Raw genomic sequence first — 72,089 nt, forward strand, 5'->3', positions numbered from 1 at the left:
ACGCACCTTCACCTCAACATCCTCCACCCCAGAGACACAACAGAAAGCTCAGAGAGCTGGCTCCACCCACACACCCTGCACAGCCAATCAGGATCCACACCTGGGTTCAGCGGGAGAGCCCTGCCCTGTCTCACGTGGAGAGAGAGAGAGAGACTGGAGCTAGCAGTCAGGGAGGCTGTTGGCATCGTGTCCAGCTTACTGTCAGGTTAACGAGACACGCGTGTCTTTGTTGTTGTTTAGTTACTGTTGATTGACTATGATCGTATTATGTGTATGATTGGTTTTGTTAATGAATGTTAGTGTTATTTTGTGTCATTGAATGTTAGTGAGCGTGTTGATATGTGTTAATGGTGGTGATAATTTCTAAAATATCTGTCGTCCGTTGCTCAGCAGAGACATCAACAAGTACTGTGAATTCATCTGGAGGAACGCCAGCACTGCCAACAGGCCTGACTTATATAAAGTCTTGTCTAAGAATTCTGTACTGTATATCTTCTTATCTACTACTATAGCGTACCACAGTATGAGTCATAATACCTATAAATCCTAGCGGTCAAACAAGGAAATGGTTCCAATAGTTTTCCCACCATACATTTTTGAAACGCTTAAAATAAGGGCTGTGTTGCGTGTAGGCTTACCCTGGTGTGACGTTTTGATAACTGTAAATCTCTTTAGACAAGGTGACATTTAAATCCCCCCACAATTAAATGCGAATTAGCTGCTAATGTGGCTATCATACAGAACTACAATGCCCGTCTCAAGATTCACGTCACTCCAGGGCCATGATGATCTGGACGAGACTGCTGAATCGAGGCAAAGGTAAGAATCTCTTGATTAACTATCTAATGTTAGCTACATTTAGTCATGAATAAGTTGGCTACATTTCTTTAAATTGACAATTGACAAAATACCTGTTTAGCAAAGGTGTCAGCTAAAGATGATGTGCAGGAGCTTGCAGGGATTTATAGTCTTGCATGATGTCTACTTTGATGCTAATTAGCACTTTTGAATCTGACAGTAAATATATTGATAAAAGTCCCCTTGTCCGAGAGAGATTTACATGGTTATCACAACGCCAGGGTAAGCCTTCGTTTCAAGAGTTTCTAAAATTCCCCATGGGAAAAATAAATGGTGGAAAAACGATTGGAACCATTTCCCTGTTTTTCTGTATAACACTGTGACATCTGCTGATGTAAAAAGGGCTTTATAAATACATTTGTTTGATTGATGGTTTGACTGGTAGGATTTATGGGTATTATGACACCTCCACTGTGGAGCTCTATTGACCCCTGAATGATCTCAACCAATCAAAGCTTTCCATTTCGGCGTGGAAACCCCAGAGGGAAAGTGGAGAGCGCAAGGGCTGAGGGGGTAAAAATTACGTGTTTGGACTGCAGCCCTGGTCTCTACTGACCCTGAGCCAGGAGGACCACTTGAGAACCTGGTATGGACTGACCCTGCCATCTATACTCACATTCTATTATACCCTATCCTTAACCCTATTAGCTAAACTTTCCTCTAACCCTGACCTTAGCCCTTTAACCTAACTCCTAATCTTAACCCTAACCCCTTACCCCTAGCCTTGATAATGTTAGCCAGCTAGCTAACGTTAGCCACCTAGCCACAATTTGTAAGATATCATATGTTTCGCAAATTCATAACATATTGTATGTTTAGCAAATTCGTAACATATAATGCGAATTGTAATTCGTAACATATCATACTAAATGGAGTGTCTCGGAGTTACATAGAGAATAATACAAATTACTCTCTCTTAGGTGCATCCTGTTTCCACCTGTGGTAAATTCAATTGATTGGACATGAAAGGCACACACCTGTCTCTATAAGGTCCCACAGTTGACAGTGCATCTCAGAGCAAAAACCAAGCCACGAGGTCGTAGGAATTGTACGTAGAGCTCCAAGACAGGATTGTGTCGAGGTACAGATCTGGGGAAGGGTTCCAAAAAATGTCTGCAGCATTGAAGGTCCTCAGAACACAGTGGCCTCCATCATTCTTACATGGAAGCAGTTTGGAACAACCAAGACTCTTCCTAGAGCTGGCCGCCCTGCCAAACTGAGCAATCAGGGGAGAAGGGCCTTGGTCAGGGAGGTGACCAAGAACCCCATGGTCACTCTGATAGAGCTCCAGATTCCTCTGTGGAGATGGGAGAACCTTCCAGAAGAACTCTACCAATCAGGCCTTTATGGTAGAGTGGCCAGATAGAAGCCACTCCTCAGTAAAAGGCACATGACAGCCCACTTGGAGTTTGCCAAAAGGCACCTAAAGGACTCTCAGACCATGATAAACAAGATTCTCTGGTCTGATAAAACCAAGATTGAACTCTTTGGCCTGAATGCCAAGCATCACATCTGGAGGAAACCTGGCACCGTCCGTACGGTGAAGCATGGTAGTGGCAGCATCTGCTGTGGGGATTAGACTAGTCAGGATCAAGGGAAAGATGAACGGAGAAAAGTACAGAGAGATGCTTGATGAAAACCTGCTCCAGAGCTCTGACTCGGGTGAAGTTTCACCTTCCAACAGGACAACGACCCTGAGCACACAGCCAAGACAACACAGGAGTGGCTTTGGGACGAGTCTCTGAATGTCCTTGAGTGGCCCAGCCAGAGCCCGGACTTGAACCCAATCGAACAGCTCTGTAGAGATGCTCCCCATTCAACCTGACAGAGCTTGAGAGGATCTGCAGAGAAGAATGGGAGAAACTCCCCAAATACAGGTGTGCCAAGCTTGTAGCGTCATACCCAAGAAGACTGGAATTGCTGCCAAAGGTTCTTCAACAAAGTACTGAGTATAGAGTCACTTTTTTTGTGTCATTATTACCAGTTCGGATTTAAGTACAACTTTTGTATGACTTAAGCCTTTAGTGAGAGGTCTAATGCTTTAATATTTAATAATTTATACTGCTACATACATAGTGTTACTAGTGTTACTTTAACTGTAGCTAGGTCATCACTTTAGGTAGCCTCAAAGCATTTGATTTTCCCTTACATGAAGTCTATAGGAAAATAGCAGTAAGATGTTTTTGAGAGAATGTATGTATATCTGGTTTGTGTCTGTAGTAAGTTTGATGTGTGTATCCTTTGTGTGCTTGTAGGTGAGGGAGGAATGTTTGGATCGCTGTCGTCCTGTCATGACAACTCCTCTTTCTTCTGCATGGGCAGGTAGTGTATTCTGACACAGCCTGGGACTGAGGAGAGAGTGAGATGTATGTTTATATGAATATCCCACTCATCATTCCTTACAGCCAACAGTTTCTCCATTCCTCAATGTTTTCTATATCTGTTCAAAATCAAATCAAATCCAATGTATTTATATAGCCCTTCGTACATCAGCTGACATCTTAAAGTGCTGTACAGAAACCCAGCCTAAAACCCCAAACAGCAAGCAATGCAGGTGTAGAAGAACGGTGGCTAGGAAAAACTCCCTAGAAAGGCCAAAACCTAGGAAGAAACCTAGAGGAACCAGGTTATGTGGGGTCAGTCCTCTTCTGGCTGTCAGAATGTCATCCTCTCTGTCAGAATGTCATCCTCTCTGTCAGAATGTCATCCTCTCTGTCAGAATGTCATCCTCTCTGTCAGAAAGTCATCCTCTCTGTCAGAATGTCATCCTCTCTGTCAGAATGTCATCCTCTCTGTCAGAATGGCATCCTCTCTGTCAGAATGGCATCCTCTCTGTCAGAATGGCATCCTCTCTGTCAGAATGGCATCCTCTCTGTCAGAAAGGCATCCTCTCTGTCAGAAAGGCATCCTCTCTGTCAGAATGTCATCCTCTCTGTCAGAAAGTCATCCTCTCTGTCAGAATGTCATCCTCTCTGTCAGAAAGTCATCCTCTCTGTCAGAATGTCATCCTCTCTGTCAGAATGTCATCCTCTCTGTCAGAATGTCATCCTCTCTGTCAGAATGTCTCCCTCTCTGTCAGAATGTCATCCTCTCTGTCAGAATGTCTCCCCCTCTGTCAGTGACTCTGTAGTGGGTTGTTGTTGAAGGCCCAGGCAGGGGTTTCACGCACCCCAAAAATCTGAGGGGGCACAAAGTAGGGGGTAGTCCAGAGGGGGGATAAGTTGGAGAATATTGTATTTAAAAATACATTATGTATATTCTGCATATCTAAGCATACCTCTTGAGCTGCCTGTATCCTCCTGACTGGTGGAATGTGAGTTTTGAGTATATTTAGCTATTGCTTGCTTTTCTGAAGTATACAAACCTTGCCAGCCAGCATGCCAGATAAGATCATTAGACAAGCTAGCTACTCTAATTTGATTGATGGGCTGAAATGGCTTGTTGGTAGCTGCTTTTAGCAACGCTAGGAATTACACATTTATATAGCATTTCTTGGAATTAGATTGCAAAAAAAACATAATAGTTCCCCTGGATGCGAGAAGTTACAATTACATTTCAATTTACTCTGTTGATTGTCTTTAGGCAAGTTCTTATGGGAACTTGAGACAAAAACATGTAATAGAACATATAATTAAACAACATTTTGAAGACCCATACAGTTTCTCTTGCTTTTTTTGCAGGTATGGCGCATTGGCAGGACTTTTATTTTAACATGAGGTAAGAGGAGAAGAAGTGGGTCTACAAATCAAATAAAAAATAGAATCAAATGTTATTTGTCACATGCTTCGTAAATACAAGTGTAGACTAACAGTGAAATACCTACTCATGGGTCCTTTCCCAACAATGCAGAGTTAAAGATAAAAAATAGAAATAGTAACACAAATAATAAATTCATAATGATTAACAATAACAAGTAAAAATAACATGGCTATATACAGGGAGTACCAGTACTGAGTCGATGTACAGGGGTACGAGGTAATAACATGGCTATATACAGGAAGTACCAGTACTGAGTCGATGTGCAGGGGTACGAGGTAATAACATGGCTATATACAGGAAGTACCAGTACTGAGTCGATGTGCAGGGGTACGAGGTAATAACATGGCTATATACAGGGAGTACCAGTACTGAGTCGATGTGCAGGGGTACGAGGTAATAACATGGCTATATACAGGAAGTACCAGTACTGAGTCTATGTACAGGGGTACGAGGTAATAACATGGCTATATACAGGAAGTACCAGTACTGAGTCGATGTGCAGGGGTACGAGGTAATAACATGGCTATATACAGGAAGTACCAGTACTGAGTCGATGTGCAGGGGTACGAGGTAATAACATGGCTATATACAGGAAGTACCAGTACTGAGTCGATGTGCAGGGGTACGAGGTAATAACATGGCTATATACAGGAAGTACCAGTACTGAGTCGATGTGCAGGGGTACGAGGTAATAACATGGCTATATACAGGGAGTACCAGTACTGAGTCGATGTGCACAGGGGTACGAGGTAATAACATGACTATATACAGGAAATACCATTACTGGGTACGAGGTAATAACACGACTATATACAGGAAATACCATTACTGAGTTTGTGCAGAGGTATATACAGGAGGTAATAACATGACTATATACAGGAAATACCATTACTGAGTTTGTGCAGGGGGTAATAACGAGGTAATAACATGACTATATACAGGAAATACCATTACTGGGTTTGTGCAGGGGTACGAGGTAATAACATGGTTATATACAGGAAGTACCAGTACTGAGTCGATGTGCAGGGGGTACGAGGTAATAACATGGTCTATATACAGGTAATAACATACCAGTACTGAGTCGATGTGCAGGGGTACGAGGTAATAACATGGCTATATACAGGGAGTACCAGTACTGAGTCGATGTACAGGGGTACGAGGTAATAACATGGCTATATACAGGAAGTACCAGTACTGAGTCGATGTGCAGGGGTACGAGGTAATAACATGGCTATATACAGGAAGTACCAGTACTGAGTCGATGTGCAGGGGTACGAGGTAATAACATGGCTATATACAGGAAGTACCAGTACTGAGTCGATGTGCAGGGGTACGAGGTAATAACATGGCTATATACAGGAAGTACCAGTACTGAGTTTGTGCAGGGGTACGAGGTAATAACATGGTTATATACAGGAAGTACCAGTACTGAGTCGATGTGCAGGGGTACGAGGTAATAACATGACTATATACAGGAAATACCATTACTGAGTTTGTGCAGAGTTTGTGCAGAGGTACGAGGTAATAACATGACTATATACAGGAAATACCATTACTGAGTTTGTGCAGGGGTACGAGGTAATAACATGACTATATACAGGAAATACCATTACTGAGTTTGTGCAGGGGTACGAGGTAATAACATGGTTATATACAGGAAGTACCAGTACTGAGTCGATGTGCAGGGGTACGAGGTAATAACATGACTATATACAGGAAATACCATTACTGAGTTTGTGCAGGGGTACGAGGTAATAACATGGTTATATACAGGAAGTACCAGTACTGAGTCGATGTGCAGGGGTACGAGGTAATAACATGGCTATATACAGGGAGTACCAGTACTGAGTCGATGTGCAGGGGTACGAGGTAATAACATGGCTATATACAGGAAGTACTAGTACTGAGTCTGTGCAGGGGTACGAGGTAATAACATGGCTATATACAGGGAGTACCAGTACTGAGTCGATGTGCAGGGGTACGAGGTAATAACATGGCTATATACAGGGAGTACCAGTACTGAGTCGATGTACAGGGGTACGAGGTAATAACATGGCTATATACAGGAAGTACCAGTACTGAGTCGATGTGCAGGGGTACGAGGTAATAACATGGCTATATACAGGAAGTACCAGTACTGAGTCGATGTGCAGGGGTACTGAGTCGATGGGGGTACGAGGTAATAACATGGCTATATACAGGAAGTACCAGTACTGAGTCGATGTGCAGGGGTACGAGGTAATAACATGGCTATATACAGGAAGTACCAGTACTGAGTTTGTGCAGGGGTACGAGGTAATAACATGGTTATATACAGGAAGTACCAGTACTGAGTCGATGTGCAGGGGTACGAGGTAATAACATGACTATATACAGGAAATACCATTACTGAGTTTGTGCAGAGGTACGAGGTAATAACATGACTATATACAGGAAATACCATTACTGAGTTTGTGCAGGGGTACGAGGTAATAACATGACTATATACAGGAAATACCATTACTGAGTTTGTGCAGGGGTACGAGGTAATAACATGGTTATATACAGGAAGTACCAGTACTGAGTCGATGTGCAGGGGTACGAGGTAATAACATGACTATATACAGGAAATACCATTACTGAGTTTGTGCAGGGGTACGAGGTAATAACATGGTTATATACAGGAAGTACCAGTACTGAGTCGATGTGCAGGGGTACGAGGTAATAACATGGCTATATACAGGGAGTACCAGTACTGAGTCAATGTGCAGGGGTACGAGGTAATAACATGGCTATATACAGGGAGTACCAGTACTGAGTCGATGTGCAGGGGTACGAGGTAATAACATGGTTATATACAGGAAGTAGTACTATATACAGGAAGTACTAGTACTGAGTCTGTGCAGGGGTACGAGGTAATAACATGGCTATATACAGGGAGTACCAGTACTGAGTCGATGTGCAGGGGTACGAGGTAATAACATGGCTATATACAGGGAGTACCAGTACTGAGTCGATGTACAGGGGTACGAGGTAATAACATGGCTATATACAGGAAGTACCAGTACTGAGTCGATGTGCAGGGGTACGAGGTAATAACATGGCTATATACAGGGAGTACCAGTACTGAGTCGATGTGCAGGGGTACGAGGTAATAACATGGCTATATACAGGGAGTACCAGTACTGAGTCGATGTACAGGGGTACGAGGTAATAACATGGCTATATACAGGGAGTACCAGTACTGAGTCGATGTGCAGGGGTACGAGGTAATAACATGGCTATATACAGGGAGTACCAGTACTGAGTCGATGTGCAGGGGTACGAGGTAATAACATGGCTATATACAGGAAGTACCAGTACTGAGTCGATGTGCAGGGGTACGAGGTAATAACATGGTTATATACTGGGAGTATCAGTACTGAGTCGATGTGCAGGGGTACGAGGTAATAACATGGTTATATACTGGGAGTATCAGTACTGAGTCGATGTGCAGGGGTACGAGGGGTAGAACAGACCCACGTTTGGAAAGTCTGTTTAATTGATGTTCTATTAGATGTTTTTTCCTGCGTAAGGACCAACCCTATGGTTGGAAGAGAAAGTTGAAATGTAATTGTATTTCATTTCTGGCTTTCGGCGGACTATTCTGTTTTTTTGCAAGCTAATAGCAATGCTATTGTGTAAATTAGGCTACTAGCGTTGCTAAAAGCAGCCAGCTTCTTAACTAGTTATCAGGTTGGAAACATACCTGGGCTAGCTGAAGTCAACTTCTTAAAATTGCTAGGTGGCTAGTAGTATTACAGAGAAACAACAAAAACATGGAATTATTATGACATTTTCTTACAGAACAAATCTGAGGAGGCACATGCCCCTGTGCTCCTTATGGGCATGACGCCTCTGGAAACAGGTGTACTGGTCTAAACCGGTATTGGATACAGGTGTCTGCCTCTGAATGGATGGACGACCGAGGGTGGGGGCACCATTGAGTTAACTTTGAGTTTGATGAGCTTGGATGACTCTAACCTCAGTGATACGACCTTTCTACTCTGATTCTTGACATTAATGAATGAATTAATTGATTCAGGTGACAGGATACAGGGCTTTAGTGTTCTGTCCTCACAAGAGGTTGTGTCATTACTTTGACATAGACCTGTCAACCAACAACCTGACCCCTCCCTCTCCAGCTTCCTCAACAACAGGCCCAGTGACTGCTGAGAAGTAAGTATGACACAAAATGTACTTTAAATAACATTATTTAAAGTTTTAAACAGCATTTATTTTTATCAGACAACAATTATTGTTCAGTAAATCAGAAATGCAATGTTATGTATACATTTATTATGAATAAAATGTGTCTCTATAATTATTCAATTTTATCTCTGTTCTTTTTTTAGTCAGGTCAGTAAATAAATATCAATTACGGTCCCATTCTGATTTGCTTCTAATAGTACCAAAAATTACAACAGGACACGCTGTAAATAGTTTTAGTTACTTAGCTCTGTGGTCCTGGAATTCTGTCATGAACATTTTAAAATGTGATGATCAAGTTTTGTTGGTGGAGTTTAAACACTTGATCGATGTATATATCATAGAAGAGTGTAATTGTTTTTAGGCCAGTTGTTTTTAGTTAAGACATTTGTGTTTTTAATGTACAATGTTTTTGTTGTAATGTATGTGTGTTTATAGTTTTGTTTAATGCAAATAAATTCATAAAAAATCCTACAATGTGATTTTCTGGATTTTTTTTCTCATTTTGTCTGTCATAGTTGAAGTGTACCTATGATGAAAATTACAGGCCTCTCTCATCTTTTTAAGTGGGAGAACTTGCACAATTTGTGACTGACTAAATACTTTTTTGCCCCACTGTCTATGAGGAACAATAAAGGGAGAAGATTGCAATCATGAAAAAAATAAGCAGCAAATGTCAGAAATGTGCAAGTCGTGATAAAAGTTAACAGTAACATCCATCTACAGACTGTAGCCTTGGATGCAGATGATGCAGAGATATAAGGCCCATCCTATGAACACATCCTGCTCAGCTCACAAGTACTTCCTGGTAGGCAGAAGAGGGCGCTTTTGGGCGTCCAACTTTGATCTCGTCGTACAGAGTCTGCGGCTAAATGTGACAAACAACCAAGAAGAAACTGTTTCAGCATCATGAAAGGTAGACCATTTCCAAAGTAGACTACATGGCCTGCCATTCCCTCATAGACTGTTTTGTTAGATTTTTGCTCAACGATATCAGATATGACCATTCATGTCTCGCTCTCACCTTGTTCAGTCTTGGTTCAGCCAGATCATCCACTGTCCCTCTTGTCTGGAATAAAAACAGAAATAGGTACTTAAGCCCATAAACACAATGGATGAACACTGCACAAAACATCAAAATACTGCACGTGCAGAAAATACACAGCAACAGAAATTACAGTTGGCTACACATACATGGGCTTACACAAATTCAGATACATAACGGCAATGCATACTTACATCTTTATTTATTGTACTGCCCTAACATCCGCATATATTGTCTTGTCATTTTGATATACTGTGTTTGACAAGAACAAAATATCAACCAATCAGATCGATACTAAACAGGATATCCACAAACATAAACAGTATAAATGAGACGCTTATGAGGCTCCTCTCTCTTTTTCCAATTTCCTTAATATTCCAAGGCCAAAAGTCTCTAATTATCCTTATGCAACATCATAATCATCCTCAGAATACTTGCAGAGCCATCTGAAATGTTAGTTCATAAAGTTGAGGGCCCTGTGCAGTACATACCCGTGTTAGAGTGGCCCCTGCAGCAATACACTGCCACCGCTACAATGAGGGTCAACACCACTAAAATGCAGATGATACACCACACCAGCCCTGTCAATAACAACACCCATATCAATGTTATGCTATTAGACCATAGAGTATAACTACAGTCACCACCAAAATGATTTGAACTCTTGATAAAGATGAGCAAAAAAGACTATGAAATTAATCATTCAAATACTGAGCTACATTGTATGCTCAAAACGATTTGGGAAATGATATTATTTTATACTAACACATTTGCTCAGTAAACATTTTCTTCTCAAAAAGATAGGTGTCAAAATGATCGACATCCCTGTTTTAAATACTCCAGCACCCTTCCCTTGCGAAGATAACTTCTCCCCAATTTCTTGATATCCAATTGGTAGTTACAGTCTAGTCCCATCACTGCAACTCCCGTGCGGACTCGGGAGAAGCGAAGGTTGAGAGCCACGCGTCCTCCAAAAGACAACCCTGCCAAGCCGCACAGCTTCTTGACACACTTGCCCGCTTAACCCGGAAGCCAGCCGCACCAATGTGTCAGAGGAAACACTGTACAACTGGCGACTGTGTCAGCGTTTATGCACCCGGCCCACCACAGGAGTTGCTAGAGTGCGATGGGACAAGGACATCCCCTAACCCGGACAATGCTGGGCCATTTGTGCGTCGCCTCATGGGTCTCCCGGTCGGATGCGACCTAGCCCGGGATCAAACCGGATCTGTAGTGACGCCTCAAGCACTGCAGTGCCTTACACTGCTGCGCCACTTGGGAGGCCTCAGATTCATGATATCCTTCGTCTGCGCCTATGGACCGTCCTCTTCAATTCAAACCACAGGTTTTCAATGGGGTTCAGAGACTGAGATGGCCATTGCAAAATGTTGATTTTGTGGTACATGTCCTGGCAGAGGCAACCAGGTTTTAATCATGAAGTACTTTGAAAGGCTGGTTATGGCACACATCAACTCCATCATCCCAGACACCCTAGACCCACTCCAATTTGCATACCGCCCCAACAGATCCATAGATGATGCATTCTCAATTGCACTCCGTACTTCTCTCACCCACGGCAGGTCGCCTAGTGATTAGTGCGTTGGGCCAGTAACAGAAAGGTTGCTAGATCGAATCCAAGAGCTGAAAATGTAAAAATCTGTCATTCTGCCCCTGAACAAGGCAGTTAACCCACTGTTCCTAGACCGTCATTGTAAATAAGAATTTGTTCTTAACTGATTTGCCTCGTTAAATAAAGGTAAAATAAAAAAAGTTCACACCTGTTTTTTCAGTGAGGGATAAAACACCAAAAAAACAAACCAGGCTAAGACATGAAACTGTGTTCCAATGTGCAGTGCCTTGCGAAAGTATTCGGCCCCCTGAACTTTGCGACCTTTTGCCACATTAAAGGCTTCAAACATAAAGGCAACATTACATCATCGCAAAGGAGGGTGCAGGAGTATTGACAAAAGGGGTGCCAATAATGTTGGCACCTACAGTATATTTTTGAAAAAAAAAAATTAATTGTTAAACAAAATCTCTTTCTCTGAGCCTTTGTGTTTTTTTTGAGCATACACTATATGCTCAGTATTTATCATCTTTATCAAGGGAGCCAATACTTTTGGAGGTGACTGTATATTAAGCTCTAAAACATGTCTAACAGAATATTAAGAGAATATGACATTATATTTGATAAGATCAGCTTATCAGCACACTGAAAAGTGTATGAAGTGGATTATTATTATATCTAGTTACCTGGGATGGTTGTGTCATTACTACACTTTACTGTTACCGAGGCAGATTTCTCACTGACTGAGTTGGAGGCAGTGCAGGTTACACTGATGTCTCCGTCTGCTGGTGACAGAGAGAAGTGCATCTGCTTGTCGTCCCTGTATGTTTCATTCCCTCTCTCCCAGGTGTAGGAGAGGTTGGAGCCGACTGACACGTTGCACAGCAGCCACACTGAACAGGACTGGTTGGCCAATAGCGTGATCTCCTCCTGGATCACCACCGTGGATATAGGCTCTGATCAACCAGGAGAGAGAAAAAGAGAGTTGTAAAATCATTCTCCAACGTCTAACAAATGATTAAGTGTAAAATGTTGTCAATAACACTACAGTCATAGACAATTAAATCAAACTATGAGAAAAAAGCTGATAACTGTCTATCGTGGACTTTAGTGCAGCAAACTCACCCTGTACTGTTAGTCTGTATGTAGTAGTCAACTCTTCCCAATTTTTCTCATAGGTTGCAATGTAAGTTCCTCTGTCTTTTTCACTCAGATTCTTAATGCACAGAGAGTGGTTCAGTGGATTATACTCCACTTTCTCCTGGTATTTAGGAGAGACCTTTCTGTCAGAAACTATTATGGTACTATTGACCTTCCAACGTTGTCTTCTAAGCTCCTGCGGTGGTTCTGCTACAGCCAGGCACACCGAACCCCCCCTCAATCCATACAGGTCCTTCGGAGGGACTTCAGCCCAGATCCCTAAACAGAGAGGAATAGTTTGCACCTGTTCTTTCAGCGAGGGATAAAATACCAAAAACAAACCGGGCTAAGACATGAAACTGTGTTCCAATGTATTATTTCTCCTAACCATTCTTCTGTCCTCAATTCATTTCCTTTCGGTGCACCATTTATTTGTCCATTGAAGACCACTTGAAACCTTTTCAACTATCTTACTATATACGTATATACAGTGCCTTGCGAAAGTATTCGGCCCCCTTGAACTTTGCGACCTTTTGCCACATTTCAGGCTTCAAACATAAAGATATAAAACTGTATTTTTTTTGTGAAGAATCAACAACAAGTGGGACACAATCATGAAGTGGAACGACATTTATTGGATATTTCAAACTTTTTTAACATTTCAAAAACGGAAAAATTGGGCGTGCAAAATTATTCAGCCCCTTTACTTTCAGTGCAGCAAACTCTCTCCAGAAGTTCAGTGAGGATCTCTGAATGATCCAATGTTGACCTAAATGACTAATGATGATAAATACAATCCACCTGTGTGTAATCAAGTCTCCGTATAAATGCACCTGCACTGTGATAGTCTCAGAGGTCCGTTAAAAGCGCAGAGATCATCATGAAGAACAAGGAACACACCAGGCAGGTCCGAGATACTGTTGTGAAGAAGTTTAAAGCCGGATTTGGATACAAAAATATTTCCCAAGCTTTAAACATCCCAAGGAGAACTGTACAAGCGATAATATTGAAATGGAAGGAGTATCAGACCACTGCAAATCTACCAAGACCTGGCCGTCCCTCTAAACTTTCAGCTCATACAAGGAGAAGACCGATCAGAGATGCAGCCAAGAGGCCCATGATCACTCTGGATGAACTGCAGAGATCTACAGCTGAGGTGGGAGACTCTGTCCATAGGACAACAATCTGTCGTATATTGCACAAATCTGGCCATTATGGAAGAGTGGCAAGAAGAAAGCCATTTCTTAAAGATATCCATAAAAAGTGTCGTTTAAAGTTTGCCACAAGCCACCTGGGAGACACACCAAACATGTGGAAGAAGGTGCTCTGGTCAGATGAAACCAAAATTGAACTTTTTGGCAACAATGCAAAACGTTATGTTTGGCGTAAAAGCAACACCCTGAACACACCATCCCCACTGTCAAACATGTTGGTGGCAACATCATGATTTGGGCCTGCTTTTCTTCAGCAGGGACAGGGAAGATGGTTAAAATTGATGGGAAGATGGATGGAGCGAAATACAGGACCATTCTGGAAGAAAACCTGATGGAGTCTGCAAAAGACCTGAGACTGGGACGGAGATTTGTCTTCCAACAAGACAATGATCCAAAACATAAAGCAAAATCTACAATGGAATGGTTCAAAAATAAACATATCCAGGTGTTAGAATGGCCAAGTCAAAGTCCAGAACTGAATCCAATCGAGAATCTGTGGAAAGAACTGAAAACTGCTGTTCACAAATGCTCTCCATCCAACCTCACTGAGCTCGAGCTGTTTTGCAAGGAGGAATGGGAAAAAATGTCAGTCTCTCGATGTGCAAAACTGATAGAGACATACCCCAAGCGACTTACAGCTGTAATCGCAGCAAAAGGTGGCGCTACAAAGTATTAACTTAAGGGGGCTGAATAATTTTGCACGCCCAATTTTTCAGTTTTTGATTTGTTAAAGTTTGAAATATCCAATAAATGTCGTTCCACTTCATGATTGTGTCCCACTTGTCGTTGATTCTTCACAAAAAAATACAGTTTTATATCTTTATGTTTGAAGCCTGAAATGTGGCAAAAGGTCGCAAAGTTCAAGGGGGCCGAATACTTTCGCAAGGCACTGTATTACCTAAATGACCTTGACTGACTTCCCCTGCACATTGACTCGGTACCCTTGAATATAGCCTTGTTATTGTTATTTTATTTTGTTACGATTTTTCCTTTAGTTTATTTTGCCAATATTTTCTTACTTATTTGTTTAAAACTCTGCATTGTTGATTTGTAAATAAACATTTCACGTTAAGGTGTTCGACGCGTTTGACAAATACATGTTTATTTGATTTGATTTGATTTGAAAAGCTATTGGCCCAACCACACCAGCACAGACCGAATGTGTTTCATTAAAAGACACCATACATGTTTATCTGAATATAGGCAGAGGTGTTATCACACAGTAATAAAGTAAACGTTTTGAGGTATACAACCAATCACTGACAAGGCATTCCACATTCAACACACGCTATTCAAAAACCAACAAGGAAGTTAGGGAAAGCTAACTGCATTCATAACTTTATCATACACATGTTATACATACTGTAAAAAACATGAGGAGGAGAAAGTAAATAATCCATACAAAACGTACCATAGTGGAGGATAGAGAGTAGGAGTATTCCCTGTTTGGAGAAGCACGAGAGGGGACCACCAGACATCTCTGTTAGGAGTTGTGTCTGTTTCCTTTGGCTGTACGTCCTCCTCATCTATCTCTGACTGGTAGATAGCTAGACTCACCAAAACACACAGAGAAGAGAGAGAGACAACATTTGATGAGGGCTGCGGTTCTAGAAAAGACTTCCGGTATGTCAGTTGAAAAGGAAGTTACACTCTATACTCGTTCTCTGAAAAAAGAACTTCACCCAGCTGCAGAGTTATAGACGATGAGGAGTGGCCATGTTTTGGGTCTGTCACTGTGTCCATCAGTCTGATACTGGTGGTTTTTGGAGTGTTTCCTAGTTGCTGGTTGTGTGGTTAATGGTCATATTATTTTACAGGTAACAATATTTTTGGAACTTTATGAGCAGACCACTTCGGAGAAGAGAAAGAGAACGGAGGGAAAGAGAGACAGAGAGGGTGAGAGGAGGGAGAGAGAGAGAAGGGAGCGAGAAAGAAGGGAGAGAGAGAGAAGGGAGAGAGAGAGAAGGAAGAGAGAGAGGAGAGAGAGAGGGACAGAGAGAGGAGAGAGAGATGAGAGAGAGAGAAAGAAAGAAAGAGAAGGGAGATATAGTGAGAGAGTTAGAGAGAGAGAGATAAAGAGTGAGAGAGAGAGATTGAGTGAGCATAGCCTTGCTATTGAGAGAAGCCGCCATAGGCAGACGTGTCTCTCAGGAGAAGATAGTCTATGTGTACACTGCCCACAAAATGAGGTGGACACCTAGCTGCACTTCCTAACCTCCTGCCAAATGTATGACCATATCAGATTACACAAACCCCAAAAGAACAAATCCAATTTTGATAAACTCCCATATCTATTGGCTGAAAAACCACAGTGTACCATCACAGCAGCAACATTTGTGACTTGTTGCCACAAACACAATTGTAAATTCAGCCCGTATTTATCTATTTGCACATCATTACAACACTGTATATAGTCACAATATGTATATTGTCTTGGAGCGTTTTGTGTGTAATGTCTAAATGTTTTTTTAGTCTTTTGTTTATGATCTATTTCACTTGGTTTGGCAATGTAAACATATGTTTCCCATGCCTATAAAGAACTTTGAATTGAATTGAATTGAGAGAGAGACTTAGAGACAGAGGATGTGATAATACAGTGTGTGCAGTTCTTCATATTGGCCTCATATGCCTGCAGAAGGGTTTGCATGAGCTATCCTGCATACTCATGGTACATGAAAAACCCGCCCATGTGTTTTCAGGAGGAAGTGGTTCCGAGGTTACTTACAATGGCCCCCCTTCTACGTTTCAATTAACATGTTGTTGTGATGTAACTTCCTGTGACTGGTAGTCTCCATGGCGACCGGCTTCGGATTCTCAGGAGCAGTGACCTTAGAGATTTTACTACATTTCTGGAGGGGCTATGTCATGGACACTTAAAATTCCAAAATGGGGTAAAGATGTCAGCCATATTATTCAGGGAGAAATCCAAACCAGTCTAATTGGAATGAATGGCAGAATCGGCATAATCCTGATTTTACTTATGCAGGAAAATAAGAGTAAAGCATGTAATATATCAGAAATTGTGTAATAGAGTTATTGTCAACCTAAATATTTGTCAAATAATTATAAATATACTTTATATACCAATTCTCTGTATAAGTAGCCTCCAAAATATACACAGAGTATACAAAACATTAAGAACACCTGCTCTTTCCATGACATAGACTGACCAGGTTAATCAAGGTGAAAGCTATCATCCCTCATGTCACTTGTTACTTCGATCATGTCACTTCGATCAGTGTAGATGAAGGTGAAGGTTAAAGAAGGATTATTAAGCCTTGACACAATTGAGACATGGATTGAGGTGAACGGCTAAGACAATATATATATATATTTTTTTTCTCCCCAATTTCATGGTATCCAATTGGTAGTAGTTACAGTCTTGTCTCATCGCTGCAACTCCCGTACAGACTCAGGAGAGGCACGCGTCATCCGAAACACAACCCAACCAAGCCGCACTGCTTCTTGACACAACGTACATCCAACCCGGAAGCCAGCCACACCAATGTGTCAGAGGAAACACAGTACACCTGGCGACCTGGTCAGCGTGCACTTCGCCCAGCCCGCCAGTGCACAATGAGACAAGGATATCCCTGCCAGCCAAACCATCCCTAACCTGGATGACCCTGGGACAATTGTGCGCCGCCCCATGGACCTCCCGGTCGCGGACGGCTGTGATAGAGCTTGGGCTCGAACCCAGAATCTCTAGTGGCACAAGCTAGCACTGTGATGCAGTGCCTTAGACCACTGCACCACCCGGGAGGCCGCAAGACAAAATATTGAAGTGCCTTTGAATAGGGTATGGTAGTAGATGCCAAGAGTGTCAAGAACTTCAACGCTCCTGGGTTTTTCACGCTTAACAGATTCACGTGTGTATCAAGAATGTTCCACCACCCAAAGGAGATCCAGCCAACTTGAGTCAACATGGGCCAGCATCCCTGAGGAATGCTTTCGACACCTTGTGGAGTACATGCCCAGACGAATGGAGGCTGTTCTGAAGGCAAAACAGGGGGAAGGGGGTGTGCAACTCAATATTAGGAAGGTGTTCCTAATGTATGCTCAGTGTATGTGAACCAAAAATGTAAATTCATGTATTATTGGAAAGCTGTCATGCTATTATGATACAATATCTGTCACGGTCGTTATAATGAGGAGACCAAGGCGCAGAGTGGTAAACGTGCACAGTTATTTAATAAAGAATGAACACTGAACAAAACTAACAAAAACAACAAAATGAACCGTGAAGCTAATATGGCTAGTGCAGAACAGGCAACTACACATAGAATAACAACCCACAAAATACCCCAAGAATATGGCTACTTAAATATGGTCCCCAATCAGAGACAACGATTAACAGCTGCCTCTGATAGAGAACCAATCTAGGCAACCATAGACATATAAACACCTAACTTACAAAAAAACCCTAGACATACAAAACCCCCTAGACAATACAAAACTAAACAAACCACCCTCGTCACACCCTGACCTAACAGAAATCATAAAGAAAACAACGATAACTAAGGTCAGGGCGTGACAGTACCCCCAACCCCCAAAGGTGTGGACTCCCGGCCGCTAAACCTAAATGGGAGGGTCTGGGTGGGCATCTAACTTTGGTGGCGGCTCTGGTTCTGGACGCCGCCACTCTTCTTTACACTGATCCGTGGATCATTGCCGGAGGCTCTGGACTGCAGATCCTCGCCGTAGGCCCCGGGCTGGGGACGTTCGCTGGAGGCTCCGAACTGGGGACCGTCGCTGGAGGCTCCGGACTGGGGACCGTTGCTGGAGGCTCCAGACTGGGGACCGTCGATGGAGGCCCCGGACTTGGGATTGTCGATGGAGGCTCAGGGACTGTGGCCCTTCGCTGGAAGCTCCGGACTGTGGCCCGTCGCTGGAGGTTCCAGACTGTGGCCCGTCGTTGGAGGTTCCGGACTGTGGCCCGTCGTTGGAGGCTCCGAACTGGGGACCGTCGACGTAGGCTCCGGACTGTGGATCGTCGCTGGATGTTCCGGTCTGTGAACTGTCGCCAGAAGCTCTGGACTGGGTACTGTCGCCGGATGCTCTGGACTGGGTACTGTCACCGGACGCTCTGGACTGCCGAGGCGCACTGTAGGCCTGGTGCGTGGTGCCGGCACTGGTGGTAGCGGGCTGGTGACACGCACCTCAGGGCGAGTGTGGGGAGGATGAACTGGACGTACTGGACTCTGGAGGTGCACTGGAGGCCTGGTGCGTGGTGCTGGCACTGGTGGTACCGGGCTGGTGACACGCACCTCAGGGCGAGTGCGGGGAGCAGGCACAAGACGTACTGGACTGTGGAGGCGCACTGGAGGTCTGGAGCGTAGAGCTGACACAACCCGTCCTGGCTGGATGTTTATTTTCGCCCTGCAAATGCACTGCGCTGGCACAGGACACACTGGGCTGTGCATACTCACCGGAGACACAGTGCGCAGAGACGGTGCAGGATATCCTGGTCGAAGGAGGTATCCTGGAGACCAGGAGCGCTGAGCCGGCACCTTCCTTCTTGGCAGGATAACTATTCTAGCCCGGCCAATGCGAGGAGCTGGAATAGAGCGCACCGGGCTAGAATAGCGCACTGGAGACACCGTGCGCTCCACCGCATAACACCTTGCCTGACCAGTTACACACTCCCCACAGTAAGCACGAGGAGTTGGCGCAGGTCTCCAACCTGATTCATGCAATCTCCTTGTGTGCTCCGCCTAATAAATTTCTCCGGGCTGCCTCCGAGAATGTCTGTCTGTCTATCTGTCTGTCTGACCACATAGGTCTAAACACATAGACACATAACCCCCCTAACTGGAACAGTGGTCTTACAAACCATGAGGTGAAATATCAGTCAGAGTCAGACAACTTTTAATGTCATTAATCACCTTGACCTTGTTCTGGTAAATTGCAAGAACTCATAGTCATGCATACTGTACTTAGATTACCAATTCAACACAGTATGGAAACATTCAATATTGTTACCATGTTATATCACATTCTGACCTTTGTTTACTTGGAAGACACCTTTGCAATCATAGGTGTGAATGTGCACATTTACATTTTTCTGTTTATTAAAAACATTCAATGCATTTGTGTGTGTTGGGTGTAGAACTACAGTAGTTTAATGTTGAAGTATAGTGAGGTCATTACTATCTTAGATGAGGGGGGTTATAAAATGTTGCACATCACTATATTTTTATCAGAGAAAGGATGTCATGTGTCTCAAGTTCTTCATATGTATTTCTGTTAGTATTTCCTGATGTTGCAACTGAACTATAATTGATCAACCTAAAGTACTAGTTTGGAGAATTCTATTGTATTGCATTATATTGTATTGTATTCTATTACCAGGGGTATTCTTTGTGTATTAAAGTCAGTATCCAATGTAATGTCTAACATTTCATTATAGAGTGAGGCTGTCAATAATGTTGTTTAAACACTGAAATGTTTCCTTCCTAACACTTTTCCTGTAATGTTGAGGAGCCCAAGAACTCTATTAGGCTGAAAGGAGAGCTGACCAAAGTGGCTTGGTTGTATGGAATAGTTGACCATGAGGACAATATCTGTTTACTGTAACAAAGCATTCATTCCATCTGGTGGATAAAATAAAAAGTTTATTAAAAAATCATGATGCAAAGATACTGTAAAAGTACAGGTTATTAGAAGCAAACATGTATATGTGTCACGCCCTGACCTTAGTATTCTTTGTTTTCTTTATTATTTTGGTTAGGTCAGGGTGTGACGTGGGTGATGTATGTGTTTTTGTATGTTTATGGGGTTGTTAACCATCTAGGTGTTTATGTATGTCTATGGTTGCCTAGATTGGTTCTCAATTAGAGGCAGCTGTTTATCGTTGTCACTGATTGGGAACCATATTTAGGCAGCCATCTTTTTTTTGGTATTTTGTGGGTTATTTTCTATGTCTAGTTGCCTGTGTCTGCACTAGTATTATATAGCGTCACGTTTGTTGTTTTTGTATAGTTTGTTAAGTGTTCTTCATTAAGATCATGTATTCATATCACGCTGCGTCTTGGTCTCCATTCAACGAACGTGACAGAATTACCCACCATAAAAGGACCAAGCAGCGTGATAAGGAGGAACAGCGCTTTGTGGAATTGTGGACTCGGGACAAAATACTGGACGGTAAAACATCCTGGACCTGGGAGGAGGTAATGGCAGGGGACAAGACCCTGCCATGGAAGCAGGTGGAGAGAGAACAGGAGGAACGGCGACGATATATGGGTACACGGCTAGCACGGAAGCCCGAGAAGCAGCTCCAATACATTTTTGGGAGGGGCACACAAGGCTAAGTCAGGTAGGAGACCTGAGCCAATTCCTCGTGCTTACCAAGGGGAGCGTGTAACTGGTCAGGCACTGTGTTATGCAGAGATGCGCACACCGTGCACATTTCTAGTCCTTCTGTAGCTCAGTTGGTAGAGCATGGCGCTTGTAACGCCAGGGTAGTGGGTTCGATCCCCGGGACCACCCATGTAGAATGTATGCACACATGACTGTAAGTATAAAAGCGTCTGCTAAATGGCATATATTATTATTATTATTATAGCCCGGTGCGCTATATTCCAGCTTGGCCGAGAATGAGCATCCAGCCAGGAAAGAGGGTGCCGGCTCAGCGCTCCTGGTCTCCAGTATACCTCCATGGACCAGGATATCCTGTGCCGGCTCTGCGTACTGTGAGTGTGCACAGCCCTGTGTGTCCCGTGCCAGTGCCCTGCATTTGCAGGGCAAGTATAACCATCCAGTCAGGACGGGTTGTGTCTGCTCTACACTCCAGACCTCCAGTACGCCTCCACAGCCCAATACATCCAGTGCCTGCTCCCCGCACTCGCCCGGAGGTGCGTGTCCCCAGCCCCGTACCACCAGTGCCGTCACCACGAACCAGGCCGCCAGTGCGCCTCCAGGGTCCAGTACTCCCTGTTCCTCCTCTCTGCACTCGCCCTGAGGTGCATTTCTCCAGCCTGGTACCACCAGTACCGGCACCAAGCACCAGGCCCACAGTGCGCCTCGCTAGTCCAGAGCGTCCGGCGACAGTGCCCAGTCCAGAGCGTCCGGCGGTAGTCTACAGACCGGAACCTACCACAACGGGCCGCAGTCCGGATCCGCCAGAGTCTCCCTCCGGTCCGGATCCGCCAGAGTCTCCCTCCGGTCCGGATCCGCCAGAGTCTCCCTCCGGTCCGGATCCGCCAGAGTCTCCCTCCGGTCCGGATCCGCCAGAGTCTCCCTCCGGTCCGGATCCGCCAGAGTCTCCCTCCGGTCCGGATCCGCCAGAGTCTCCCTCCGGTCCGGATCCGCCAGAGTCTCCCTCCGGTCCGGATCCGCCAGAGTCTCCCTCCGGTCCGGATCCGCCAGAGTCTCCCTCCGGTCCGGATCCGCCACTCACTCCAATCCAGAGGCGCCCTCTAGTCCGTGGTCGGCGGTGAGGGTTCCCGCTCCAGAGACATTAAGTAAGTTTGACGAGTCAGAAGTGGAGCGGGGTCCACGTCCCGAGCCAGAACCGCCACCTCAGTCATGCCCACCCAGACCCTCCCATATAGGTTTAGGTGTGCGGCCGGGAGTCCGCATCTTTTGGGGGGGATACTGTCACGCCCAGACCTTAGTATTCTTTGTTTTCTTTATTATTTTGGTTAGGTCAGGGTGTGACATGGGTGATGCTTGTGTTTTTGACTGTGTAGGGTTTTTGTATGTTTATGGGGTTGTTAACCATCTAGGTGTTTATGTATGTCTATGGTTGCCTAGATTGGTTCTCAATTAGAGGCAGCTGTTTATCGTTCTCTGATTGGGAACCATATTTAGGCAGCCATCTTCTTTGGGTATTTCGTGGGTTATTTTCAATGGCTAGTTGCCTGTGTCTGCATTAGTATTATAGCTTCACGTTCGGTTTGTTGTTTTTGTATAGTTAAGTGCTCTTAGTCTTCATTAAAATCATGTATTCATATCACGCTGTGCCTTGGTCTCCTCTATTCAACGAACGTGACTGTGACATACAAAATATGTTATTCTATCATCTGAATGACAGAAATACTGAATCAATGATAATACATTTCAGTATATTTACAACCCAACAATTCAATACAAAGCAGATAGATCTTATAAACAGCTACAGTAATTCTATCATTACAACATATAATTTATTTAAGCTGTTACAGTAATACACACATGGTTAAATAGAATATATTTGTTGTATTTATCTGGTAAATTAAAATAACATACAAATCCTTCATGTACAAGGTGATATTGTCCCTCACAGAAAACACATGAGAAATGTAACGTGAAATCACATTTTCACATGTGCAGTTCCATGTCATGTTGTCATATTAACTTCAAATAAGATCACGTGATCACATGAAAACGTGTTTTTGGAATACTTCACATGTTCACTTGTAAGAATGAATGTTTTTTCTGTATTTGTGTGTTCGTGTGTGTGTGAGCATGCCTGCATGTGTGTGCTTGAGTGCATCCAGTATGTATAACCCATGTTCCCAGATTGCTCCTACTTCTCCTCTTATCTGGTGTGTCCCTCCATCTCCCTCAAGGACCTGTAACATATCACCACACAACGTTATTTATCCCTCCATCTCCCTCAAGGACCTGTAACATATCACCACACAACGTTATTTATCCCTCCATCTCCCTCAAGGACCTGTGACATATCACCACACAAAGTTATGTATCCCTCCATCTCCCTCAAGGACCTGTAACATATCACCACACAGTTATTTATCCCTCCATCTCCCTCAAGGACCTGTAACTTATCACCACACAGTTATTTATCCCTCCATCTCCCTCAAGGACCTGTAACATATCACCACACAGTTATTTATCCCTCCATCTCCCTCAAGGACCTGTAACTTATCACCACACAGTTATTTATCCCTCCATCTCCCTCAAGGACCTGTAACATATCACCACAACTTTTTAGTGCTTGCAGTCAAACAAAGTCCTACGAATAAAACATATACTGTCAATAGATACAGTATACTATGATATATGAGCATTAATTCCATAAAGGTGTAATAACCTGATAAACCATGTATTAGAAACGTGTCATTTTACTACAGCCTCTGCTGTTAAGCCTATGTTATGTTACTTTCATGTGCAAGCATCAAAGAAATTACATGTCAAACATTCCTTCCAACCAAAACATGCTGTAATGTCTCTGTCTTTTCAAAACAGCTCTTAACTAAAAGGGCATGATTATAATTGTAACATCATAGTGTGGAAATATATATTAAAATCATGTTTTGATTGCACTGGGCCTCTCAGAGACACAGTTTGTTGAATTCTTTGATGTACAGTCCACTCAATTATTTAGACATTTTATGTTCATGTAAACAGATTTGATTTAGCCAATGAGAAGCCTTGTTAAAGTTTTGGGACAATCGCGTAAACTCTGGGTTTGCTGTGGCAGAGGACTTTTGAGGCGCTCGAAGGGGTGATGCTGCTGGAAGACATGAGAACTGAGACGGACACTATAGTTGTTGAATTTCAAACTTTTACATTTGAAGAGATTCCATTTAGCAAAGAGTTGCTTAAGTTTACTTACCTGTTACATGTGTACAGATAGTCCTGTTAAGTATCTGTCGAATTTGCCCGAATTCGCCTATGGAGAATTTAGCCATGGTAGCTTAGCTTGTCAGGTCGGGAGCTGTTATGTTTCGAGAGACCTGAGGACTTCTTTGATGACGCTGGACATCTCTTCTGTTGCATGCAAGGCATTTACCGCCATGGATTATAGAAAGGCTTGGATTTATCGTTTCAGGGGGTATGCTACGGTACCGTGAGGAACACTGGGGGTTCCCATTCATCTACTGAATCATTTGGTTTCTATCGGAATTCATTGAGCTCCAATGCACCAACATTAGTTTGCAAGCTTGAACAGTTTGAGTGCACTCTCTATACCCTAGGGTTATATTTGTATTCCAATATTGTAATTGATTTGTAATATATTCACGTAAAATTGCATTCTGTATGGGTTTGTATTTTCTTTGAGTCATTCACAGTAATATACGCCTTTTTATCTATTAGTAATATCCCTAGCTTCTTGTTTTCCCTTCGATTGAGTCAGTATCATACAATTTGAAATACTGAGATGTACTTTAAACCATTATTCCCTTGCTGTTCTGTCCAAGTCTGTGGTGAGAGGGTTACATATAAGTATCATATTAGTATCTATAGCATCTTACCTGGGGTTGTGCCTGGCTTCAGTTGAGAATAGACTGAATCTGTCTCAGGTGGGGTTGTTGTTTCTGTAGGGAGTGAGGATAAAATACAGAGACATTCAATATGTGGTCAGAGGTGTGAGGTTCTGATATGGGGAATATGGAGGGAGGGATGTCCAGTCTTACCTCTCTTCTTCTTGGCTTTGGTCTTCTTTTGGAGGACAACCTCAGCATAGGTCACATTAACAGGTCCAGCTGCTGCTGACAATGGACATTTCCAGTCAACAAATTAAGGAATTATCTTATTTAATATTCTGCCTCTTCATCAAAACTCCCAAATGGTGAATTTAGTGACTAACTGCCAACTAGTAGAATGGGTCTTACTTGTGGCTTTCCCTGTCTTCACCTCAGAGTAGACTGGACTTTCTTTTGGATCAGCTGGCTTTTCTGAGGAAAATAAAACATTTATTGTAAATGTTTTAACTAATCATTGACACACTGCACATTATTCATTGAGGTCACAGATAGTCACCCTTCTTTTTATTGTCCAACATTTTGAGTTGAATCTGGGCGTACGTCACATGACTTGGTGGAGCAGCAGCATCTGAAACATACAGGTGATACACTAATATCTCTACTTAGTAACATGAAGAACAGCAGCAGTAACTCTATACCGTATTCATATTAAACACATGAACAACAGCAGTAACTCTATACTGTATTCATATTAAACACATGAAGAACAGCAGCAGTAACTCTATACTGTATTCATACTAAACACATGAACAGCAGCAGTAACTCTATACTGTATTCATACTAAACACATGAACAGCAGCAGTAACTCTATACTGTATTCATATTAAACACATGAACAACAGCAGCAGTAACTCTATACTGTATTCATATTAAACACATGAACAGCAGCAGTAACTCTATACTGTATTCATATTAAACACATGAAGAACAGCAGCAGTAACTCTATACTGTATTCATACTAAACACATGAACAGCAGCAGTAACTCTATACTGTATTCATATTAAACACATGAAGAACAGCAGCAGTAACTCTATACTGTATTCATATTAAACACATGAACAACAGCAGCAGTAACTCTATACTGTATTCATATTAAACACATGAACAGCAGCAGTAACTCTATACTGTATTCATAGTAAACACATGAACAGCAGCAGTAACTCTATACTGTATTCATAGTAAACACATGAACAGCAGCAGTAACTCTATACTGTATTCATATTAAACACATGAACAGCAGCAGTAACTCTATACTGTATTCATATTAAACACATGAACAACAGCAGTAACTCTATACTGTATTCATACTAAACACATGAACAGCAGCAGTAACTCTATACTGTATTCATATTAAACACATGAACAGCAGCAGTAACTCTATACTGTATTCATATTAAACACATGAAGAACAGCAGCAGTAACTCTATACTGTATTCATACTAAACACATGAACAGCAGCAGTAACTCTATACTGTATTCATAGTAAACACATGAACAGCAGCAGTAACTCTATACTGTATTCATAGTAAACACATGAACAGCAGCAGTAACTCTATACTGTATTCATATTAAACACATGAACAGCAGCAGTAACTCTATACTGTATTCATATTAAACACATGAAGAACAGCAGCAGTAACTCTATACTGTATTCATACTAAACACATGAACAGCAGCAGTAACTCTATACTGTATTCATATAAACACATGAACAGCAGCAGTAACTCTATACTGTATTCATAGTAAACACATGAACAGCAGCAGTAACTCTATACTGTATTCATATTAAACACATGAACAGCAGCAGTAACTCTATACTGTATTCATATTAAACACACGAAGAACAGCAGTAACTCTATACTGTATTCATACTAAACACATGAACAGCAGCAGTAACTCTATACTGTATTCATATTAAACACATGAACAGCAGCAGTAACTCTATACTGTATTCATATTAAACACATGAAGAACAGCAGCAGTAACTCTATACTGTATTCATACTAAACACATGAACAGCAGCAGTAACTCTATACTGTATTCATATTAAACACATGAACAGCAGCAGTAACTCTATACTGTATTCATACTAAACACATGAACAGCAGCAGTAACTCTATACTGTATTCATACTAAACACATGAACAGCAGCAGTAACTCTATACTGTATTCATATTAAACACATGAACAACAGCAGTAACTCTATACTGTATTCATACTAAACACATGAACAGCAGCAGTAACTCTATACTGTATTCATACTAAACACATGAACAGCAGCAGTAACTCTATACTGTATTCATACTAAACACATGAACAGCAGCAGTAACTCTATACTGTATTCATATTAAACACATGAACAGCAGCAGTAACTCTATACTGTATTCATATTAAACACATGAAGAACAGCAGCAGTAACTCTATACTGTATTCATATTAAACACATGAAGAACAGCAGCAGTAACTCTATACTGTATTCATATTAAACACATGAAGAACAGCAGTAACTCTATACCGTATTCATATTAAACACATGAAGAACAGCAGCAGTAACTCTATACCGTATTCATATTAAACACATGAAGAACAGCAGCAGTAACTCTATACTGTATTCATACTAAACACATGAAGAACAGCAGCAGTAACTCTATACTGTATTCATACTAAACACATGAACAGCAGCAGTAACTCTATACTGTATTCATATTAAACACATGAAGAACAGCAGCAGTAACTCTATACTGTATTCATATTAAACACATGAAGAACAGCAGCAGTAACTCTATACTGTATTCATATTAAACACATGAAGAACAGCAGCAGTAACTCTATACTGTATTCATACTAAACACATGAACAGCAGCAGTAACTCTATACTGTATTCATATTAAACACATGAACAACAGCAGTAACTCTATACTGTATTCATACTAAACACATGAAGAACAGCAGCAGTAACTCTATACTGTATTCATATTAAACACATGAACAGCAGCAGTAACTCTATACTGTATTCATACTAAACACATGAACAGCAGCAGTAACTCTATACTGTATTCATATTAAACACATGAACAGCAGCAGTAACTCTATACTGTATTCATACTAAACACATGAACAGCAGCAGTAACTCTATACTGTATTCATACTAAACACATGAACAGCAGCAGTAACTCTATACTGTATTCATACTAAACACATGAACAGCAGCAGTAACTCTATACTGTATTCATATTAAACACATGAACAGCAGCAGTAACTCTATACTGTATTCATACTAAACACATGAACAGCAGCAGTAACTCTATACTGTATTCATACTAAACACATGAAGAACAGCAGCAGTAACTCTATACTGTATTCATATTAAACACATGAAGAACAGCAGCAGTAACTCTATACTGTATTCATATTAAACACATGAAGAACAGCAGCAGTAACTCTATACTGTATTCATATTAAACACATGAAGAACAGCAGCAGTAACTCTATACTGTATTCATATTAAACACATGAAGAACAGCAGCAGTAACTCTATACTGTATTCATATTAAACACATGAAGAACAGCAGCAGTAACTCTATACTGTATTCATATTAAACACATGAACAGCAGCAGTAACTCTATACTGTATTCATATTAAACACATGAACAGCAGCAGTAACTCTATACTGTATTCATATTAAACACATGAAGAACAGCAGCAGTAACTCTATACTGTATTCATACTAAACACATGAACAGCAGCAGCAGTAACTCTATACTGTATTCATACTAAACACATGAACAGCAGCAGCAGTAACTCTATACTGTATTCATATTAAACACATGAAGAACAGCAGCAGTAACTCTATACTGTATTCATATTAAACACATGAACAGCAGCAGTAACTCTATACTGTATTCATATTAAACACATGAACAGCAGCAGCAGTAACTCTATACTGTATTCATACTAAACACATGAACAGCAGCAGCAGTAACTCTATACTGTATTCATACTAAACACATGAACAGCAGCAGCAGTAACTCTATACTGTATTCATATTAAACACATGAAGAACAGCAGCAGTAACTCTATACTGTATTCATATTAAACACATGAACAGCAGCAGCAGTAACTCTATACTGTATTCATATTAAACACATGAAGAACAGCAGCAGTAACTCTATACTGTATTCATACTAAACACATGAAGAACAGCAGCAGTAACTCTATACTGTATTCATATTAAACACATGAAGAACAGCAGCAGTAACTCTATACTGTATTCATATTAAACACATGAACAGCAGCAGTAACTCTATACTGTATTCATATTAAACACATGAAGAACAGCAGCAGTAACTCTATACTGTATTCATATTAAACACATGAAGAACAGCAGCAGTAACTCTATACTGTATTCATACTAAACACATGAACAGCAGCAGTAACTCTATACTGTATTCATACTAAACACATGAACAGCAGCAGTAACTCTATACTGTATTCATATTAAACACATGAACAGCAGCAGTAACTCTATACTGTATTCATATTAAACACATGAAGAACAGCAGCAGTAACTCTATACCGTATTCATATTAAACACATGAAGAACAGCAGCAGTAACTCTATACCGTATTCATATTAAACACATGAAGAACAGCAGCAGCAACTCTATACCGTATTCATATTAAACACATGAACAACAGCAGTAACTCTATACTGTATTCATACTAAACACATGAAGAACAGCAGCAGTAACTCTATACTGTATTCATATTAAACACATGAACAGCAGCAGTAACTCTATACTGTATTCATACTAAACACATGAACAGCAGCAGTAACTCTATACTGTATTCATATTAAACACATGAACAACAGCAGCAGTAACTCTATACTGTATTCATATTAAACACATGAAGAACAGCAGCAGTAACTCTATACTGTATTCATACTAAACACATGAACAGCAGCAGTAACTCTATACTGTATTCATATTAAACACATGAACAACAGCAGTAACTCTATACTGTATTCATACTAAACACATGAAGAACAGCAGCAGTAACTCTATACTGTATTCATATTAAACACATGAACAGCAGCAGTAACTCTATACTGTATTCATACTAAACACATGAACAGCAGCAGTAACTCTATACTGTATTCATATTAAACACATGAACAGCAGCAGCAACTCTATACTGTATTCATATTAAACACATGAACAGCAGCAGTAACTCTATACTGTATTCATACTAAACACATGAACAGCAGCAGTAACTCTATACTGTATTCATACTAAACACATGAACAACAGCAGTAACTCTATACTGTATTCATATTAAACACATGAACAGCAGCAGTAACTCTATACTGTATTCATACTAAACACATGAACAGCAGCAGTAACTCTATACTGTATTCATACTAAACACATGAACAGCAGCAGTAACTCTATACTGTATTCATACTAAACACATGAACAGCAGCAGTAACTCTATACTGTATTCATACTAAACACATGAACAGCAGCAGTAACTCTATACTGTATTCATACTAAACACATGAACAGCAGCAGTAACTCTATACTGTATTCATACTAAACACATGAACAGCAGCAGTAACTCTATACTGTATTCATACTAAACACATGAACAGCAGCAGTAACTCTATACTGTATTCATATTAAACACATGAACAGCAGCAGTAACTCTATACTGTATTCATACTAAACACATGAACAGCAGCAGTAACTCTATACTGTATTCATACTAAACACATGAACAGCAGCAGTAACTCTATACTGTATTCATACTAAACACATGAACAGCAGCAGTAACTCTATACTGTATTCATACTAAACACATGAACAGCAGCAGTAACTCTATACTGTATTCATACTAAACACATGAACAGCAGCAGTAACTCTATACTGTATTCATACTAAACACATGAACAACAGCAGTAACTCTATACTGTATTCATATTAAACACATGAACAGCAGCAGTAACTCTATACTGTATTCATACTAAACACATGAACAGCAGCAGTAACTCTATACTGTATTCATACTAAACACATGAACAGCAGCAGTAACTCTATACTGTATTCATACTAAACACATGAACAGCAGCAGTAACTCTATACTGTATTCATACTAAACACATGAACAGCAGCAGTAACTCTATACTGTATTCATACTAAACACATGAAGAACAGCAGCAGTAACTCTATACTGTATTCATACTAAACACATGAAGAACAGCAGCAGTAACTCTATACTGTATTCATACTAAACACATGAAGAACAGCAGCAGTAACTCTATACTGTATTCATATTAAACACATGAAGAACAGCAGCAGTAACTCTATACTGTATTCATACTAAACACATGAAGAACAGCAGCAGTAACTCTATACTGTATTCATATTAAACACATGAAGAACAGCAGCAGTAACTCTATACTGTATTCATATTAAACACATGAAGAACAGCAGCAGTAACTCTATACTGTATTCATATTAAACACATGAAGAACAGCAGCAGTAACTCTATACTGTATTCATATTAAACACATGAAGAACAGCAGCAGTAACTCTATACTGTATTCATACTAAACACATGAAGAACAGCAGCAGTAACTCTATACTGTATTCATATTAAACACATGAAGAACAGCAGCAGTAACTCTATACTGTATTCATATTAAACACATGAAGAACAGCAGCAGTAACTCTATACTGTATTCATATTAAACACATGAAGAACAGCAGCAGTAACTCTATACTGTATTCATATTAAACACATGAAGAACAGCAGCAGTAACTCTATACTGTATTCATATTAAACACATGAAGAACAGCAGCAGTAACTCTATACTGTATTCATATTAAACACATGAAGAACAGCAGCAGTAACTCTATACTGTATTCATATTAAACACATGAACAGCAGCAGTAACTCTATACTGTATTCATATTAAACACATGAACAGCAGCAGCAGTAACTCTATACTGTATTCATACTAAACACATGAACAGCAGCAGCAGTAACTCTATACTGTATTCATACTAAACACATGAACAGCAGCAGCAGTAACTCTATACTGTATTCATATTAAACACATGAAGAACAGCAGCAGTAACTCTATACTGTATTCATATTAAACACATGAACAGCAGCAGTAACTCTATACTGTATTCATATTAAACACATGAACAGCAGCAGCAGTAACTCTATACTGTATTCATATTAAACACATGAAGAACAGCAGCAGTAACTCTATACTGTATTCATATTAAACACATGAACAGCAGCAGCAGTAACTCTATACTGTATTCATACTAAACACATGAACAGCAGCAGCAGTAACTCTATACTGTATTCATATTAAACACATGAACAACAGCAGCAGTAACTCTATACTGTATTCATATTAAACACATGAACAGCAGCAGCAGTAACTCTATACTGTAGTCATATTAAACACATGAAGAACAGCAGCAGTAACTCTATACTGTAGTCATATTAAACACATGAACAGCAGCAGTAACTCTATACTGTATTCATATTAAACACATGAACAGCAGCAGTAACTCTATACTGTATTCATATTAAACACATGAAGAACAGCAGCAGTAACTCTATACTGTATTCATATTAAACACATGAACAGCAGCAGTAACTCTATACTGTATTCATATTAAACACATGAACAGCAGCAGTAACTCTATACTGTATTCATATTAAACACATGAACAGCAGCAGTAACTCTATACTGTATTCATACTAAACACATGAACAGCAGCAGTAACTCTATACTGTATTCATATTAAACACATGAACAGCAGCAGTAACTCTATACTGTATTCATACTAAACACATGAACAGCAGCAGTAACTCTATACTGTATTCATACTAAACACATGAACAGCAGCAGTAACTCTATACTGTATTCATACTAAACACATGAACAGCAGCAGTAACTCTATACTGTATTCATATTAAACACACGAAGAACAGCAGCAGTAACTCTATACTGTATTCATATTAAACACATGAAGAACAGCAGCAGTAATTCTATACTGTATTCATACTAAACACATGAACAGCAGCAGCAGTAACTCTATACTGTATTCATACTAAACACATGAACAGCAGCAGCAGTAACTCTATACTGTATTCATATTAAACACATGAAGAACAGCAGCAGTAACTCTATACTGTATTCATATTAAACACATGAACAGCAGCAGCAGTAACTCTATACCGTATTCATATTAAACACATGAACAGCAGCAGCAGTAACTCTATACTGTATTCATATTAAACACATGAACAGCAGCAGTAACTCTATACTGTATTCATATTAAACACATGAACAGCAGCAGCAGTAACTCTATACCGTATTCATATTAAACACATGAACAGCAGCAGTAACTCTATACTGTATTCATATTAAACACATGAACAGCAGCAGCAGTAACTCTATACTGTATTCATATTAAACACATGAACAGCAGCAGCAGTAACTCTATACCGTATTCATATTAAACACATGAACAGCAGCAGTAACTCTATACTGTATTCATATTAAACACATGAACAGCAGCAGAAGTAACTCTATACTGTATTCATATTAAACACATGAACAGCAGCAGTAACTCTATACTGTATTCATATTAAACACATGAACAGCAGCAGCAGTAACTCTATACCGTATTCATATTAAACACATGAACAGCAGCAGCAGTAACTCTATACTGTATTCATATTAAACACATGAACAGCAGCAGTAACTCTATACTGTATTCATATTAAACACATGAAGAACAGCAGGACTAACTCTATCCTGTATTCATACTAAACATAACACAGTATACAGTACCATTATTATAGTTGTCTGAGGGATTGATCATATCATAGACATGACCACCACCTGTTGGTCAAAGAAGAGAGAGACAGTTTAGTTTGGTTGGTTCTCCCTCAGGGACAGAGAGTACAGTAACATGTTGTTTTATAAAGGGGATGTTGATGAGTCAGTGTATGAGGTTACAGAGAGGGGTAAAGTCTGGGCTGAGAAACTGACCATGCTGCAGACATGTATACCCAGCATCAGGAGCCTGACCCTGGGTAGATCCTTGGTCCTGTTGGGGGTCCTGGTTGGTACACTGGGTCTTGGGGTGCCTAGAGGGAGAGAGATACTCATGAAGAACTAAGACGATATGTTACTGAATAATCATAGTTGAGAGACAGGTGTACTTACAAGAATATTCTGTTAAAACAGGAACCTGTAATGAGAAATGTAAACTATTATATCAGGTCATTTTTGTATTGAACTATTGTATTTAAACATTTTTCTAACTAAACATGAACTACAGAGTTAAATGATGAATAATAAAATCTCACCTTTGGCGTTTTTAAATCTCCACAGCAGGACGAGGAGAATGACCAGTAGAACACCAGCAACAACCAGACCCACAACCACTCCTACTAGGACTGGTGTAGAGGATCCAGGAGCTACGACTGGAGAGAGAACAGCACAACACCACCAGACTCTGAGAGAGGTAATATAGGAGTATAGACCGGCCTGTATCTTCTGATCATTTAGTTGAGAGGTTATATTTTCTATGGGATTGCAAATCCAAACGTTTTTTAACTTCAACACTAAAATCACTATCACACAGATGATGAAAAGGTAACTTGTGATCAGAATAGTTTTCTCACCTCTTACTGTCATCCAGCTCTCTGGTGATTCTCCCTTGTCAGGGTATTTGCATGTGTAGAATCCTTCATCGGACTTGGATACTGTAGGGATGGTCATCTCTCCTGTGGTCTCATTCTTGATGAGTATTCCATCTTTGTAGAAATCAGCCTTGATGTTTGAGCTGGTTGTCCAGTATTTGCAGCGCAGAGTCACAGAGTCTTCTTCAGTCAGGGGATGGACAGGGCTCTCCAGGATCACATCACCAGCTGTTTAACATAATATATAAATAATACTGTAAATCTGCATACTGGAGTCATCACCCTCAAAATATTATGATCTTGTATTTTATAAGAGATGCAATTCGGTTACAGAATTGAAGATCCTATTATCATGAAATGTTGTTTTTGTGTGTGAATGTTGTACAATAGACGTACCATCCACTGTGATGTTGACAGCATTACTGTACTCTCCTGATCCAGACTCACACCAGTACACTCCACTGTCCCCTGTGTCTGAGTAACTGATGGTACATGTGGACCCTGTTATTGATCCCCAGTGAGAGACACACCCTGACTCTACTCCTCTCTCTGTGTATCTCATCAGTCTCCATCCAGTAGAGTTCCCCTTCAGCTCACAGCTCAGTGAGAGAGACTTTGATCTAAAGTGTTGAGTTGTGTTGGGACTTATTCTGAGAGACACTGAAGGCTGCAGATCTGAAACAATGAGAGACAGAGTCAAACCTTTAGTAAAATAATAGATATTATGCACGAGGGAGACTTAAATATGTTTCAATGCATTTAGTTACCTCCTGACCAGAGAAACTGAGGTTCACTGTAGAGTGTGTAATAGACTGGGTCTCCTCTCCCAGCTCTACACACATATCTTCCTGTGTGAGTAGGACCAGCAGGGATCAGAGTGTAGGAGTCTTCACTAGTCACATTGTCAGATAGGGGCTGTAGAGAGTAAGACTTGTCTGATAGGGAGAGTAACCCAGCTCTGTAGGGAACAGTCCTGTACCAGGAGAACCTCCAGCCTGTAGACGTCTTGTCAACTTCACAGCTCAGAGTCACTGAGTCTCCAGGGTTCAGCCACCGAGGAGAGATACTCAGGACAGGTTGGGGTTGATCTGTTATGAAGGGAAGGCAGGATTCAAACTTTTAATCTTAAACATATTCGAGCAACCATCATGACTTGTATAAGCTTAAATAGACTTACCAGACACATTCAGTTGTACAGCATCACTGGTCTTGGAGAACTTGTCTCCCTTTACACCCTCACAGGTATATGATCCACTGTTAGACCAGTAGACAGGACTGATTCTGTACTCAGGCTTTGTGTTAAAGGAGATCACTAACTGACTATTCTTATACCATCTGTAGTTCCAGTCAGAGTCTCCTCCTCCCTGTATGTCACATCTCATAGTAACAGTCTCTCTAATGAATATCTGGGTCCAGTTGGGTTGGAGGGTCAGAACAGCAACAGGTCTCTCTGCACAGACACAACACAGACAACTAACTGAATAAACAATTGCTCAATTTTAAATGTGTGCATTTATCAATAGGACTACTCATGAATATAGCTTCAAGTTACCTACAGTTGTTGGGATATAGTCAGCAGACAAAATATTATACCATAGTTTTTATCAATGTAAAATAGCATCTTATTTATCATAAAACTGTTTTAGACTCACCAGTAACATGTATCTGGAATGGGTCACTGTACAGGGTGTAGTAGACTGGGTCTCCTCTCCCAGCTCTGCACCAGTACTGTCCTCCATCAGAGACACTGACCCTGCTGAGTGTGTAGGAGTATCCAGAGGTTGTGGTTTCTGGTGTAGAGTCTAGTCTGTGTCTGTACCAGTAAAACTTCCATCCAGGAGACTCTGCAGTACAGCTCAGTGTCACTCTGTCTCCTGTGAATACGTCCTCTTTGTCTGAAGTCAGTGATGTCGACGGCTGATAATCTGTTGGTATTTCAATAGGTTTGAGTGGAAAGATCCAGTGTCCTGATACACACTACGACAAGTTAGTGATGGGGCATCATTAGTGAACTCACCAGTGACTCTGACGGGGAGGAAAACACTGACTTGAGACCACTGAGGCCGACCTGTCCTTACCCCAGCACATCTGTACTGACCAGCCTGGTTAGACAGAGTGGTGATGGTTTTAACAGTCGTACTGGAATGGAGGTTGTTGCCTATATACCAGATGTACGTCCAGTCTGTGTAGTCTGAAATGTCACACTGCATGCTGACTGTCTCTCCAGAGTGAAGGAGACCCTGAGGAGAGATACTCACTGAGGCCGTGGGCAGAGCTGGAGAAACACATTAAGACATATGTAGTCAGAGAACCAGACTTTCCAAGTGAGGATCTTACTTCTGTAGGTAATACAGTAACTAAATATTAACACACTGACCATGTCTATTTGATTGACTCAATATAAATAGTGTTGGACACACAAGAGAGACACAACAAAGTAACTCACCAGACACAGTGAGGGTAATAAAGTTACTTGATTGTGAAGATGTGGGTCTGGATCTTCTCTCTCCCTGACACCAGTAGAGACCCTGGTCAGACTCAGCAGCTCTACTGATGGTGAGGGTGTCTCCTGTTATAGTGCGTCTTTCAGACTGGGATGCTACATAATCATTCCTGTCTTTGTACCACTTATAGCTCCAGCTACTGTCAGACTCTACTGAACACGTCAGAGTAACTGTCTCTCCAGAGTAGAGACCCTGAGGAGTGATTCTCAATGTGGCTCTGGGCTGAGCTGTGGAAACACAAACAAAATATATCCAATACACACTGAGTGTACAAAACATTCAGAACTTTCCATGACATAGACTGACCAGGTAAATCAGGTATATCCTTTCATGTCACCTGTTAAATCCACTTCAATCAGTGTAGATGAAGGGGAGGAGACAAGTTAAAGAAGGATTCTAAAGCCTCCAGACAATTGAGACATGGATTGTGTATGGGTGCCATTCAGAGGGTGAATGGACAAGACAAAAGATTGAAGTGCCTTTGAGAGGGGTATGGTAGCAGGTGCCAGGTGCACCAGTTTGCGTCAAGAACTTAAACGCTCCTGGGTTTTTCACGCTCAACAGATTCACTTGTGCATCAAGAATTGTCCACCATCCTAAGGACATCCAGCCAACTTGACACATCTGTGGGAAGCATTGGAATCAACATGGGACAGCATCCCTGTGGAACGCTTTTGACACCTTGTAGAGTCCATGTCCCGATGAATTGAGACTCTTTCGAGGGCAGAAAGTGGACGGTTGCAACTCAATATTAGTAAGGTGTTCTTAAAGTTTTGTACACTAAGTGTAAATTATTCTAAATACCCATGTAGATGGTATTTGCTGATTTCTTTTGATTTTCCAATGATGTTAAGCAAAGAGGCAATGAGTTTGAAGGTAGGCCTTGAAATACATTCACAGGTACAGCCCCAATCGAATCAAATGATGTCAATTAGCCTATCAGAAGCTTCTAAAGCCATGGCATCATTTTCTGGAATTTTCCAAGCTGTTTAATTAAAGGCACAGTCAACTTAGTGTATGTAAACTTCTGAAACCACTGGAATTATGATACAGTGAATTACAAGTGAAATAATCTGTCTTTTAACAATTGTTGGAAAAATGACTTGTGTCATTCACAAAGTAGATGTCCTAACCGACTTGCCAAAGCTATAGATAGTTAACAATAAATTTGTGGAGTGGTTGAAAGACAAGTGTTAATGACTCCAACCTAAGTGTCTGTAAACTTCTAAATTCAAATGTATAACCAGGACTGATTCTGTACTCTGACGTTTTAGTAGTAGACTAACTTCCTGTTGTTATGCCACTCATACTGCCAGTCAGAGTCTCCTCCCCCATGTATGTCACATCTCAGTGTGATAGTATCTCCTCTGAATATCTGGGTGCAGTTGGGTTGGAGGGTCAGAACAGCTACATGTCTCTGCACAGACACACAGACAACTAACTGAATAAACAGTTGCACGGAAGGTGTTCTTAATGTTTTGTTCACTCAGTGTATATTGTGCAAATAAATACTTCCAGCTCTTACCACATTCTTTACATTTTATCTCAGACATAAACATCCATGGATAAAAATGTAAATAAAGAGCTTCAGTATAACAATACATCCACTACTTGAATATTGAAATAGGGAAGGCCAACATATTAAGTGGGGCTCCAGTCCACAAAGTAATAAGTATGCTAGTATTACAGTAAATGGTTGAAATGACTGAATAGCATCTCACTATCAACTCATGTGCAGAGTTATTCACTGATATTAAAGGAGAAGTTTGCATTTTTACAACAAAATGTCAATTTTTAAATGTAAATACCATACCATGTTATAGAACAGTTCAGACACCTTTTTGTCATTTAAAACTTATCCTAAACAGCAAATCACTTCCTCATCCTCCTTAAGGGGAACCCCAAAAAACACGAACAGTCTCTAAAATCACCCAAACACGTCATTTTAGAAACGGTAAAGCTCTCAGTTTAATGATGCAGGTATTTTAATGTTGTATGCATGAAATTGTGTCGTTCTGAACTTTATCCTCAATATTATATTCCGTTTTGCGCGATTCGAGACGTTTTCCTTATCAAACTCTTCCATTCTCCATGTAGCCTACTGCTACAGGTAACTGTCAAGATAAAGGAAACACCAACATAAAGTGTCTTAATAGGGTGTTGGGGCACCACAATCCATCACAACAGCTTCAATGAGTCTTGGCACAGAATCTACAAGTGTCTGCAACTTCCTGTGTGGAAGTTGCATTCATTCATGTCATTATGACAGCAAAGTCAGATCATGAGAGCTCTCATTCCAATCAGGACATTCATGCTCCATGAGATTATGGTGAGATGCATTTCAGAATGGTGAGATGCTGTCAGAATGGTCAGATGCTTTTCAGACTGGTGAGATGCATTTCAGAATGGTGAGATGCATTTCAGAATGGTGAGATGCTGTCAGAATGGTCAGATGCTTTTCAGACTGGTGAGATGCATTTCAGAATGGTGAGATGCTGTCAGAATGGTCAGATGCTTTTCAGAATGGTGAGATGCTGTCAGAATGGTCAGATGCTTTTCAGAATGGTGTGATGCTTTTCAGAATGGTGAGATGCTGTCAGACTGGTTAGATGCTGTTAGACTGGTTAGATGCTGTTAGACTGCCCTTATGGAAAAACCACATGATTTCAGATGTGGTTATGGAACACTTCACATGTGATGATATTTCACATTAAGTTTCACATGTGGATTTTCACATGTTATTACATAACTTTTTTAATACATTTTCACATGACAAAATTGCAAAAAAAATTAAACTTAAAGGAATGGTTCACTCATTTTGAATGTTAAATTGTTTTTGTGCATTTCTAAATGATGTTCTATCGATTCCCTGAGTCCTGTCATGTTTTCATGTGTATCTGAGTTGTTGGGGTTCAAGCAGGCAGACATATGGCTGGTATGACGCATCATACTGTCTCCAATACAGATTTTAGTCTACCTACATAAACACAACCATCATAACACAATTACCTATCAGTCAAATAAAACATGTACATAAACTATGTTTCCTACTTCTTTACAGATCATACATACACAACTGAATCCCCTTTTCTCGTAACATTAATGAACGTGAGGAAGGAAAAGCAGAGACAAAGATGATGAAACATAAAGAGATGGAGGTTTGATCAAATAAATGAATATCTACCATCATCTTCATCACAGTGTCCACAGTAGATGAGGATACTCAGCACTTCAACAAAGACAAAGTCATTACAATACAGTAGTAATACAGTAGTGTATAGTAATATAATAGTAATATTAACATTAGTGCATTGTGCTCATAGACAAACACACAAACACTAATACGTTCTTACTTACAGAGCAGCACACAGAGCATTGTGTTCTCCATTCTGTCCCACTGACAAGTGACCTTCTCTACAACTACAGTTCTTCTGACAAACCCCTCTACTTCCTATATGACAGACTGTTTAGATCACACCTCTTCACCGTCACACAGAAAAACAGAAAATTATTGAGAACCGTACAAAGGCTGTAAGAAAAAAGAGTAGCGGTTGATGGCGTGTTAATTTTCTGACCAACTTCTTCTTATAGTTTGCTACATGACCTCACACTGGTTCCTTCCTCTTTATTGAAGGAAAGGAGGATGGAATGAGAATAGAGGTCTGAGATTAGATCAGTTTGGTATCAGAATGTGCAGATGTTAGTTCATTTTTACAACCACCATGCACAGATAGATGCCTCCCCTCAAACCTAAGCTATGGTGACTACTGGTATCCCAGCTAGCCTCAGCTTCAGCTATCCACTCCATAAACACATGGAGAGCAAGACTTGTCTGATAGGGAGGGTAACCCAGCTCTGTAGGGAACAGTCCTGTACCAGGAGAACCTCCAGTCTGTAGACGTCTTGTCAACCTCACAGCTCAGAGTCACTGAGTCTCCAGGGTTCAGCCACTGAGGAGAGATACTCAGGACAGGTTGTGGTTGATTTGTGATTAGACAGAGGACTGGTTAAAAACTTTCAATCTAAGAAATTATTCTAGTTGCCCATGGAGTTGTTTGCATGATTAGATAGACTTACCAGACACAGTCAGTTGTACAACATCACTGGTCTTGGAGAACTTGTTTCCCTTTACACCCTCACAGGTATATGATCCACTGTTAGACCAGTAGACAGGACTGATTCTGTACTCAGGCTTTGTGTTAAAGGTGATCACTAACTGACTATTATTATACCATCTGTAGTTCCAGTCAGAGTCTCCTCCTCCCTGTATGTCACTCACTGTAGCTTTGGAAAGAGCTGTGAGAGAGGAGAAGCAACTTAATCAGATGATTTGAACATTATTTGATACACATCATGTTGATTCATTTCCAACAGTTTAGCTGTTGTAGAGTTTTGATAAAAGTACATTTTAGGTGTACAACAGCTGCAGCCAAATATATTGGCACCCTTGCACTTTTCTTAAATAATTCCCTATTTCTTCTAAAAATAAGTTGATATTTACTGTCAGTATAGCGGGGCAGGGCTGAAATATAGATTTGCAGATTAGACACATGCTATACATTTCTTACGCTGGATACAAGTAGCTCTTTCAAAGGACTCTTTAAAGAAACGTTTTAACGGGAATTACTCATGTTCAGTTAGTGAACCATTTGTGTGGTTGTATTGGGTTAGAGTGATGAAATGCAGAAAAATACGTTCTGATTATTTACCCACGTTGAGTGTTCCACAGATGAAAAATGCACAAAGCACTTAAACACAGACAGAGACAGAGAGGGAGAACGAGAGAGAAAAGGAGAAACAGACAGAGCAAGAAAAAGATAAATAGAGAGAGAACTGACTAAATTACATTAAGAGACTGAGAACAGGAATAGAGCTAGACGACCAAAACTGTACAATTGTATTGAGTCTAAAATATATTTGGTAAAAAACTACACAATGTCTATAGATTTCTAATGTTTCTCAGGCTCGTGCAACAACTGAATTAGAAGCTGCAGCGACCAACAACTCCATTCCTCTGTAAACACAGTGTAACCAAACAAAGTCATCATCTGATGCCATATGTATTGTGTATGGTTGACATACTTCATATTCTATAAATGAAACAATTTCTCGTCCAATAAATGACTGTGTTCTATTCTGAGCCACTGGTAAGTGACTGAAGACACCAGCGTTTCCTCTGGACCAGGCCCCTACAGTTCCTGTGGTTGTGACACAAATGGGTCTTTGTCAGAATTAGAAAGCTACAGATCCTTAAAGAGAAACAGAATAAATGAGCATCTGACGTCATGTTCATCTTGACTCAAATTCCTCTTTCTGTAAAAGGAGCAGACACAGCAACACTGTGTTCTTATTGTTGGTGGAAGAGAGAACTAACACAACTAAAGAAATGATCTGAGGAAGGAGCATTGATGATAAAATTATATTTGTGCAAATGTCAACATTGCATTGACCATACCAGGTCACGTTTACATTTTCAGTAGGATCTTTAAAGTCACTAGGATAGGTGGAGAGGTGTCAAAGGGTTGACTTCATGGTTTAGGAGCTATTTAGAAATTAGCTGTAATTCTTGGTAACAAGGCAGGTCTGTCAACTGTTGAGAGGAATAACACAGGAAATGAGTTATCAGACCGCAGTGAAGGCTACTCAGAGGAGGATGGGGAGGACAATCCTCCTCAGTGAATTTCATAAAAATACATATTTTAAAACATTTAAAAAGTGATCCTTTTTAGATTAAACTATATTAAATATATTCATGTCACCAAATAATTGTTTAAAACACACTGCTTTGCTATGAAGGTCTACAGTAGCCTCAACAGCACTCTGTAGGTAGCACCATGGACAGCTAGTTTCCGTCGTCTTCTGGGTACATTGACTTAAATATAAAACCTAAGAGGCTCACGGTTCGCACCCCATTCCATAGACTTACAAAGTAATTATGACAACTTCTGGAGGACATTCTCCAACCTTTCAGAGTCCTTGCAACATGAACTGACATGTTGTCTACCCAATCAAAGGATCAGAGAATTAATCTAGTACTGAAAGTGTAAGCTACAGCTAGCTAGCACTGCAGAAATGTAAAAAAATATGTTCAGTTTTACTTACTTAACTAGCAAATGCAGCTAGGTAGTTTAGCCTACTGAAACACCCTGCTCAAACAGGGGGATGCTATGTTAGCTAGATGGCTATGACTGGACCTCTTCCAAGTCAAGATAAGCTTTTGGTTCTACTAATTTATTGCCACCGGGGCCAGGTGGTGTAATCGCTAAACTACTTACTGACTGTACACTGCAATGTTACTGCATGATTGAAGCAGGTTTACTAATGCTTTGGTTCTATTAGCCATGTTGACTATGACATTACTTTAGCTAATATGGTTACAATGATGTAGGCTGTGTGTAGTGGTTATGACATGGTTTGGCTTGGAAATTATTATTTTGTTGCCTGGTCACATACAGCTGATGTGTTGTGCATTGAAGTCCACAAGCGAAGAGAAAAGGTGAGAGGAGGAGAGCGCATATATGCAAGAAGGAATACAACGTGGCTGCTATGAAAGTGACCCATGTTTACATGTGATCAGTGGTGTGTTCATTCCGCCGATTCTGTTAACGTACCTGAATTCATCCAATAGAAACTCTTGTTTGCAACTGTAGGATTAATGATTACACCCTAGATTAACTAGATTCAGGCAAGAGTGTGTCACTGTCTGTCACCTCAAATTTGTCATAGGCTGGTAACCTCATAATATATATGCCATTTAGCAGACGCTTTTATCCAAAGCGACTTACAGTCATGTGTGCATACATTCTACGTATGGGTGGTCCGTTACCGCCATGCTCTATGATGGGTATAGTGAAAATGTTTGTATCATGTAGTAGCGTAAACCTATCATTGTTACATTGAACTGGGTGAATGGAATTTGAAAAACAGTCATCCAATATGCTGTAATATAAATAAGGCCATGCTCATAAGGAAAGAAATTGTCCCCCTCATCTTAAATGGCACTGACCGCCACTGTCAGTGATAGATTAAATGTAAACGAGAAATGAATATGACAAGTGAACTACAGTATATTGTATGCTAAAAATAACATTGACATCAGTCTCTCTGATAAACACAGAAAGCCCCATACACCTTTTCCTGTATAGGCCTATTCATCATTTTGACATCTACAACCCTCTCCATTTGTCTCTCTCTGAGCACAGTGGAAAAAAACAGCTTCACACACACCACCCTCCTTCACAAACCCTCACTGCAAAAGAGGAAGAGATCAAACCATAACCACTCAACTCCTCTCTGTTTGAGGAGGGTTGTTGGTTTGTGGCAACTATAACAAACCAGTGTAACGTTTCTCTGGCTTTGTGCACAGCTTTTTATGTCTTGAGAGGCATACACACAAACAACTGACTTAAGTGGTCCAACCTTTGTTTTGATTGGTTGAAAAGGTTACAAACATATATAAATTGGGGACCTGGTAGCAGTTGTAAGGGCAACAATGTTGCAGGAAGCAAGGCAGGTTGAAGTGCTCAAAGTGTAAATGTATTAACAGTTCTTTTTGATCCAACAGTGAAAGCGCCATATAAATATACCTACAATATATCAGCCTAGATTGACTAAATACAGTGTATACACAGGCCACAGCCCAAAAGGATTAGCCTCTGTATCAGGCTTAATCTGTCCTATCTATAGGTAGAGGGCAAGACGGAGAGAAACCACATCTAATCTGTCTCACAGGACCTCAAACAGGTACATTATGCACCTGCCCCACCCAGGACCCGACCAGTACCCAATTGGCAAGTACAACCACTAAAGTGGTTTTAAATGTGAGGCAATTTTCATATCCCTAAATGTGTCTAAATCAGAATGAATATTTCATCACAGTACATGAAGTGAACAAAGGTTACATTTTTTTAACAGTACTGACTCCCAAACATTGCACACAGGCCACGTATCTCTATGAACACTGAGGCGTAAAAGTTAAATGCACCAATAACTTGACCAAACATTTCCTTGACACATGATTGTACTTGCGCACAGTAAATACTCATCATACCGGTAGAATTGGAAAAGAACAACAATATATTTGGAGAAGTTCATTACTAAATACATGGGGAAAACATGAACGTGCCAAACGATTTATAAATATGTCTCCTTTTAACTGAAACACATTCTCAGCCACATCATAGATAATGTGGCAGAAGCTTCTGCTGACCTCTGCTGTAATGAAATTATGCAAACCGGTGAGTTGCCAAACTGCCAACTACTACCAAAGATGGTGGATAAATGAAGGTCTTACTCGGGCACTTTCCATTGAAAGAAATAGTCACAGTTCCGGTCTGCTTAAGCCTTAAGTAGTGACTCTCCCATAGACACCTATGTGTTAGCAGCTGGGTCTGGTCTGCTTAGTTCATTGACTGACTGTATATGAAGCAGAAAAAATGAGATATTATTAGTAAATATTGTGAATAATGGCACTGATGAGACACCCAGTGGAATGTATTGAATGTGGACAACTGATGACTATCTATTCTATAAGATGGTTCTGGAGCTCAACATGTCTTCTCCATGCAACACATTACAGAGATCTGTCATCTGATAACAATAGCATGACATTAATGAAGTGACACACATTTCTTTTTGTTGAGTCATGCTGGAATAACACAGTGGAGAGTGCTATATGTCAAATGTATTGTGAGCCATGGTGATACAGTAGTAGTAGTAGTAGTAGTAGTAGTAGTATTAGGAGTAGTAGTACTAGTAACTGAGTATTTCATACACATTGGTACATGTTTGGTCATTTTAAAAGCATGAAATAGGATCAAAGGACTAATACCTCATGTGAATAAACCTCACCACATCATTTACAGTGCCTTGCGAAAGTATTCGGCCCCCTTGAACTCTGCGACCTTTTGCCACATTTCAGGCTTCAAACATAAAGATATAAAACTGTATTTTTTTGTGAAGAATCAACAACAAGTGGGACACAATCATGAAGTGGAACGAAATTTATTGGATATTTCAAACTTTTTTAACTTTTCAAAAACTGAAAAATTGGGCGTGCAAAATTATTCAGCCCCTTTACTTTCAGTGCAGCAAACTCTCTCCAGAAGTTCAGTGAGGATCTCTGAATGATCCAATGTTGACCTAAATGACTAATAATGATAAATACAATCCACCTGTGTGTAATCAAGTCTCCGTATAAATGCACCTGCACTGTGATAGTCTCAGAGGTCCGTTAAAAGCGCAGAGAGCATCATGAAGAACAAGGAACACACCAGGCAGGTATGTTATTCTATCATCTGAATGACAGAAATAATGAATCAATGATAATACATTTCAGTACATATTACAACCCAACAATACACAATACAAAACAGATAGATCTTATAAACAGCTACAGTAATTCTATCATTACAACATATTCTTTATTCAAGCTGTTACAGTGATACACACATGGTTAAATAGAATATATTTGTTGTATTTATCTGGTAAATAAAAATAACATACAAATCCTTCATGTACAAGGTGATATTATGTGTGTGTCCCTCACAGAAAAAACACATGAGAAATGTAACGTGAAATCACGTTTTCACATGTACAGTTCCATGTCATCACATGTTGCTTCACATGTTGTCACATGTTATCATATTAACTTCAAATATGATCACGTTATCACATTAACTTAACATGTGATCACATGAAAACATGTGTTTTTGGAATACTTCACTTGTAAAAATGAATGTGTTTTTTCTGTATTTGTGTGTTTGTCTGCATGTGTGTGCATTTGTGTATGTGTGTGTGCTTGCGTGCATCCAGCATGTATAACCCATGTTCCCAGATGGCTCCTGCTTCTCCTCTGGTGTGTCCCTCCATCTCCCTCAAGGACCTGTAACATATCACCACACAAAGTTATTTATCCCTCCATCTCCCTCAAGGACCTGTAACATATCACCACACAAAGATATTTATCCCTCCATCTCCCTCAAGGACCTGTAACATATCACCACACAAAGTTATTTATCCCTCCATCTCCCTTAAGGACCTGTAACATATCACCACACAAAGTTATTTATCCCTCCATCTCCCTCAAGGACCTGTAACATATCACCACACAAAGTTATTTATCCCTCCATCTCCCTCAAGGACCTGTAACATATCACCACACAAAGTTATTTATCCCTCCATCTCAAGGACCTGTAACATATCACCACACAAAGTTATTTATCCCTCCATCTCCCTCAAGGACCTGTAACAGATCACCACACAAAGTTATTTATCCCTCCATCTCCCTTACCTGTAACATATCACCACACAAAGTTATTTATCCCTCCATCTCCCTCAAGGACCTGTAACATATCACCACACAAAGTTATTTATCCCTCCATCTCCCTCAAGGACCTGTAACATATCACCACACAAAGTTATTTATCCCTCCATCTCTCTCAAGGACCTGTAACATATCACCACACAAAGTTATTTATCCCTCCATCTCCCTCAAGGACCTGTAACAGATCACCACACAAAGTTATTTATCCCTCCATCTCCCTCAAGGACCTGTAACAGATCACCACACAACATTTTTTTGTGCATGCAGTCAAACAAAGTCCTAAGACTAAAACAGAGATGTACTGTGAGTAGATACAGTATACTATGATCTGAGCATCAGTACCCGGATAAACCATGCATTAGAAACATGTTGTTTTACTACATACTCTGTTGTGTTAGTTTCATGTTCAAGCTTAAATAAAAACGTCAGTAAATTAAAGATCCATTGCACCCGTTTTCATCTCAATATCAAATCATTTCTGGGTAACAACTTTGGCGGAAGTCGTGACAGGAACTCTTTCTTGTTCTATTGGAAGGCCAAAACTCAAATCAGGTGACATTTAAAAGACATATCGGTGTTTTAAAAACAACTCTTAAACTCAAAGGGTATTATCATTAAGTAAAATGGTCTATTGCGTGAACACTACTTTTGAGGCACTGGAAGGGGTGTTGCTGCTCGAGACATGAAGAGATCTGGGACGAACACTATAGTTTTTAAACTTTAAACTTTTATATTTGAAGAGATTACGATTTGCATTTAGCAAAGAGACTGTTGCTTAATTTCTCTTACAAGTGTACAGAATGTTGTGTTAAATATTTATAGAATTGACCTGAATTAATCTCAATTCAAATTGTATTTGTCACATACACATGGTTAGCAGATGTTAATGCGGGTGTAGCGAAATGCTTGTGCTTCTAGTTCCGACAATGCAGTAATAACCAACAAGTAATCTAACTAACAATTCCCAAACTACTGCCTTATACACAGTGTAAGGGGATAAAGAATATGTACATAAGGATATATGAATGAGTGATGGTACAGAGCAGCATAGGCAAGATACAGTAGATGGTATCGAGTACAGTATATACATATGAGATGAGTATGTAAACAAAGTGGCTAGTGATACATGTATTACATAAAGATGCAGTAGATGATATAGAGTACAATATATAAGTATACATATGAGATGAATAATGTAGGGTATGTAAACATTATATTAGGTAGCATTGTTTAAAGTGGCTAGTGATATATTTAAATCATTTCCCATCAATTCCCATTATTAAAGTGGCTGGAGTTGAGTCAGTGTGTTGGCAGCAGCCACTCAATGTTAGTGGTGGCTGTTTAACAGTCTGATGGCCTTGAGATAGAAGCTGTTTTTCAGTCTCTCGGTCCCAGCTTTGATGCACCTGTACTGACCTCGCCTTCTGGATGATAGCGGGGTGAACAGGCAGTGGCTCGGGTGGTTGATGTCCTTGATGATCTTTATGGCCTTCCTGTAACATCGGGTGGTGTAGGTGTCCTGGAGGGCAGGTAGTTTGCCCCCGGTGATGCGTTGTGCAGACCTCACTACCCTCTGGAGAGCCTTATGGTTGAGGGCGGAGCAGTTGCCGTACCAGGAGGTGATACAGCCCGCCAGGATGCTCTCGATTGTGCATCTGTAGAAGTTTGTGAGTGCTTTTGGTGACAAGCCAAATTTCTTCAGCCTCCTGAGGTTGAAGAGGCGCTGCTGCGCCTTCTTCACGATGCCGTCTGTGTGAGTGGACCAATTCAGTTTGTCTGTGATGTGTATGCCGAGGAACTTAAAACTTACTACCCTCTCCACTACTGTTCCATCGATGTGGATAGGGGGGTGTTCCCTCTGCTGTTTCCTGAAGTCCATTATCTCCTTAGTTTTGTTGACGTTGAGTGTGAGGTTATTTTCCTGACACCACACTCCGAGGGCCCTCACCTCCTCCCTGTAGGCCGTCTCGTCGTTTTTGGTAATCAAGCCTACCACTGTTGTGTTGTCCGCAAACTTGATGATTGAGTTGGAGGCGTGCGTGGCCACGCAGTCGTGGGTGAACAGGGAGTACAGGAGAGGGCTCAGAACGCACCCTTGTGGGGCCCCCGTGTTGAGGATCAGCGGGGAGGAGATGTTGTTGCCTACCCTCACCACCTGGGGGCGGCCCGTCAGGAAGTCCAGTACCCAGTTGCACAGAGCGGGGTCAAGACCCAGGGTCTCGAGCTTGATGACGAGCTTGTAGGGTACTATGGTGTTGAATGCCGAGCTGTAGTCGATGAACAGCATTCTCACATAGGTATTCCTCTTGTCCAGGTGGGTTAGGGCAGTGTGCAGTGTGGTTGAGATTGCATCGTCTGTGGACCTATTTGGGCGGTAAGCAAATTGGAGTGGGTCTAGGGTGTCAGGTAGGGTGGAGGTGATATGGTCCTTGACTAGTCTCTCAAAGCACTTCATGATGACGGAAGTGAGTGCTACGGGGCGGTAGTCGTTTAGCTCAGTTACCTTAGCTTTCTTGGGAACAGGAACAATGGTGGCCCTCTTGAAGCATGTGGGAACAGCAGACTGGTATAGGGATTGATTGAATATGTCCGTAAACACACCGGCCAGCTGGTCTGCGCATGCTCTGAGGGCGCGGCTGGGGATGCCGTCTGGGCCTGCAGCCTTGCGAGGGTTAACGCGTTTAAATGTCTTACTCACCTCGGCTGCAGTGAAGGAGAGACCGCATGTTTTCGTTGCAGGCCGTGTCAGTGGCACTGTATTGTCCTCAAAGCGGGCAAAAAAGTTATTTAGTCCTTGACTAGTCTCTCAAAGCACTTCATAATGACGGAAGTGAGTGCTAGTCCGTGATTGACTGTAGACCCTGCCACATGCCTTTTGTGTCTGAGCCGTTGAATTGAGATTCTACTTTGTCTCTGTACTGACGCTTAGCTTGTTTGATAGCCTTGCGGAGGGAATAGCTGCACTGTTTGTATTCGGTCATGTTACCAGTCACCTTGCCCTGATTAAAAGCAGTGGTTCGCGCTTTCAGTTTCACGCGAATGCTGCCATCAATCCACGGTTTCTGGTTAGGGAATGTTTTAATCATTGCTATGGGAATGACATCTTCAACGCACGTTCTAATGAACTCGCACACCGAATCAGCGTATTCGTCAATATTGTTATCTGACGCAATACGAAACATATCCCAGTACACGTGATGGAAGCAGTCTTGGAGTGTGGAGTCAGCTTGGTCTGACCAGCATTGGACAGACCTCAGCGTGGGAGCCTCTTGTTTGAGTTTCTGTCTGTAGGCAGGGATCAACAATATGGAGTCGTGGTCAGCTTTTCGGAAAGGGGGGCGGGGCAGGGCCTTATATGTGTCGCGGAAGTCAGAGTTACAATGATCCAAGGTTTTTCCACCCCTGGTTGCGCAATCGATATGCTGATAAAAGTTAGGGAGTCTTGTTTTCAGATTAGCCTTGTTAAAATCCCCAGCTACAATGAATGCAGCCTCCGGATAAATGGATTCCAGTTTGCAAAGAGTCAAATAAAGTTCGTTCAGAGCCATCGATGTGTCTGCTTGGGGGGGGATATATACGGCTGTGATTATAATCGAAGAGAATTCTCTTGGTAGATAATGCGGTCTACATTTGATTGTGAGGAATTCTAAGTCAGGTGAACAGAAGGATTTGAGTTCCTGTATGTTTCTTTCATCACACCATGTCTCGTCAGCCATAAGGCATACGCCCCCGCCCCTCCTCTTACCAGAAAGATGTTTGTTCCTGTCGGCGCGATGCGTGGAGAAACCCGCTGGCTGCACCGCCTCCGATAGCGTCTCTCCAGTGAGCCATGTTTATGTGAAGCAAAGAACGTTAGTCTCTGATGTCCCTCTGGAATGCTACCCTTGCTCGGATTTCATCAACCTTGTTGTCAAGAGACTGGACATTGGCAAGAAGAATGCTAGGGAGTGGTGCACGGTGTGCCCGTCTCCGGAGTCTGACCAGAAGACCGCCTCGTTTCCCTCTTTTTCGGAGTCATTTTTTTTGGTCGCTGCATGGGATCCATTCCGTTGTCCTGTTTGAAAGGCAGAACACAGGATCTGCGTCGCGAAAAACATATTCTTGGTCGTACTGATGGTGAGTTGACGCTGATCTTATATTCAGTAGTTCTTCTCGACTGTATGTAATGAAACCTAAGATGACCTGGGGTACTAATGTAAGAAATAACACGTAAAAAAACAAAAAACTGCATAGTTTCCTAGGAACCCGAAGCGAGGCGGCCATCTCTGTCGGCGCCGCCGTGTGGAGAATTTCAGCATGGTAGCTTACCTTATCGGATCTGGAGCGGTTTTGCTGCTTGCTAGGTTGAACAGTGACAGTGACTGAGTTTTAAGAGTACACTCTCTGTACCCGGGGGTTATCTTTTTATTCCTATATTATAATTGTGTGGTATCTGTGTAACTGCTAACGTTTTATTGATAATATATTGACATTAAAATGCATTCTGTGTGCGTTTGTATTTTCTTTGAGTCATTAATTTTGTTGCATCGGAGAACATTCTGGAAACAGTAATATAAGCCTTTATTTATCTATTAGTAATATCCCTATCCTCTTGTTTTTCCTCTAGCAAGCAGTGGTGCAAAAAGGACCCAATTGTCAGAATTGAGTAAAAGTATAGATACCTTAATAGAAAGTTACTCAAGTGAAAGTCACCAAGTAATGTACATCTTGAGTAAAAGTCTAAAAGTATTGTCTCATTCGTATGGAGACCAAGGCGTAGCGTGGAATGCGTACAATCTATTTATTAAAAGAATGAACACCGAACAAACTAACAAAAACGTGAATCTATACAATATAGAGCTGACAGGCAACTACACAGTCAAGATCCCTCACCAGAAAGTGGGAAAAAGGGCTACCTAAATATGATCCCCAAACAGAGACAACGATAAACAGCTGTCTTTGATTGGGAAACACGTCAGGCCAACATAGACATACAAAACCCCTAGACCTACAAAACCATAGACATACAAAAAAAAACTAGACATACAAAACCCCCTAGACATACAAAACCCTCTAGACATACAAAACCCCCTAGACATACAAAAAACTAGAGTACCCACCCTAGTCACACCCTGACCTAACCAAAATATATAGAAAAACAGAGATATCTAAGGTCAAGGCGTGACAAGTATTTAGTTCTAAACATACTAAAGTATCAAAAGTAAATGTAATTGCTAAAATATCGTTAAATATCAAAAGGAAAAGGAAAATTATAAATCTTTTCAAATCCCATATAATAAGCAAACCAGATGGCACCATTTTATTGTTTTGAAAATGTACGATTAGTCAGGGCACACTAAAGCTCAGACATAATTTACAAACAATGCATTTGTGTTTAGTGAGTCCGCCATATCAGAGGCAGTAGGGATGACCACGTGTTCTCTTGATAAGTGTGTGAATTGGACCATTATCCTATCCTGCTAAGTACTTTTGGGTGTCAAAGAAAATATATGGAGTAAAAAGTACATTATTTTCTTTAGAAATGTAAAAGTAAAAGTAGTCAAAAATATGAATATTAAAGTAAAGATAACCAAAGTGTTAAGTAGTAGAAATCATTTGTACTGAATGTTAGAGGAAATTATGGTTGAAATGACTTATGTATACATTCCAATCAGAACTGACTAGTCCAAATGCTATAATGTACTGTACATATGAATTTTCTCTCTTGCTCTCATTCCCAATTGTATATAATGTAGTCAGGAGTTTAGTAACAATGAAGGTCTGTTCCTTAGTTCATTCAGTTGTACAAATCTCCAGGTGGCGGGAACGGCCCATCTCCAGATTGTCTAGAATGTTGATTTATACTGACTGGCCTTGACTTCATGCTGATAACGAGAAGGCTCGAGAGCTAGAGGGCCCCTCTACTTGTGAAATAGATAGAACGTTTAGAAAACGCTGACGTCATTTTCAGTTTATAACCTGTGGAAATATGTGTATGTGGCAGTACTCACTTGAATTAAACGCTGTTACCTTTGGCTTTTAAGACTGGTCTCAATCTACTTCATGCATAATTAATGAACTTACACCTCATTAATGGATTAGAACGAGTGCGAATCTGTTTTGGCTGTAAAACATACAGGAATTTAGAAATTCCACTAACACTGAAGTACTTTACACCCTGTTGGGGGTCCTGGTTGGTGCTCTGGGTCTGGGGGTGCCTAGAGGGAGAGAGATACTCATGAAGAACTAAGACGATATGTAACTAAATTAACATAGTTGAGAGACAGGTGCACTTACTTCGGGGCGGCAGGGTAGCCTAGTGGTTAGAGCGTTGGACTAGTAACCGAAAGTTTGCAAGTTTGAATCCCCGAGCTGACAAGGTACAAATCTGTCATTCTGCCCCTGAACAGGCAGTTAACCCTCTGTTCCTAGGCTGTCATTGAAAATAAGAATTTGTTCTTAACCGACTTGCCTAGTAAGATAAAATTACAAGAATATTCTGTGAAACAGGAACCTGTAACAAGAAATGCATACTATTGTATAGGGTCATTTATGTTTTAAACTATTGTACTTAGAAATGTTTCTAACTAAACATGAACTAAAAGGTTAAATGATTATAAAAACACCAAAGGTGAGATTTTTGTTGTTATCGACACAGCCGGACGAGGAGAATGACCAGTAGAACACCAGCAACAGCCAGACCCACAACCACTCCTACTAGGACTGATGTAGAGGATCCAGGAGCTACGACTGGAGAGAGAACAGTAAAACACCATCAGACTCTGAACAAAAATATTAACTCAACGTGCAACAATTTCTATGATTTTACTGAGTTACAGTTCAAATAAGGAAATCAGTCAATTGAAAAAATTATATGGATTTCACATGACTGGGGAGGGGAGTAGCTATGGGTTGGAGTAACTCCCCAGTTGGAGCCAGACCCACATACTGGAGAGCCAGGCACAGTCAATCAGAATGACTTTTCCCCCGAAAAGTGCTTTATTACAGACAGAAATACTCCTCAGCACCCCCCCTCACCCCTCAGATGATCTGCAGGTGAAGATGTCAGATGTGGAGATCCTGGGCTGGAGTATAGACCGGCCTATATCTTTTGATAATTTAGTTGAGAGATTATATTTTCTATGGGGAGTACAAATCCAAACGTATGTTAACATCAACACTAAAATCACTATCACACGGATGATGAAAAGGTAACTTGTGATCAGAATAGTTCTTTCACCTCTTACTGTCATCCAGCTCTCTGGTGATTCTCCCTTGTCAGGGTATTTGCATGTGTAGAATCCTTCATCTGACTTGGATACTGTAGGGATGGTCATCTCTCCTGTGGTCTCATTCTTGATGAGTCTTCCATCTTTGTAGAAATCAGCCTTGATGTTTGAGCTGGTTGTCCAGTATTTGCAGCGCAGAGACAGAGTCTCCTTCAGTCAGGGGATGAACAGGGCTCTCCAGGATCATATCACCATCTGTGTAACATAATATATAAATAATACTGTAAATCTGCATACTGTAGTCATAACACTCAAAATATTATGATCTTGTATTTTATAAGAGATGCAATTCAGTTACAGAATTGAACATACTTTCATACATTGAAATGTTGTTGTTTTGTGTGTGAATGTCATACAATAGACATACCAGCCACTGATGTTGACAGCATTACTGTACTCTCCTGATCCAGACTCACACCAGTACACTCCACTATACCATGTGTCTGAGTAACTGATGGTACATGTAGACCCTGTTATTGATCCCCAGTTAGAGACACACCCTGACTCTACTCCTCTGTCTGTGTATCTCTTCAGTCTCAATCTGGTAGAGTTCACCTTCTCCTCACAGCTCAGTGAGAGAGACGTTGATCTAAAGTGTTGAGTTGTGTTGGGACTTATTCTGAGAGACACTGAAGGCTGCAGATCTGAAACAATGCAAGATAGTCAAATCTTTAGTTATATAGACACGAGGGTGACTTAAATATGATTCACAGAAGTTTCAATGCAGTAATTTACCTCCTGACCAGAGAAACTGAGGTACTCAGTACTCAGGACAGGTTGAGGTTTCTGTTTTTAGGCCAGAGAGAGTCAGTTTTCAAACTTTCAGTCTTAGCAACCCATGGAGATGTTTGCATGATTAGATAGACTTACCAGACAGTCAGTTGTACAGCATCACTGATCTTGGAGAACTTGTCTCCCTTTACACCCTCACAGGTATATGAACCACTGTTAGACCAGTAGACAGGACTGATTCTGTACTCAGGCTTTGTGTTAAAGGGGATCACTAACTGACTATTATTATACCATCTGTAGTTCCAGTCAGAGTCTCCTCCTCCCTGTATGTCACATCTCATAGTAACAGTCTCTCTAATGAATATCTGGGTCCAGTTGGGTTGGAGGGTCAGAACAGCAACAGGCCTCTCTGCATAGACACAACACAGACAACTAACTGAACAAACTATTTAAATATATTTATTAATCAATTGTTCTACTCATGAATATAGCTTCAAGTTACCTACAGTTGTTGGGATACAGTCAGCAGACAACATATTATACCCTACTTTCTATCAATGTAAAATAGCATCTTATTTATCATAAAACTGTTTTAGACTCACCAGTAACATGTATCTGGACTGGTTCACTGTACAGGGTGTAGTAGACTGGGTCTCCTCTCCCAGCTCTGCACCAGTACTGTCCTCCATCAGAGACCCTGACCCAGCTGAGTGCGTAGGCGTATCCAGAGGTTGTGGTTTCTGGTGTAGAGTCTAGTCTGTGTCTGTACCAGTAAAACTTCCATCCAGGAGACTCTGCAGTACAGCTCAGTGTCACTCTGTCTCCTGTGAATATGTTCTCTTTGTCTGAAGTCAGTGATGTCGACGGCTGATAATCTGTTGGTATTTCAATAGGTTTGAGTGGAAAGATCCACTTTACTGACACAAACTACAACAGCAGCAGCAACAACAACAGCAGCAACAAAGTAACTCACCATTCACAGTGAGGGTAATAACATTACTTGGTTGTGAAGATGTGGGTCTGGATCTTCTCTCTCCCTGACACCAGTAGAGACCCTGGTCAGACTCAGCAGCTCTACTGATGGTGAGAGTATCTCCTGTTATAGTGTGTCTGAAAGACTGGGATACTACATTATCATTCCTGTATTTGTACCACTGATAGTTCCAGATACTGTCAGATTCAGAGTAACTGTCTCTCCAGGGTACACAGGGTTTGGCTCTACACTCAGTTCAGCTTTGGGCAGGGCTATGAGAAAAGAGTATCAAATTAATCTGATTATTTGAACATTATTTGATATACATCATGTGTATACATTTCCAACGATTTAGCTGTAGGGGAGTATTGATAGTACATTTTAGGTGTACATACAGTTGCAGCCAAATATATTGGCACCCTTGCACTTTTCTTAAATAATTCCCTATATCTTCTAAAATAAGTTGATATTTACTGTCAGTATAGCGGGGCAGGGCTGAGAAAACAGATTTGCAGATTAGTTACATGCTATACATGACCAAAACTGGATACGAGTAGCTATTTCAAATGACTCTTTAAAGAGAAGTTCTCTCAGAATGTTCAGTTAGTGAACTTTGTTTTATTTTTCCAGGTAAGTTGACTGAGAACACCTTCTCATTTGTGGCAACGACCTGGGGAATAGTTACAGGGGAAAGGGGGATGAGCCAATTGTAAACTGGGGATTATTAGGTGACCGTGACGGTTTGAAGGCCAGATTGGGAATTTAGCCAGGACAACAGGGTTAACACCCCTACTCTTATGATAAGTGCCATGGGATCTTTAATGACCTCAGAGAGTCAGGACACCCGTTTAATGTCCCATCCAAAATACAGCACCCTACACAGGGCAGGGTCCCCAATCAATTTTAGACCAGAGGAAAGAATGCCTCCTACTGGCCCTCCAACACCACTTCCAGCAGCATCTGGTCTCCCATCCAGGGAGTGACCAGGAGCAACCTTGCTTAGCTTCAGATGCAAGGCAGCAGTGGTATGCAGGGTGGTATGCTGCTGGCCATGTGAACCATGTGTGTGGTTGTGTATGGTTAATGATGAAATGCAGCAAAATACATTCAGATGATTTACTCGCCTTGATTGTGTCCACAGATGAATAACGCACTCAGCACTGACACACTTAGATAAGAGTGTGTGTGAGAGAGAGGGAGACAGACAGACGTAGAGGGAGAATGAGAGATAGAGAGGAATACAAAGAGAAATAGAGAGTGAGAAAGAGAGAGAGTTAAAGAGAGTGAAAAAAGAGAACTGACTAAATTACATTGACAGACTGAGAACAGGCATTGAGCTAGAAGTCGTATTGAATCTAAAAATATATTTGGTAAAAATTACACAATGTATATAGATTTCTAATGTTTCTCAGGCTCATTCAAAAACCGAATTAGAAGCTGCAACTCCATTCCTCTGTAAACACAGTGTAACCAAACAAAGTCATCATCTGATGCCATATGTATTGTGTATGGTTGACATACTTCATATTCCATAAATGAAACAATTTCTTGCCCAATAAATGAACTGAGTTCCATTCTGAGCCACTGGAAAGTGACTGAAGACACCAGCGTTTCCTCCGGACCGGAACCCTACAGTTCCTGTTGCTGTGAATCAAATTGAGCCTTATCAGAATTAGAAAGTTACAGATCTCGTTCAGGAGCTATTTAGAAGTTAACTGTGTGTGAAGGTTCTTGCATTAAATGTCAGGTCTGTCAACTGTTCAAATGAATAACCCAGGAAATGAGTGATCAGAGTGATAGATTAAATGTAAACAAGAAATGAATATGACAAGTGAACTACAGTATACTGTATGGTAAAATGACATTGTCCTTCTCTCTGAAAAGCAAGGAAAGCCCCACACACCTTTTCATGTATAGGCCTACTCATCTGCTCAACATCTAGGTTTTTACAGGTTGACATCTACAACCATTTCTCTATTTGTCTCTCTGAACACAGTAGAACAAGACAGCTTCACACACTCACCACTCTCATTCACAAACCCTCTGGGAGTGCCATCAGATGAAGATCATCAAAGGTAAGTGATTCATTTTAACGCAATATCTGACTTTTGTGACACCTCTCCTTGGTTGGAAAATGGCTGTATGGTTTTCTGTGGCTGGGCGCTAACCTTACATAATCGCATGGTGTGCTTTCGCCGTAAAGCCTTTTTGAAATTGTAAACTGTCTGGATTAACAAGAAGTTTATCTTTAAAATGGTGTATATAACTTGTATGTTTGAGGAATTTTAATTATGAGATTTCTGTTGTTTGAATTTGTCCCTGCAATTTCACTGGCTGTTGGCGAGGTGGGACGCTCACGTCCCGAACGATCCCAGAGAGGTTAAGGAGCCTTTTGGTCCTAGAGTTGGCACTCCGGTACCGCTTGCCATGCGGGAGCAGAGAAAACAGTCTATGACTTGGGTGACTGAAGTCTGACAATTTTACAGGCATTCCTCTGACACCACCTATTATATAGGTCCTGGATAGCAGGACCTTTCAATCTCCTCAGGGGGGAAAAGGCTTTGTCATGCCCTCTTCAATACTGTCTTGGTGTGTTTGGACCATGACACATCGTTGGTGATGTAGACACCAAGGAACTCGACCCGCTCTACTACTGCCCCGTCGATGTTAATGGGGGCCTGTTTGGCCTGCCATTTCCTGTGGTACACGATCAGCTCCTTTGTCTTGCTCACATTGAGGGAGAGGTTGTTGTCCTGGCACCACACTGACAGGTCTCTGACCTCCTGCCTATAGGCTGTCTCATCGTTGTCTGTGATCAGTTGTTGTGTCGTCAGCAAACTTAATGATGGTGTTGGAGTCGAGTTGGCCACGTAGTCGTGGGTGAACAGGGAGAATAGGAGGGGACTAAGTACACACCCGAGGGGCCCGTGTTGAGAATCAGCGAAGCAGACTTGTTGTTGCCAACCCTTACAGCCTGGGGGTGGCCCGTCAGGAAGTCCAGGATCCAGTTGCAGAGGGAGGTGTTTAGTCCCAGGGTCCTTAGCTTAGTGATGAGTTTTGTGGGCACCATGGTGTTGAACACTGAGCTGTAGTCGATAAACAGCATTCTCACATAGGTGTTTATTTTGTCCAGGGGGTAAAGGGCAGTGTGGATTGCGACTGAGATTTCATCATCTGTGGATCTGTTGGGGCAGTATGCGAATTGGAGTGGGTCTAAGGTATCTGGGAGGATGCTGTTGATTTTTAATATAATCAAAACTGAACACTAAACAAAATAACAAAATAACAACTAGGAAGAAGGAACAAACGAAACAGTCTTGTCTAGTGAATACCACAAAAGCAGAAAATAAATACCCACGAAACACAGGTGGAAAAAGGCTACCTAAGTATGATTCTCAATCAGAGACAACTAACGACACCTGCCATACCAGAACCATACCAGGCCAAGCTCAAAAACCAACATAGAAACACAAACAGACTGACCATACAAAACAAAGACAAAACAAAGGAACTCACGCCCCCCACCAAAGGTAAGACTCCGGCCGCAAAACCTGAAAGACAAGAGATTGTCCGGATGGCAGCTCTGGAGTGAACTTCACCAGTTTTTCTCCGCTTAATCAGCCTCCGTGGCCTCTTAAAAACGACAACCCTTGCCGCCGACCTCGGACTGGGGACCCAAGCCCCGGGTCCCGAATGGACAGGAGATTCCGGCAGCTCTGGAGTGAAGGGCGATTCTGGCAGCTCCTGGCAGACTGGCGGCTCCGGCGGCTCAGGACAGACGGGGAGACTCCGGCGGCTCAGCACAGACGGGGAGACTCCGGCGGCTCAGCACAGACGGGGAGACTCACGAAACACAGGTGGAAAAAGGCTACCTAAGTATGATTCTCAATCAGAGACAACTAACGACACCTGCCTCTGATTGAGAACCATACCAGGCCAAACTCAAAAACCAACATAGAAACACAAACATTGACTGCCCACCCCAACTCACGCCCTGACCATACTAAAACAAAGAAAAAACAAAGGAACTAAGGTCAGAACGTGACACCCACAAAATAAGAACAAGTGATATTTGATATTCAATACTAGTCTGCAGATAGGAATTCGGCATCATTGAACGTGAAGAACGAAAACCGCCGAAACATCCATTCTACAACAACATGAATGAATGTCACTCTGAACTATTCCCTCTAACCACGACAGACAGAGAGAGAGAGAGAGAGACGGAAACTCTCGAACAGAAACTAACTTTTCAGCAGAGATCCCGACGACACCCTGAGCGTAAATATACATATTGATTGCAATTGTTCCCGAATGAGGGAGCGTTCATGTGCCAAGGATTAGCATTTCAATTGTTATAATTATCAACTGTGTGTTGTCTTCTCAGTCGACCCCCACTTCCCTTTTGTATAACAAGCCGCGATGCCGGTTTAGCCCACTAGGGAACATTCCCCTATCAGTTCTTGTAACCACATTTACTTTGTTTGTTTATGCATTTCTGTGAATTACTTAGTTAGTAAATAAATGATTTAAGACAATTGATGTATGGATGACTCAGTGAAGACTGGGTTCGTGCAGATAACAAACAATTTACGGCATTTGGAATGAGACTAACATGAGGTAAAGTAAATAATTAATTAATTCAAAGACTAATTGATCAGATAAAAATATCTATTAGGAAATTATAACTTTGTAATCTGAATGTTTTCCTTGGTGCCCCGACTTCCTAGTCAATTACAGTTACATGATTAATCTGTTTAATCGCGTAATAATAATTACAGAGAATCTTTGATAAAAACGAAGTCCTCAATTTAATGATAGTAAAGACACAACACCTGCATGCTTGCCTACCTGTGTATGACCATTGTCTGCCTGTGACCACGATTCCTGCCTTCTGCAAAGGCAAAATAAACACCTGCCGCCCTCTGCGCATGAATCTACACCTTATTCTCCCTGAGTATTCATTACAGAATCCACAAGAACAAATAGGAATAGGTGACAGGCAGCAGAGAGCAGTGGTGGAAAAAGTATCCAATTGTCATACTTGTGTAAAAGTAAAGATACCTTAATAGAATATGACTCAAGTGAAAGTCACCCAGTAAAATCCTACTTGAGTAGAAGTATAAAAGTAATTGCAAAAATATACTAAAGTATAAATCATTTCAAATTCCTTATATTAAGCAAACCAGACTGCACAATTACATTTTATTTTATTTTAGTTACAGATAGCCAGGGGCACACTCAGACATAATTTACAAACAAAGCATTTGTGTTTAGTGAGTCTGCCAGATCAGATGCAGTAGAAAGTACATTATTTTCTTTAGGAATGTAGTGAAGGAAAATAAAATTTGTCAAAAATATAAATAGTACCCAATAAAACTACTTAAGTTGTACTTTAAAGTATTTTTACTTAAGTACTTTATACCACTGGCAGAGATCTTGTTAAAGAACAATACAGTCATCTAGATTAGCATCATTAATTGTTATTGTTTTCATTAAAAACAGTTATTTAAATAACGGAAAAACTCTGACATTCCATTTGTAGCTCAAGAAGCTCATCTATTGATCTTGTTAAAGAACAATACAGTCATCTAGATTAGCCTACAACACAACAATGCAATGAATAATTGCATTATTGTTTTCAAATTATTCCAAAATTCTACTCTAGGCTGTAAAATGTTATTTAAATAACGGTGCAAAAACTCTGATTAGGTAGGCTAGGTAGGCTAGTTGAGAACAAACAGAGTTGAGAACAGTCTGGCTGTATGCTTGTCATCCTTCTCCCATATTGTCCTATAATAATGTGGCTATATATGCTCCCGGCAGGAGCAGTTCTCATTTGCAACTGCAACCTGGCCAAGATAAAGCATAGAAATTTGACACATACAACAACACAGAGTTACACATGGAATAAACAAAACATACAGTCAATAATACATTAGAAAAATATGTCTATATACAAATCTGAGAAAATGAGGTGAGATAAGGAAGGTAAATGCAAAAAAAGGCCATGGTGGCGAGGTAAATACAATATAGCAAGTAAAACTCTGGAATGGTAGATTTGCAGTGGAAGAATGTACAAAGTAGAATTAGAAATAATGGGGTGCAAAGGAGCAAAATAAATAAATAAATATAGTAGGGGAAGAGGTAGTTGTTTGGGCTAAATTATAGATAGGCTATGTACAGGTGCAGTAATCTGTGAGCTGCTCTGACAGCTGGTGCTTAAAGCTAGTGAGGGAGATAAGCGTTTCCAGCTTCAGAGATTTTTGCAGTTCGTTCCAGTCATTGGCAGCAGAGAACTGGAAGGAAAGACAACCAAAGGAGGAATTGGCTTTGGGGGTGACCAGTGAGATATACCTGCTGGAGCGTGTGCTACAAGTGGGTGCTGCTATGGTGACCAGTGAGCTGAGATAAGGCGGGGCTTTACCTAGCAGAGACTTGTGGATAACCTGTAGCCAGTGGGTTTGGCGACGAGTATGAAGCAAGGGCCAACCAATGAGAGCGTACAGGTCGCAATGGTGAGTAGTGTATGGGGCTTTAGTGACAAAACGGATGGCACTGTGATAGACTGCATCCAGTTTGTTGAGTAGAGTGTTGGAGGCTATTTTATAGATGACATCACCAAAGTCGAGGATCGGTAGGATGGTCAGTTTTACGAGGGTATGTTTGGCAGCATGAGTGAAGGATGCTTTGTTGCGAGATAGGAAGTCAATTCTAGATTTAATTTTGGATTGGAGATGCTTAATGTGATACCTAAATACCTAGGTATTTGTAGTTGTCCACATATTCTAAGTCAGAGCCGTACCGGGTAGTGATGCTGGATGGGCGAGCAGGTGCTGGCAGTGATCGGTTGAATAGCATGCATTTAGTTTTACTTGCATTTAAGAGGAGATGAGAGTTGTATGGCATTGAAGCTCATCTGGAGGTTAGTTAACACAGTGTCCAAAGAGGGGCCAGAGTATACAGAATGGTGTCGTCTGCGTAGAGGTGGATCAGAGAATCACCAGCAGCAAGAGCAACATCATTGATGTATACAGAGAAGAGAGTCTGCCCGAGGATTGAACCCTGTGGCACCTCCATAGAGACTGCCAGAGGTCCGGACAACAGGCCCTCCGATTTGACACACTGAACTCTATCCGAGAAGTAGTTGGTAAACCAGGCGAGGCAATCATTTGAGAAACCAAGGCTGTCGAGTCTGCCAATAAGAATGTGGTGATTGATAGTCGAAAGCCGTGGCCAGGTCGATGAATATGTGAAACAAGCCATTATGGATGAATTGCTACAAAGAAACCACTACTAAAGGACACCAATAAGAAGAAGAGACTTGCTTGGGCCAAGAAACATGAGCAATGGACATTAGACGGGTGGAAATCTGTACTTTGGTCCAAATCTGGTTTGCGCTTAGTTGGACTATCATTTGTTTTTCAACAGGACAATGATCCAAAACACACCTCCAGGCTGTGTAAGGACTATTTGACCAAGGAGAGTGATGGAGTGCTGCATCAGATGACCAGGCCTCCATAATCACCTTAACTCGACCCAGTTGAGATGGTTTGTGCAGAGTGAAGGAAAAGCAGCCAACAAGTGCTCAGCACATGTGGGAACTCCTTCAAGACTGTTAGAAAAGCATCCCTCATGAGTCTGGTTGAGAGAATGCCAAGAGCGTGCAAAGCTGTCATCAAGGCAAATGGTGGCTACTTTGAAGAATCTCAAATAAAAATTATAAATTGATTTGATGAATAGTTTATTGGTTACTCCATGACTCCATGTGTGTTATTTCATTTAATGTCTTCACTATTATTCCACAATGTAGAAAATAGTAACCCTCTGGGTTCTCTACTGTGTTTTAGGTCAGGGTGTGACGAAGGGGGTTATCTAGTATTTTGTATTTCTATGTTTGTTGGTGAGAATGGTTCCCAATTAGAGGCAGCTGTTTATCGTTGTCTCTAATTGGGGATCATATTTAAGTTGTCATTTGTTCACACCTGCTTTGTGGGATATTGTTTCAGTTAGCGTCTGTGTGCGCACTGTACTTCACGTTCGTTGTATGTTTGTTGGTTTCACTTTGAAATAAAGAATATGGAGCTTTACGCACACTGTGCCTTGGTTCGCTCCTTATAATATCCCACCAACACAGGACCAAGCAGTGTGTTATGGAGATAAAGGACTTTTGGACATGGGAGGAAATCCTAGGAGGATGCGAGACCCTTCCTTGGAGTGAATCGCTAAGGAAGATGGAAGGACAGCGACGACGCCGGGGTCCTTCCATGGCGATACCGGAGGGAGGTGTTGGCAAGGAGCAAGCTGCAGAGCAGGCGTGCTGAAGAGCGTGTCTTCAGTCCGGTGCCACCTGTGTCGGCTCCACTCACCAGGCCTCCAGTACGCCTCCCCAGCCGGTACGTCCTGTGCCGGCTCCCCGCACTCGCCCTGAAGAGCGTGTCTTCAGTCCGGTGCCGCCTGTGTCGGCTCCACGCACCAGGCCTCCATTGCACCTCCCCAGCCGGTACGTCCTGTGCCGGCTCCCCGCACTCGCCCTGAGGTGCGTGTCATCAGTCCGGTGCCACCTGTGCCAGCTCCACGCACCAGGCCTCCATTGCACCTCCCCAGCCGGTACGTCCTGTGCCGGCTCCCCGCACTCGCCCTGAGGTGCGTGTCATCAGTCCAGTGCCACCTGTGCCGGCTCCACGCACCAGGCCTCCATTGCGCCTCCCCAGCCCGGTACGTCCTGTGCCAGCTCCATTCTTTTTTTCATGACGACCTCATATCTGCACCCCACACATCTGTAAGGTCCCTCAGTCGTTGTCACGGGAATTTCATCATTCCTATATGTGTTCATTAACCAATTCAATTAAAATCACTCTTTCTGTTTCTAGAAATGTGTAAGATCCTCTTTGTGTAAGAGCCTCTTTGCTTACTTCAAACACACAACACATACAGTGCCTTGCGAAAGTATTCGGCCCCCTTGAAATTTGCGACCTTTTGCCACATTTCAGGCTTCAAACAAAGATACAAAACTGTATTTTTTTGTGAAGAATCAACAACAAGTGGTACACAATCATGAAGTGGAACGACATTTATTGGATATTTCAAACTTTTTTAACAAATCAAAAATGGAAAAATTGGGCGTGCAAAATTATTCAGCCCCTTTACTTTCAGTGCAGCAAACTCTCTCCAGAAGTTCAGTGAGGATCTCTGAATGATCCAATGTTGACCTAAATGACTAATGATGATAAATACAATCCACCTGTGTGTAATCAAGTCTCCGTATAAATGCACCTGCACTGTGATAGTCTCAGAGGTCCGTTAAAAGCGCAGAGAGCATCATGAAGAACAAGGAACACACCAGGCAGGTCCAAGATACTGTTGTGAATAAGTTTAAAGCTGGATTTGGATACAAAAGGATTTCCCAAGCTTTAAACATCCCAAGGAGCACTGTGCAAGCGATAATATTGAAATGGAAGGAGTATCAGACCACTGCAAATCTACCAAGACCTGGCCGTCCCTCTAAACTTTCAGCTCATACAAGGAGAAGACTGATCAGAGATGCAGCCAAGAGGCCCATGATCACTCTGGATGAACTGCAGAGATCTACAGCTGAGGTGGGAGACTCTGTCCATAGGACAACAATCAGTCGTATATTGCACAAATCTGGCCTTTATGGAAGAGTGGCAAGAAGAAAGCCATTTCTTAAAGATATTCATAAAATGTGTTGTTTAAAGTTTTCCACAAGCCACCTGGGAGACACACCAAACATGTGGAAGAAGGTGCTCTGGTCAGATGAAACCAAAATTGAACTTTTTGGCAACAATGCAAAATGTTATGTTTGGCGTAAAAGCAACACAGTTCATCACCCTGAACACACCATCCCTACTGTCAAACATGGTGGTGGCAGCATCATGGTTTGAGCCTGCTTTTCGTCAGCAGGGACAGGGAAGATGGTTAAAATTGATGGGAAGATGGATGGAGCCAAATACAGGACCATTCTGGAAGAAAACCTGATGGAGTCTGCAAAAGACCTGAGACTGGGACAGAGATTTGTCTTCCAACAAGACAATGATCCAAAACATAAAGCAAAATCTACAATGGAAAAATAAACATATCCAGGTGTTAGAATGGCCAAGTCAAAGTCCAGACCTGAATCCAATCGAGAATCTGTGGAAAGAACTGAAAACTGCTGTTCACAAATGCTCTCCATCCAACCTCACTGAGCTCGAGCTGTTTTGCAAGGAGGAATGGGAAAAAAATTCAGTCTCTCGATGTGCAAAACTGATAGAGACATACCCCAAGCGACTTAAAGCTGTAATCGCAGCAAAAGGTGGCGCTACTTAAGGGGGCTGAATAATTTTGCACGCCCAATTTTTCAGTTTTTGATTTGTTAAAAAAGTTTGAAATATCCAATAAATGTCGTTCCACTTCATGATTGTGTCCCACTTGTTGTTGATTCTTCACAAAAAAATACAGTTTTATATCTTTATGTTTGAAGCCTGAAATGTGGCAAAAGGTCGCAAAGTTCAAGGGGGCCGAATACTTTCGCAAGGCACTGTACCTCTCCAACTAAGTTGGAATGGTGTTTATGTTTAATTACTCCTTGTTCATGCTACATAATCTCTTATGAACTAACATTATTAATCAGATATTGTAAAACAGGGTAGAGTTTAATTAGTTATAGTTCTATTTAAATGTAGATATTGTTTAGTCATTATTCATAAAATTCAGTAAAATTCAGTAAAATTCAATAAAATCAGTCGTGCAGTGAATTTGAAACCCAGAATCATAAAGATATATATTTTTAACCTGTAAACTTATGTGAGAAGCTGATCCATCAAGTCAATTAAGGCATTCTAATGATGTCATCTATAATTTTCAAACATTCAGTAACTTTTTGATATTTTGCTGACAGTATAAAAGCAATATGAACTAGATGAGACAATGGCCTGTGGTTAAATGTTTATTTTATTCCAGGTCATCAGTTTGCATTGCGTTACTGTCATTCCTCCTGTAACATCAAAGACTAGCTAACATGATACTTGAAACGTATGCTGTCATTTAGTCACTATATGGGTTAAGAAAATGACAAACTGAAAAACAAGGGGGTGGGAGAGGGGGTTCTGTGGGCTTATTTTAAGATACTCTTCGAAGAGGTAAGGTTTCAGGTAGGACTCCACTGTCCTAGTTTCACCATTGGGGTGCCTGGACAGAGAAGAGCTTGGAATGGGCTGAGCAATGCTGTGTCCTGTCTCTGTCGCTTTTGGGAATCTGTCAGTTGCTATTTGCACAACAATAAAAAAATATATATAAGTGGTGGCCTCAAGGAAAAAAATGTCCTGTGTGGAGGCCTCAAGGTTAAAAATGGGCCAGAAATGCCAAGACAATTTCTGGTCCCAGTCTGCCCCTGGAGGTCAATTTCAGTCTGGTGTCCTATTATAAACACTGACATGGAAAGAAAAAGTGAAAGTTGAAAGCAGCTGTAAGAAATAGCCAGCGAGCAGACTTGGCTCACTTGCTAAGTCAGATTCATAACTCACTTCACAGCATAGTGATAGCAGCAGTTGACAGACAAGATGGGGAACAGCAAAACAACCCAATGCCAGAAGAAAGAGAAGCAGGAGAAAGAGAAATGTTATGACCCCGGAGACAAGACGCTCAAGTTTGTGAACAGAGATGACGACATTAGTAAGATTTTCATTAGTTTAAGACGTTAGACAATTGAAGAGTAAATTAAGCTAATAATTTGTTCTGCATGCTATGTTACCCTAATGACAACAGTGGCAAGAACTAAAGCGTTTACTTTAAAAATGTAATAGAAGCTTATAGGTTTACATATCAGATACATGTTGCATATGGGTCGTTCTTCAATTGCGGTAGCATTTGCGTCACTCGCCTTTGCAACCATGAAAAACCCTATAAAATGACAAATAACTACAAATGTTTTTGTTCATATTGAACGGCTTATCAATGACAAAATATTATAGACAATTTATACTGCAGCATTTAATGTTCTGATGGGTAAGCAAATTAGCCTGTCCCAGCAATGACTTAGTAGAGTTTTATGGTATTTATCTATTATTTTTAATGCTACAAAGTAAACAAGTATTTCATACCTTGTATATGTCAATTCAATCAATAAGGGGTATTACAACATTATACTGTTTCTACAAATATAATATGTCTTTAAGTTTGTCATAGGTGTTACCGCTTTGAAAATCCCTCATTACAAAGATTGAGCATTCCCCCCAGCGGAAAACTGTTATTGGAGGAGGGGTCTATATTTAAAACAATTATTAGCTATTCGTACCCATTTCGTATGTCATACATTTTAGGATTCGATTGGACATTTGGTGTGTCTAAATTCAAAGTGACAATTGACGATTTAAATGAAAGGAAATTACATTGTAAGCAAAATTATTCATCATATAACTTTAGTAAATCATTTTTCCTGGGTTATAACCTTAGATATGAGCATCTGCGACCTCCATTACAGAAAATGCTAATTTAAAGGGAATACCAGTAGGTAAAATTCAAAAGAGAAACATATTGTTTGTGCTGTGTTTCAGTTGGCGGGGTTATATATGAGTCTCTGAGGGCAGAGATGTCCTGTGGTCACGCTGTCACCCCAGAGTCATTGACCGGATGGTGCCTCAGCCTACTCGACAAGGTAGGCTACTTATGCAGCTAGGAACTCTGGAAGAAAACAAGCTCCGACTGGGAAAATTTGTTTTGAAAGGTCATCCAACTCGGAATTCCAAGCTGGGAACTCGGGCCTCTTTTTCGAACTCTGACTTTCTGACCTCAAAATCACTGGTCATTATTTTACCAGTTTATTCCCCCAGTTGTCTTCAGCTGTCTTCAGCCATAATTGTATGACAGTACAGGCATGTGCACAGATAGAGCACTGGGGATGCTGGAACACCTGCCCTTTTCGCCTAGGGGCATCAATTGAGTATAGCAGTCGCCATACTCCAGCTCAACACCAACAATTTAAAATAAAAATACTTAATATACAGTCAAAAGTTTGGACACCTACTCATTCAAGGGTTTTTCTTTATTATTACTTTTCTACATTGTAGAATAATAGTGAAGACATCAAAACTATGAAATAACACATGGAATCATTTAGTAACCAAAAATGTGATAAACAAATCAAAATATATTTTAGATTCTTCAAAGTAGCCACCCTTTCCCTTGATGACAGCTTTGCATACTCTTGGCATTCTCTCAACCAGCTTCATGAGGAACGCTTTTCCAACAGTCTTGAAGGAGTAGCCACATTTGCTGAGCACTTGCTGGCTGCATTTCCTTCACTCTGCGGTCCAACTCATCACAAACCATCTCAATTGGGTTGATCTCAGGTGATTGTGTAGGCCAGGTCAGATGATGAGGCACTCCACCACTCTCCTTGGTCAAATAGCCCTTATACAGCCTGGAGGTGTGTTTTGGGTCATTGTCCTGTTGCTTCAGAATGCTGTGGTACCCTTAATGGTTAAGTGTGCATTGAATTCTAAATAAATCACAGACCATGTCACCATCAAAGCACCCCTACACCATCACACCTCCTCCTCCATGCTTCACGGTGGGAACCATACATGCGGAGATCATCCGTTCACCTACAGTACATCTCATAAAGAAACGGCGGTTGGAACCAAATACCTAAAATTTGGACTCATCAGACCAAAGGACAGATTTCCACCGGTCTAATGTTCATTGCTTATGTTTCTTGGCCCAAGCAATTCTCCTTCTTATTGGTGTCCTTGAGTAGTGGTTTCTTTTTAGCAATTCGACCATGAAGGCCTGATTCACGCAGTCTCCTCTGAACAGTCAAAGTTGAGACGTCTGTTACTTGAACTCTGTGAATAATTTATTTGGGCTGCAATCTGAGGTGCAGTTAAGTCTAATGAACTTATCCTATGCAGCAGAGGTAACTCTGGGTCTTCCTTTCCTGTGGTGGACCTCATGAGAGCCAGTTTCATCATAGCGCTTGGTAGATGGAAGTCTTGAGGTTTTGCTCAGTTGAGGTAGAGTACCTTATGATCAGCTGTACACCACACTATCTACCAAGAGAGTTCCTATCTATATTATTCATAGCTGTCTATTTACCACCACAAACCAATGCTGGCTCTAAGACTGCACTCAACCAGCTGTATAAGGCCATAAGCAAACAAGAAAATGCTCATCCAGAATCGGTGCTCTTAGTGGCCGGGGACTTTAATGCAGGCAAACTGAAATCAGTTTTACATCATTTCCACAAGCATGTCACATGTGTAACCAAAGGGGAAAAAACTCCACACACAGAGATGCATACAAAGCTGTCCCTCATCCCCATTTGGCAAATCTGACCATAATTATATCCTCCTGATTCCTGCTTACAAGCAAAAACTAAAGCAGGAAGTGCCAGTGACTCACTCTATACGGAAGTGGTCAGATGACGCGGACGCTACGCTACAGTACTGGAATACATTCCGGGATTTATCCAATAGTATTGAGGAGTATACCACCTCAGTCATCGGCTTCATCAATAAATGCATCAACGACATCGTCCCAACAGTGACCGTACGTACATATCCCAACCAGAAACCATGGATTACAGGCAGCATCCGCGTTGAGCTGCTGCTTTCAAGCAGCGGGACTCTAATCCGGATGCTTATAAGAAATCCCGCTACGCCTTCAGACGAACCATCAAACAGGCAAAGTGTCAATACAGGATTAAGTTTGAGTCCTACTACACCGGCTCTGATGCTCGTCCAATGTGGCATGGCATGAAAACTTATACAGACTACAAAGGGAAACCAAGCGCGAGCCTACCAGATGAGCTAAATGCCTTTTGTGCTCGCTTCAACGCAAGCAACACTGAAGCATGCATGAGAGCACCAGCTGTTCCAGATGACTGTGTGATAACGCTCTCTGTAGCCGGTGTGAGCAAGACCTTTAAACAGGTCAGCATTCCCAAAGCTGAAGGGCCTGACGGATTACCAGGACGTGTACTCAAAGAATGCGTGGAGCAACTTCACTGACATTTTCAACCTCTCCCTGACCGAGTCTGTAATAATATGTTTCAAGCAGACCACCATAGTCCCTGTGCCCAAGAAAGTGAAGGTAACCTGCCTAAATGATTACTGCCCTGTAGCACTCACGTCGGTAGCTATGAAGTGCTTTGAAAGGCTGGTCATGGCTCACATTAACAGCATCATCCCGGATTCCCTAGACCCACTCCAATTCGCATACCGCCCCAACAAAAGGAACACCTATGTGAGAATGCTGTTCATTGACTACAGCTCAGCGTTCAACACCATAGTTCCCTCAAAGCTCATCGCTAAGCTAAGGACCCTAGGACTAAGCACTGTGCTCTGCAACTGGATCCTGGACTTCCTCACGATCCGCCGTGGTGGTAAGGGTAAGCAACAACACATCTGCCACGCTGATCCTCGACACTGGGGCCCCTCAGAGGTGCGTGCTTAGTCCCACGCCTGTACTCCGTGTTCACCCACAAATGCATGACCAAACACGACTCCAACACCATCATTACGTT

At 41.3% G+C, this 72,089-nt stretch overlaps 4 protein-coding genes across 8 annotated transcripts in view; 1 reads left to right on the top strand and 3 right to left on the bottom strand.

Annotated features, from left to right (window-relative positions):
* Nucleotides 1-8,846: 8,846 nt before the first annotated feature.
* On the bottom strand, nucleotides 8,847-15,644 carry LOC124008616 (T-lymphocyte surface antigen Ly-9-like). Of its 3 annotated transcripts, XR_006834120.1 has the most exons (7): nucleotides 15,222-15,641; nucleotides 12,582-12,875; nucleotides 12,143-12,412; nucleotides 10,381-10,470; nucleotides 10,084-10,141; nucleotides 9,869-9,913; nucleotides 8,847-9,712 (listed from the first exon to the last, which is right to left on the bottom strand). XR_006834120.1 is itself a non-coding variant. In XM_046320022.1 (6 exons), the coding sequence occupies exons 1-5, from the start codon at nucleotides 15,334-15,336 to the stop codon at nucleotides 9,894-9,896; spliced, it is 789 nt and encodes a 262-aa protein (XP_046175978.1). In that variant the 5' UTR covers nucleotides 15,337-15,643; the 3' UTR covers nucleotides 8,847-9,712; nucleotides 9,869-9,893. The 3 variants fall into 3 exon arrangements, 1 of the variants encoding a protein (XP_046175978.1); XR_006834121.1 differs by lacking the exon at nucleotides 12,582-12,875 and having other exon boundaries at nucleotides 15,222-15,644; XM_046320022.1 differs by lacking the exon at nucleotides 10,084-10,141 and having other exon boundaries at nucleotides 15,222-15,643.
* Nucleotides 15,645-22,934: 7,290 nt separating this feature from the next.
* On the bottom strand, nucleotides 22,935-40,744 carry LOC124008804 (B-cell receptor CD22-like). Of its 3 annotated transcripts, none has more exons than XM_046320370.1 (18): nucleotides 40,627-40,743; nucleotides 40,454-40,498; nucleotides 37,212-37,496; nucleotides 36,783-37,040; nucleotides 36,418-36,690; nucleotides 35,943-36,215; nucleotides 35,533-35,853; nucleotides 35,162-35,440; nucleotides 34,748-34,993; nucleotides 34,430-34,546; nucleotides 34,287-34,311; nucleotides 34,110-34,207; nucleotides 33,909-33,959; nucleotides 25,520-25,591; nucleotides 25,372-25,434; nucleotides 25,174-25,248; nucleotides 25,012-25,074; nucleotides 22,935-23,364 (listed from the first exon to the last, which is right to left on the bottom strand). In XM_046320370.1, exons 1-18 carry the CDS (start codon nucleotides 40,655-40,657, stop codon nucleotides 23,357-23,359), a joined length of 2,583 nt encoding a protein of 860 aa, XP_046176326.1. In that variant the 5' UTR covers nucleotides 40,658-40,743; the 3' UTR covers nucleotides 22,935-23,356. The 3 variants fall into 3 exon arrangements, with proteins under 3 accessions (XP_046176326.1, XP_046176328.1, XP_046176327.1); XM_046320372.1 differs by having other exon boundaries at nucleotides 25,174-25,245; nucleotides 40,627-40,741; XM_046320371.1 differs by lacking the exon at nucleotides 22,935-23,364 and adding an exon at nucleotides 23,410-23,720 and having other exon boundaries at nucleotides 40,627-40,744.
* A 13,474-nt stretch (nucleotides 40,745-54,218) lies between these two features.
* Nucleotides 54,219-58,749, bottom strand: LOC124008903 (high affinity immunoglobulin gamma Fc receptor I-like). Its single transcript, XM_046320496.1, is given in 8 exon segments — nucleotides 54,219-54,322; nucleotides 54,813-55,006; nucleotides 55,008-55,056; nucleotides 55,218-55,510; nucleotides 55,732-56,002; nucleotides 56,196-56,468; nucleotides 56,746-56,838; nucleotides 58,740-58,749. Coding segments are annotated over 8 exon segments (1,287 nt in total).
* A 9,311-nt stretch (nucleotides 58,750-68,060) lies between these two features.
* Nucleotides 68,061-72,089, top strand: part of LOC124008712 (potential E3 ubiquitin-protein ligase ariadne-2-like) — a 9,856-nt gene continuing 5,827 nt past the window's right edge. The window contains exons 1-2 of the mRNA XM_046320221.1: nucleotides 68,061-68,239; nucleotides 69,121-69,221. Coding sequence (XP_046176177.1) covers nucleotides 68,128-68,239; nucleotides 69,121-69,221 — 213 coding nt within the window. The 5' untranslated portion in view covers nucleotides 68,061-68,127. The remainder of the gene's footprint in view (nucleotides 68,240-69,120; nucleotides 69,222-72,089) is intronic.

Source organism: Oncorhynchus gorbuscha, linkage group LG21, assembly GCF_021184085.1.
Source record: "Oncorhynchus gorbuscha isolate QuinsamMale2020 ecotype Even-year linkage group LG21, OgorEven_v1.0, whole genome shotgun sequence".
Taxonomy (NCBI): Eukaryota; Metazoa; Chordata; class Actinopteri; order Salmoniformes; family Salmonidae; genus Oncorhynchus; species Oncorhynchus gorbuscha.

Bases quoted from the DNA above. Each gene is read 5' to 3' on its own strand.
- LOC124008616 (XM_046320022.1), bottom strand. From the start codon at position 15,336: ATGAGGAGGACGTACAGCCAAAGGAAACAGACACAACTCCTAACAGAG. The intron at 10,471-12,142 runs GTAACTAGATAT...TGTTATTGACAG, and splicing joins TAATGACACAACCATCCCAG to GGCTGGTGTGGTGTATCATC. The intron at 9,914-10,380 runs GTATGTACTGCA...TTTTTATTCCAG, and splicing joins CAGGGGCCACTCTAACACGG to ACAAGAGGGACAGTGGATGA.
- LOC124008804 (XM_046320370.1), bottom strand. From the start codon at position 40,657: ATGGAGAACACAATGCTCTGTGTGCTGCTCT. The intron at 25,249-25,371 runs GTAAGACCCATT...GTCCATTGTCAG, and splicing joins GAAGACAGGGAAAGCCACAA to CAGCAGCTGGACCTGTTAAT. The intron at 25,075-25,173 runs GTAAGACTGGAC...CACTCCCTACAG, and splicing joins CAAAGCCAAGAAGAAGAGAG to AAACAACAACCCCACCTGAG.